Source organism: Zeugodacus cucurbitae, chromosome 4 (genome assembly GCF_028554725.1).
Source record: "Zeugodacus cucurbitae isolate PBARC_wt_2022May chromosome 4, idZeuCucr1.2, whole genome shotgun sequence".
In the NCBI taxonomy this organism is placed as follows: Eukaryota; Metazoa; Arthropoda; class Insecta; order Diptera; family Tephritidae; genus Zeugodacus; species Zeugodacus cucurbitae.
Genome location: NC_071669.1, coordinates 32836623 through 32908711, shown reverse-complemented (window position 1 = coordinate 32908711; position 72089 = coordinate 32836623). Strand labels below are relative to the sequence as shown.

At 36.8% G+C, this 72089-nt stretch overlaps 2 protein-coding genes and 2 long non-coding RNA genes across 5 annotated transcripts; 2 read left to right on the top strand and 2 right to left on the bottom strand.

Moving 5' to 3' along the window:
- Positions 1–9793: 9793 nt before the first annotated feature.
- On the bottom strand, positions 9794–10621 carry LOC114805087 (uncharacterized). The gene is made up of 3 exons (XR_003753186.2): positions 10449–10621; positions 10236–10356; positions 9794–10130 (listed from the first exon to the last, which is right to left on the bottom strand). It is a non-coding gene; the product is annotated as an uncharacterized LOC114805087 (long non-coding RNA).
- A 12197-nt stretch (positions 10622–22818) lies between these two features.
- On the top strand, positions 22819–24668 carry LOC128921328 (uncharacterized). The gene is made up of 4 exons (XM_054228554.1): positions 22819–22901; positions 22966–23102; positions 23169–23296; positions 23363–24668. Exons 2-4 carry the CDS (start codon positions 23053–23055, stop codon positions 23641–23643), a joined length of 459 nt encoding a protein of 152 aa, XP_054084529.1. The 5' UTR covers positions 22819–22901; positions 22966–23052; the 3' UTR covers positions 23644–24668.
- On the bottom strand, positions 23144–28892 carry LOC128921329 (uncharacterized). Its single transcript, XR_008470779.1, has 7 exons — positions 28758–28892; positions 26727–27031; positions 26126–26663; positions 25966–26068; positions 25390–25911; positions 23361–23446; positions 23144–23252 (listed from the first exon to the last, which is right to left on the bottom strand). It is a non-coding gene; the product is annotated as an uncharacterized LOC128921329 (long non-coding RNA).
- Positions 27286–59748, top strand: Gatad2b_0 (transcriptional repressor p66 alpha). Of its 2 annotated transcripts, none has more exons than XM_054228553.1 (11): positions 27286–27444; positions 42841–43036; positions 43102–43567; positions 43624–43876; positions 44146–44256; positions 44318–44419; positions 53625–53826; positions 53877–53992; positions 54051–54690; positions 54754–54852; positions 59478–59748. In XM_054228553.1, the coding sequence occupies exons 2-11, from the start codon at positions 42880–42882 to the stop codon at positions 59645–59647; spliced, it is 2316 nt and encodes a 771-aa protein (XP_054084528.1). In that variant the 5' UTR covers positions 27286–27444; positions 42841–42879; the 3' UTR covers positions 59648–59748. The 2 variants fall into 2 exon arrangements, with proteins under 2 accessions (XP_054084528.1, XP_011194773.1); XM_011196471.3 differs by having other exon boundaries at positions 27363–27629.
- Positions 59749–72089: the final 12341 nt, after the last annotated feature.

Below are 72089 nucleotides of genomic sequence, written 5' to 3'. Positions count from 1 at the left end.
CAGGTGATCCCAGAGGAGACAGACGTGTCATGGACAAAAGATTGTGATCTGAAGGAAGCAGACTCTCAATAACATGTGGCTCTAGGTGTGAAATGTCAAAAGAAAGGAAATATGGCTGCAAAACTGATTTTCACTACAAATTGTCAAAAAAAAATGTCTCAGCTTCGGTCACCAGCTGCGAAGAGTGTTTATTTAAAGCTAGTACGTGCTGGCTTTCAGAAGAAGAGTACAAACCGTATTTTATTTTTAAAATTTATCAATATAATATTGAAAAAATTACTTGGGAAGACGTTTTAAACTAAAGCCAATATTACAATAAAAAATTAAGAAATTTTTATAATAACTCATAATTTGTATTTCATAGTTTCACAGCAGATACTAGCTAACAGAACAGAAACACTCTTACGTATATGAGTCAGAAGCAATTGATTTATAAATCTCCAACGGCAGTGAGAACAGGATAGTTTTGTGAAGCGTTTAAATATAATCTAATCACTTCAAATTTGCTGCACATGATATAACATGATATAACCGTTTCCATATAGCCAAATGAGATTATCAATTATCAAATGTGTTGTATTTGTTATTGTATTCATCTTTCTCTCGCTGTCGCCCATTTTTTTACTTTAGCTGTCATCGATTGGCTAAGCGTTAAGCAGTGAATACACTTGCAGACTTGTATGCATACCGGGTCGCAAGTCAGTTCACTGTACACTTATGCGACAAGTTGCTCATACATTATTTCGTTGCAATCTTTGAAGTGAGCGGACGTTATGACATCGGATGATTCAATTGTGGCGCTGCTTGTAATTTCGGGATGCGCTGAAAATGAAAAGCAAAGAAACGAAAGCAACGCTTTTGGAGCGAACATATTTGTAAATATTTTACTGAATTCTCTCCTGTAGGAGTTTCATAAGACTTTAAGGGTTGTTTTATTTAAATTTTTATTGAACATTATAACTCATTATTAAAATCAAAAAACCAAAAATATTTCGACAGTAAATGGATAAATCTAGTTAATGATCAAAGGAAAACAATTATATTAAAATTTAAATTTTTTACAGATTTTTAACAAAAAAAAACTAAAATTTTCGGCATATTTTGGCTCAAAAAATATTTGTAATATATTTGTAGTTTAGTTTAGTTAGTTCATTAACTATATAATGTTATTGCAAAGAAATGTGCAAAATTTGAACAAAATCGCTTCATAAATTTTCGAAATATCGTGTCGCGCCATGATGCGTACACAACCTTCCACTGCAAAAATGAAGCAAGAATGAGATCGGTCTGCGTATCACACAATACACTTTGGTAACCGTCGCAACGACGAGCGGAAAAATTGAAACATTTCAATTTTGTGCATACTTGCATGCAGACCTAAAATTTGGTGTACAGACCAAGCTTTACACGATGCGACGGTATGCCATACATGACATGTAGTACAAACAAGTCTGCAAGTGTATTTACCGCTTTAGAGAACGCACTATCCCGTAATTTAAACAGACAGACTGCACTTACGGTGCAAGCCTGCGCTACAATGTCCTCTTAACCATTTCCATAGATGGAGAAATACTTAAATCTGTGTAAAAATAGTTGATTTTTTTATTTCCTTGTTTTGAGCTGCGGCTTTGCCTTACGTTTTATTTAATCAATTAAAATGTATTCCAAAATAAAAACAACACAAATATATATTTCTATTGTCATAATATAGATAATTTTATAATTTCGGATTATCAAGAGAGGAATTTTGTATGGTAAATCTCGTTTCTTAATTACAGATTATCGAGTTAAGCTTGTGTATGAATATAATCTCGTTATATGTAAACATAGCATTAACATGTTAAAGGTATTAATATTGTAACGGATTTCCAAAATCTGTCATTTACGCTGAAACTCTACCCTGAGTTCGATCACTGGATTGTCAAATAAAAGTCACACTTTAATGGCTATTCACTAATACTATTGTAACGGATTTCCAAAATCTGTCGTTTACTCTAAAACTCTACCTTGAGTTCGATCACTGGATTGTCAAATAAAAGTCACTGTTTAATGGTTATACACTTATCTTTATTTCTAATTTAACAAACTTAACACTTTATTACTCGTTGTACAAGTTTACAACTTCTTACTTCTAATATCTTGCACTTTACTCGGCAACTCTCTAATTAGAACTGTGTGTTGCTGCCAGCCTGGCAGCCCTTATATAGTCGATTGCTAACATGTTATCGTCACTCGAACATTCTGGCAACTACGAATATCGATGTCTAGATAGATCTGGCAAGTTATCGATTTCGATTGTCAATTCTAGTTTGTTCTGGTGTCATTTTCGTTACACTATGTTTACATATAACGAGATTATCTCCATTTACTAGCTTAACTCGATAATCTGTAATTAAGAAACGAGATTTCCCATACAAAATTCCTCTCTGGATAATCCGAGAATATAAAATTATCTCGTTGTATATAGGGATGCAAACGATGTATCGATGTTTTTGAAACATCGATGTTTTCGTCAAAAAGCATCGATGTTAGCCATCGATGTCTCGATTCTAAAAACATCGATGCATCGATGTCACTTTCAACGATGTTTTATGTCGATGTTTTATATAAAAATTTTACTTCGCACCTTCACACTTTTTCGGGTATTAACCCGAAACCCTCTATTTGGATACGCTTTATTACATTGGAATTAGATTTTTGTAAAATGCGGAGAATTCGTTAAGGGAATGTGCGCTTGGACCTGCGGTTACTTTTATGATTTATTTATATAATTTACATAATTCTGGCGTAGGCTACTGCGTTCGATCAGAGATTCAATTTACTTAATTTTAAAGATGCTAGGGCTAAAGGAAATACATTTTTTTTGTTTCATAGAAAACTAATCGCGCTGATACAACGGAATCTTCGGATGAGTGGGAAACAGAATACTCGTTTGATGTTTGGAACCAGAATAAACATTTGGTCCACCAAAAGGTGAAATGTAAGCTTTCAAATTTATCTACACTTACAGGGACGGAAGGTTGAAGAGAAAATGTGTCTCGGCTGTTACCCCTACCAATCAGAAGTCAATAGAGTTTGGGTTGACATGAATACTGTGTTTCCGGAGTTGTATAAATAGGCTTATTAATATTAACACATTGTAGCCTCTTCAGTGCCGAGTAAATGACTGTTTTCTAAACCCAGTTGCCCTGGGACACGCAGAAATAAAATCGAAAAGAAATGACAGTGAAAAAATTTTCCATGTCGTTGTTTTGAAATTCTGTTATTTATTGAGAAAAAACTTTAACAGACATATAATGCTAAGTGAAATAAAATGTATCAACTTAAGGCGTACTACATTTCATTTATTTATGCTTCTGCTTCTGTATCCCTTAGCTTTTCACACTAAATTTAAAGTAAGTTCAAAAAGTTCAAAAATACATCGATGTTTCGATGTATCGATGTTTTAATGGCCGATGTTTTTGATTTCGATGGGTTTTGAAGAAACATCGATACAAAAAATGCAACACATTTGACAATTGATAACCTCATTTGGCTATATGTAAACAGTCACATTATTGAACGAACTTAGAACGAGATTATTTCATATGTAAACATACTATAGACAAGCCAATCGAACAAACTTTCAAAAATTTTATAAGAACTGACAGCACTGAAATCGAATTGTCTATTTTTAATCGCTCTGACCTCTTCTACCACCATCCATGTCTTACGTTTTCTGCAACAAATTTAATTTTTATTAAAGGTTTTTATTCAATAAATTCAATACAAAAATACTTACGATTTATCTTCGTCTACCATTTCATTTTTGTATAACATTTTTTGTTGTTTTGACAGTAATTTGTCCTTTGAACCGTCCACAATAGTAAAATGGTTCTAAAATGTGTAAAACAAAACTTGGTATCACTCAGCAAGCGGCGAGAGAATTTTTAATGAAGTATTCGCATACTCTCCTGCTCGAATTACACTATATAACTTTTTTGTAGCTTTCACATGTAAAATTTTTGACAGGCGAGCAGAGCAGTGACCAATCGATTGCAGCTTGTGTCTTGCTGCCAGTTAGGCAGCCCTTATATAGTCGATTGTAAGCGATACATTGCCACTTGAACATTCTGGCAACTACGAAAATCGATGATTGGATAAATCTGGCAAGTTATCGATTTCGATTGTCAATTCTAGTTTGTTCTGGTATAATTTTCGTTACACTGCCCTCCACTTAAGTCTGATCGTTCCGATTAGACATACTTCCAGAATCAAACGCTTAGTATTTCTTCTTCTCTTCTCGTTGGCCTCCTTAGCATTTTTAAAATTTCAGTCCAAATCTCCAGTCGTCTTCGACGTTGTTTCCTGGACAACAGGCCGATAAGCCATAATCGGACCATTTCCACCATGCTATCGGACTATAGATATAATGCAGCTGCAATTTTTTTCGGTGACATAAGCTATTTCTTCATTCTTTGGGCGTTTGTTCAATATATGTACCTCCTGCTCCTTCAATTGTGTAGACACCTGTGCTGAAACCTGCGATGGTATACACTCTCCATGCACTTTCAGCTGTGTTAACATGTCTGCTTTATTTGGGGTTACATCTATTGACTCCTCCTCCTCCTGCTATTCGAACTGAGAAGACACCACATTCGCTTCCGACTGTGTTGACAAAACCTGGCCATGCGCTTCCAAAGGCTTTGACATACGCGCCTCATTCGCTTCGGTCTGTGTTATTGACACATCCGCTTTATTTGAAGCCTAATCCATTAACTTAAGTTCCTCCTCATTCGCTTCGGACTGTGTTGACAAATTCTGGTCTTGCGTTTCCATATACATATGCGTATATATTGCGTTTGATATATGAGATCACCTCCTTTGACGGACTTTTCTTCTGCTCTTTTAATAGTAAAAAATCATGATCTGACATTGGCGATGACAGCTCTGTCATGAGTTTTAGTGCGACGACAGCTGAGACATTGCAGACAAAAACATGTTCATGTCCATTACTCCTGACGAACATGGAGTATCTTCCTTTTCTTCTATCTTCGTTGTTGATTCCTCCAACACCGATTCGAAAACATATTCGTCAACGTTGATTTTTTCTTCTTCTATGGCCTTTCGCGACCGGGCTTGTAACTCAGCATTCAACCCATTCGTTGCTAAGCTTCGTTGTACCAACTCTTTTTTTAATTTATAAAAGTGAATCTCCATTTATTGCTCTAATACAAATCATCAGAAAAACAAAACAAAACAAGTAAGGAAGGGCTAAGTTCGGGTGTAACCGATCGAGAATCGTGATCCATCAATATTGCATTCTAAACGTTCAATAAATATCGCAATACAGGAAATATCACGATAAATACTGAACGTGTAGCAGGCGCCATTCAATGAAATAGATAAATTTTTCTAAAGTTGATGTCCTAATAATAAAGTCTTTATGTACATTTTTTTTAATAATTCGTGATTTTGTACTAATTGTGTGACTAACAAGTGCAATATTTGGCTTCTATTCTATTTTATTCTACGAAATAAAATTATTATTGCAAATCAGCTGCGGTTTGCTGCCGTCGATCGCCAACAAATTTGGAACTGATTAAGTGCGGTGTTAATCGGGATTAACGCTGCCGTCTGTCAAGGATAGTAATATATAAATGCAAATACAGTCACAAATAATCTGTACAAGCGCAAAAATTTATATTTATTTTAATATTCAATTCAGTTAGAGGCTATAAATATTTTTTATATTTAAATACTATGTGTACACCTTGTTAACTTTTATTAATAATAACTACCATAAGTGTATTCACGGCACAATTGTAAGTTCTGATAATAATATCCGTCCTACAAGACGAGTAGATTTACTTATCTTATGGAATATTGGTTACCAGTAAAGAAAGCTTGTATTATTTTTTTGGTTTCTTTTGTTATAGCAGCAGGAAAAAAGTTAGGGCATGTCGGTGAGATTATTTTGCTCGTTCTCTCTCATTGATTTTGGTGCCATTGCTGCATATGTCTTTCTGCTCTATTTTTTCTTTGTTTTGGAAAGGCATATGTCACTCTGTGGTTAGCAGAGCCCCCTGTAGTAGTTTTTTTTTAATCAGCCATCTATCAGTGGAGACTGTTCGATATATCATTTTCAGGGTAACCCTTTAAACACAGGTATTGGTCATTTGTTGGGTCACTGTTTCGTTACTTAAATTTGGTTCATTGGTCTTCATTGTATAGGTCACCTACTTTTCCGTTTAAAAATGAAAAATTTAAACTGTTTTATTTTTATTTATTTAATTGTATGAGGAATTTCCATTTATAAATTAGTATGGTATTTTAAACTTTTAATAATTATTATAGATTAATTTTTAAATATTAACATTTCAGTAGAAAGTAAACTTTCAATACATACGTTTTTGCGGCTATTATTTATATATATATATATTTGGCGTAGGAACCGCTTTAAGCGATTATAGCCGAATCCACCAGAGCGCGCCACTCATTCCTCCTTTTTGCTTTTTGGCGCCAACTGGAAACACCAAGTGAAGCCAGGTCACTTTGCACTTGGTCTTTCCACCGGAGTGGAGGTCGTCCTCTTTCGCGGCTTCCTCCAGCGGGTACTGCATCGAATACTTTCAGAGCTGGAGTGTTTTCTTCCATCCGTACAACATGACCTAGCCAGCGTAGCCGCTGTCTTTTTATTCGCTGAACTATGTCAATGTCGTCGTATAAATCGTACAGCTCATCGTTCCATCGTCTGCGGTATTCGCCGTTGCCAATGTTTAGAGGACCATAAATCTTGCGCAAAACCTTTCTCTCGAAAACCCCAAGAGTCGTCTCATCGGATGTTGTCATCGTCCACGCTTCAGCGCCATACATCAGGACGGGAATAATGAGCGACTTATAGAGTTTGATTTTGGTTCGTCGAGAGAGGACTTTACTTTTCAATTGCCTACTCAGTCCAAAGTAGCACCTGTTGGCAAGAGTGATTCTGCGTTGGATTTCAAGGCTGACATTGTTGGTGTTGTTAATGCTGGTTCCCAGATAAACGAAATTATCTACAACTTCAAAGTTATGACTGTCAACAGTGACGTGGGAGCCAAGACGCGAGTGCGCTGACTGTTTGTTTGATGACAGGAGATATTTCGTCTTGTCCTCATTCACCACCAGACCCATACGCTTCGCTTCTTTATCTAGTCTGGAAAACGCAGAACAAACGGCGCGGTTGTTGCTTCCGATGATATCAATATCATCGGCATACGCCAGGAGCTGTACACTCTTGTAGAAGATTGTACCCTCTCTATTTAGTTCTGCAGCTCGTATTATTTTTTCCAGCAATAGATTGAAGAAGTCGCACGATAGTGAGTCACCCTGTCTGAAGCCTCGTTTGGTATCGAACGGCTCGGAGAGGTCCTTCCCGATCCTGACGGAGCTTTTGGTGTTGCTCAACGTCAGCTTACATAGCCGTATTAGTTTTGCAGGGATACCAAATTCAGACATCGCGGCATAAAGGCAGCTCCTTTTCGTGCTATCGAAGGCAGCTTTAAAATCGATAAAAAGATGGTGGGTATCGATTCTTCTCTCTCGGGTCTTTTCCAAGATTTGGCGCATGGTGAATATCTGGTCCATTGTAGATTTTCCAGGTCTAAAGCCACACTGATAAGGTCCAATCAGTTCGTTGACGGTGGGCTTTAGTCTTTCACACAATACGCTCGACAAAACCTTATATGCGATATTGAGGAGACTTATACCACGGTAGTTGGCGCAGATTGTGGGGTCTCCCTTCTTATGGATTGGGCAGAGCACACTAAGATTCCAATCGTCAGGCATGCTTTCTTCCGACCATATTCTACAAAGAAGCTGATGCATGCACCTTATCAGTTCTTCGCCGCCGTATTTGAATAGCTCGGCCGGTAATCCATCGGCCCCCGCCGCTTTGTTGTTCTTCAAGCGGGTAATTGCTATTCGAATTTCTTCATGGTCGGGTAATGGAACATCTATTCCATCGTCATCGATTGGGGAATCGGGTTCGCCATCTCCTGGTGTTGTACTTTCACTGCCATTGAGCAGGTCGGAGAAGTGTTCCCTCCATAATCCCAGTGTGCTCTGGACATCCGTTACCAGATTACCTTCTCGGTCCCTACATGATAATGCTCCGGTCTTGAAACCTTCTGTTAATCGCCTCATCTTTTCATAAAATTTTCGAGCATTACCCATGTCGGCCAGCTTTTCAAGCTTTTCATACTCACGCATTTCGGCCTCTTTCTTTTTACGTCTGCAAATGCGTCTCGCTTCCCTCTTCAGTTCTCGATATCTATCCCACCCCGAACGTGTTGTGGTCGATCGCAACGTTGCGAGGTAGGCAGTCTGTTTTCTCTCCACTGCGGAACGACAATTCTCATCGTACCAACTGGTTTTTTGGCGTTGCCGGAGACCAATTGTTTCGGCTGCAGCGGTATGCAATGAGTTTGAGATGCCGTTCCACAGCTCCCTTATATCGAGATGCTGATGAGTGCTCTCAGAGAGCAGGAGTGCAAGTCGAGTAGAGTATTTCGTGGCTGTCTGTTGCGATTGCAGCTTTTCGACGTCGAACCTTCCTTGTGTTTGTTGACGGGCATTCTTTGCTGCACAGAGGCGGGTGCGTATCTTCGCTGCGACCAGATAATGGTCCGAGTCTATATTTGGTCCTCGGAGCGTACGCACGTCTAAAACACAGGAGACATGTCTTCCGTCTATCACAACGTGATCGATTTGATTGCGCGTGTTTCGATCAGGGGACAGCCACGTTGCTTGATGAATTTTTTTATGCTGGAATCTGGTACTACAGACAACCATATTTCGGGCCCCAGCGAAGTCGATCAGCCTCAGGCCGTTTGGCGATGTTTCGTCATGGAGGCTGAATTTTCCGACTGTTGTGCCAAAGACACCTTCTTTACCCACCCTGGCGTTAAAATCGCCAAGCACGATTTTGACATCGTGGCGGGGGCAGCGCTCATAGGTACGTTCTAGGCGCTCATAGAAGGTATCTTTGATCACTTCGTCCTTCTCTTCCGTCGGGGCGTGGGCGCAAATCAGCGATATGTTGAAGAACCTCGCTTTGATGCGGATTGTGGCAAGACGTTCATCCACCGGGGTGAATGCCAGGACTCGGCGACGTAGTCTCTCTCCCACCACAAATCCAACACCGAATTTGCGCTCCTTTATATGGCCGCTGTAGTAGATGTCACAAGGACCCACCTTCTTCCGTCCTTGTCCCGTCCATCGCACTTCTTGGACGGCGGTGATGTCAGCCTTTAGTTGTATGAGGACATCAACCAGCTGGGCAGAGGCACCTTCCCAATTAAGAGTCCGGACATTCCAGGTGCATGCCCTCAAATCATAGTCCTTTATACGTTTGCCGTGGTCGTCATCAAAAGGGGGGTTTCTCATCCGAGGCCTGTGTTTCTTATTCACTGGTTATTCGTTTTTATGTGGTGGGTCCCAAGCCCTACGCACAACCGCACAAGCGGGCTTCGCCTTCTCACTTTAGCTCGCCTCCAAACGGATGTCTGTTAGCTACCCAGGGGATACTTGGTCTAAAACCGGAAGTCGTGAGCTGCTTGAGTCATATGCAAAAGAATCGTTCCTGGCCACTCCCAAGTGAATGGCAATCAGAAACTTTCCTCACTTGCGTGAACTTCTACATATGACCCCATCCCCCATATTATTTATACATAGAAAAAATTTACATATTTTACATATAAAGTTAGTATTAATTATTAAATTTTTATTACTTAAAATTTCTCAAATTTTTAAGAATTGTTTTTTTTTGTGTTGTTATACAATACAAATTAAATTTCACTACTATTACGATTGTTACAAATATGTGTACATTCATTTGTATATAGATGCTAATTTAACAATATTTCACATTTATATTAATAAATTGAGTGCTATTGCGTACGTTCAAAATTTATAAGTTAACAATCACAATATTGAAAATGATAAATTGTAAGATCAGACTAGTAATGCCTTAATAATCAAATCAGAAGCAAGATGAACAACTTCGGCGCCTCAATGTTGTTTTTAGAGCTCTGTTAATTATCCATTGTGTAGATCCAAGGGCATCATAGGAGACACTGTGTTTAGCACGTCGAAAATAAGTGTTGAAAGTGCTACTCCAAAGTCCGATGTAATTTGTAGTACATCATCCGATGCATGAAAAATATTTAAAGTTCTATATTCGTATTAAAATATCTAACTATATTCGTAGAACAAACCTTGTTATTTGCTTGTTGCGTTGTGCGATTTTACTTTAATTGTGAATTTGAATATGTATTTCTTGTTGTTGCTGCTACATTCAGCTGAAGCTTTAGTTTTTCCTCCGAAGTTTGCAAATATCTGAAAAGGATAATAAAAGGATAAAAGTATATTCTAACAAAAGATTTTATGTTTAGTATATAAATATAAAAGGTTTGATATTATCAACTCACCCATCTGCCTAAAGTGGCATAATCCTTGTTCCGCTTCCCTTTCTAGTTTTGCATGTACGCACCAGATGTACGTTGCAGCTCGCTTTGCCTTCCGAGACCATTTTCTGTTGCTATTTACTCAAAATAAGCTGCAGCATCCAGAGAAAATTAAATAAATGCAAAATAATATCAGTAATAAATTATTAATGCGCACTTACATCAACTCACTTAAAATTTTCTTTGTAGTACGTGTATCTCTCTCTTATACATACAAAAATTAGAGTTAATGAATGTTGCCACTCACCGAGATTGCCATTTAACTACAAAAAGTTACTATTGCGTATGTGTTGGTAAAAGCTGAAAAACTTTGCATGTGTAGTGGTGTATGAGTTAGCTCCGTCTTGTAGGGCGAGTTGACATGTAAAACGGCATAATGTATATAAATCTATTACTCAAATAAAAAATTCAATGGTGCTTTAATATGTAAACTTGTCTTATAGTTTTATTAGCGAAAAAAGTTACAGAACAGAATATAAAAGTTTGTTGAATTTGATTTTGATGTTTCGCACATAACAAATTTCAAAATAGTACAGCCAATAAAGTGTGTTTTCGTGATTGGCATGTTGGCGACAATGACTAGTTGTCATTATTATATATGTATATATTGTAACGGATTTCCAAAATCTGTCGTTAACGCTGAAACTGGCACAATTCTATGGCGCCGCGTTCTGAGGGCACCGTTGGAAAAAGGACGTCCTCCCGATTAAAAAATATATAGGGTTATAGGTACCGCAGACGCCTAGTTTTCGAGATATTCCGCTTTAAAGATCAAAAAATCAAAATTTTCAACAAACAATTTCACACACTATAAACCAATTTACGCTCTTTTTTCACTTCAAATATTTGAAATTGCATTGCTAACACTCAATAAAATTCAAATTTTACATTTATTTAAAGTTTTTTAAACAAAAATTAGCTATTTTAAAAATCACTTTTCACTCTAAGATTTATGTGTTTACAGTTATGCGGAAAATGAGCGCTGCCACATTGTAGATACCATATATAAATTCATCCATAAATTCCTCTTTTTGCGAAAATTCCTCTTTTTTGCCAAAATTCCTCTTCGTTTATTTAACAAAATAAACAAGGACAGTCTTTTGTTTTGCTAACACTTGTATTGGCTTGGCCCGACCAGGGTAATTTTTTTGAAGCGCGGCCGAAGGCCGCCTGTGCAGAAAGGCGTTCTACGCGAAAAACTTCGAACACCCCCGGTTTTGGCTCGACCAGGGTAATTTTTTTGAAGCGCGGCCGAAGGTCGCCAGTGCAGAAAGTTCTACGCGAAAAAAAACTTTGGACACTCCGGTTTTGGCTCGATGAGGGTTATTTTTTTTAAAGCGCGGCCGAAGCCCGCCAGTGCCGAAAGGAGTTCTACGCGAAAAAAACTTTGGACACCACGGTTTTGGCTCGACTAGGGTTATTTATTTAAAGCGCGGCCAAAGGCCGCCAGTGCAGAAAGGAATTCTACACGAAAAAAACTTCAGACATCCCTGGGAAGATTTTTTATATACATCCTTGATGCAGAAGGTCGACGGAATTCCTCTTGGCTATACCCTCCGCGCGGGTGCCGACTGGGCAATGGGTGGCGTTGCTTGCACGGTGGTGGTCTCTAGCTGTCTATGGACAGGCTAAGCCACTGCATTGCAGGCAGGCGTCACCTAGCTAAGGCTGTTGTAATCCCTCATTCACCTCGTCAAGGTGGTCAGCTCCACATGCAACCTCATGAGGGGGTGGATGAGGGTTTACATTGGCCATTGCTAAGAGGTACCTGGCGTCAGGTATAAAACGCTAGGGGTAGAGTCCCCCGAATTTCTAAAACTCGACATGGAGGACAAGCAAAAAGAGGAAGAGCGGGCTAGGATATTAGCCCAAACGTCGGTGGGAGGCGTGGCTGCTTCCACCGGCGGGCACAGCGAAATTTCGAGCTGTGTCGTCAGCGGCCGCACCTCCACTGCAGCGGGAGCAGGTTGCAGTGGTTGTACTGTTACTGCCAAGCCAACTCTACGTCGCACCGGTGCCGCAGTCCACGAAGTCTCGGACCAGGAAAGCGCCGTAAGTATAAAAGAAAAGGAGGATGAACTTCTTCGCTCTCCGGAGCTATTGACCGTGGGTTCCAACTCTGGCAACAAGAGAGGGCCCCGGAAGAAGCCAAGCAAGGAGGGGTTGAAGGCAAAGGCGCGATATAAAGCGGCGGTCGGGATTTGCAACCGACTCGAAGGCAAGCCTAACTTGAAGGAGGAGGAAGAGAAAAGGTTGGCTTGGGCCAGAGAAGAGGTAAAGAACGGCCGAGCTCACTTCGCCCTCGTAATTGGTGCAATGCTTCAGACCCAGCGTTTGCGAATCGAATTGAGGAGCATATTGCGGAGAAGAGGCAGCGCTCTACGGAGGGTGAAACGAAGGCACCAACAAAAAGGAGGAGATGCAAAGACGTAGCTGAGAAGCTAGACGTCAGGCATACGGACGAGAAGCCGACAACGTCCAAAGCAGCGGCGGCGGTCAATGAGACTGCGAGGCGACACTTGATCGTTGCGCTCATCGATCGCAGCAACCCGCTGGGACAGATCTCACAAGAGCGGTGGAAAACAGTGGAGATGAAGCTGTTGGAAGCCCTCTTCGCACGGATGGACTCCGATCCAAGCGCACCCATGCCAACTTTCGATGGAGCGAGGTGGCTTGGGGGGTCAAGATCCTGAAATGTAAAGACGACCCGTCGTTGACCTGGGTGAAGGAGGCTGTAAAAACGCTTCCGAACCTATGGGAAAACGCCAAATTGGAGGTGGTAGACCGTAGCAGCATTCCTTCGGTACCCAAAGCGAAGGTTATTATACCTAGGGTGGTAGACCCGAATCATGCTCTGCGGTTACTACAAAGACAAAACCCGGACGTGCCGACTAGCGACTGGAGGGTACTAAGCGTGGCGAAATCTTCAAACGAAGACGGAGGCCAAAGCTACATCCTCCAGATTAATAAAGCGGCGGACGACACACTCTATGCGAGGTTCGGGAAGATGGCATGGGGCGTTGGTAGCGTGTACCTTCGCCTCAAAAAGCGCCACCCTGCGGACGGCAATGAGAACACGCTAGAAAAAGGTGAAGTGGAGAAGGATCTCGGCATCGAAGAGATCATGGCGACTTCACTGGTCTTACAGGAGGTGGAGAGGGCACCTACCCAGCAATCTGATGGCGCAAAATCAGGAGCTGAGGGTACTTCAGGTGAACCTCCACAAGAGTAGGATCGCCTCAGCCGAGCTCCTTCTCAATTTAGAGAAGGACGGCTACGACGTGGCTCTAGTCCAGGAACCATGGATAGCTTCGGGAAACGTGGTCTCTGGGCTAAAGTCCAAAAACTTTGTAACATACATCCCGAGCGTAACCAACAGGGTAAGGACGGCAATACTGGTGAGCAAAAAACTGTATTCTCATGTTGATCTCAATCTTTCCATAGATGACTTAACGGTGATGGGTGTAAAGGGTGTCAAGGATGAGCTCATACTCCTTGCATCCTGCTACATGCCACACGATAGCGAGGCGCCAACGGCGGAGCTCCATAGACTGGCGGTTACATCCAGTGACAGGAGGCAGGCGCTGGTGGTGGGCGCCGATGCCAACGCCCATCATACGATCTGGGGAAGCCCAGACATAAACCAGAGAGGTGAGTCACTATTCAACTTTATCATTCAAAGTAGTTTGGCGATAGCCAATCGAGGTGAGGAACCTACTTATATAGGACCCACATCGAAAAACGTTTTAGACATTACTCTATATACAAGTAGAGGTGTAGTGATGGAGAACTGGAAGGTGTTGGGTACACCATCATTCTCTGATCATAGGTACATCTACTTTTCCATTCGATCGAAAGCGAAAATAAGAAGTGTAGGTAGAAGGGATCCCAGAAGGGCAAATTGGGACCTCTACAGACGGATATTATTGTGTAAGAGACTCAGACCTTGCACTTTTAACTCTCACAAAGAACTAGAGGAGGGCGTAAACCTATTTACAAATGCTCTCAACAAGGCATTCCAATCCGCGTGTCCTCAATTACAGCTGAGGCAAAACATAAAGCCCCCCTGGTGGAACAAGGAACTCGGGGCCTGCAGACGCAAGGTACGAGAGATGTTCAACTGGGCTAAAATAGCAGAGAATAATGAATGCTGGGGTGAATATATACATCTGCTGCGAGACTACAAAAAGCTATTGCGTAGGACCAAGCGTCAGTCCTGGAAAAGCTTTTGTGGCAAGTTTGAAAAGACCAATGAGGTGGCAAGGCTCAGGAAGTTGTTATCCAAGAGTCCCGCTCCACCTGGTCTGTTTCGCAAAATTGACGGGGAATGGACGCACAACTGTGAGGACTCATTAGAGGACCTTGTCAGCGTGCACTTCCCAGGCTGTAAGAATACAGGAACTTTCCTGAACAAATTATCACGGATGACAAGATTGAATGGGCAATTCGCTCGTTCAGCCCATTCAAATCCCCAGGTAAGGATGGAGTCATCCCAGCCATGCTACAAAACATACCACGGTTGGTTGTGCCGTGGTTAAAAACCAATTTTTGGAGGATGCCTAAGGTTCGGGTATGTGCCGCACTCGTGGAGAGAGGCAAGGGTAGTGTTCATTCCAAAGGCAGGTAAGAACAACCCAACCTACTCAAAGGAGTTTAGGCCCATAAGCCTAACCTCTTTCCTTCTGAAAACATTAGAGAAAATTATAGACGTGTATATAAGGAACGCGGCGCCCCCTGGCAGCCTGTCCAAGGCACAGCATGCGTATACTAAAGGCAGATCTGTAGATACTGCACTCCATTCACTAGTATTTAACATCGAAAAGGCCCTGGAATATAAAGAGTATGCTCTCGGAGCTTTTCTGGACATTTCCGGGGCATTCAACAACGTTTCAACGGAAGCCATTTTGAATGGCATCGAGTCTATAGGAGTTGAACCAGCCATACGGCACTGGGTAAAAAACCTCCTGACATCTAGAAGGATAACGGCAGAATGGAATGATGCCAGAACGACTAAGGAAGTTGGTAGGGGAACTCCGCAGGGCGGAGTACTTTCTCCGCTCCTTTGGACACTGGTCGTGAATAATCTGTTGAAGAACTTAGAAGGTAAAGCTCCCAAGATAATAGCATATGCGGACGACATAGCCATAGTAATAACAGGAAAGTGTCTGCATACTATTAGCAACATAATGACCAGCACACTCAATACTGACCTAAATTGGGCAACACAAGCAGGCCTAGGGTTAAATGCGGAAAAAACCGATCTGCTTGTTTTTACAAGGAAATACAAAATCCCTCAATGGAGGTTCCCATCGCTAAACGGAACAGAACTATCACCAAGGATCGCACTAAGTACCTAGGAGTCGTCTTGGACAGTAAGTTACTGTGGAAGCACAACGTGGAAGAAAGGGTAAGAAAGGCTAGTAATGCTCTATATGCATGCAGGCAGTTGCTAGGCACTACCTGGGGGCTTTCTCCCTCTCTCATGCACTGGTGCTACACAGCGATAGTGAGACCAATCATGCTCTATGGTGCTATTGTGTGGTGGACAGGCTTGAAGAAGTCAACTTATCGAAAGCCATTGGAAAGGGTTCAGCGACTCGCAGCTCTCTGTATAACGGGAGCTCTGAGAACCACCCCTACGGCAGCTCTTGAACGGATACTTAACCTGCCGCCGATAGATCTCTTTGCCGAAACTTATGCGGCAAAATCTGCGGGGCGACTACTGGCGGGAGGAGAATTTACGCATAGAACTTTTGGGCACAGCTCGGTGGGTAGGGGCGGTTTGGCAAGTACCGACTACTTGACCCCACTAATGAACTGGGAAAAAAGATTCCGGGTGAACCTGGAAAAAGACGGCTGGCGTAAGGGAATGATAACCTCACGCAGCACATTGAATATCTACACGGATGGCTCGAAAATGGAGGACAGGGTAGGTGCTGGAATATACTGTCAATAGTTAGGCGTAAAGCAGCCTTTTAAACTTCCGAACCACTGCAGTATTTGTCAAGCGGAGGTATTTGCTATTGGGAAAGCCGCGGAGCTAGTCCTCAATACAGCAGCCGGCTACTCCAAAGTCAATATCTACGTAGACAGTCAAGCAGCAATTAAGGCAACAACCTCGGTTTGCATTTCGGCCAAAAGTGTCTTGGATACCAGGATGGCAGCGGAGAGAGTTGCCAGGAACACGTGTCTTCGCTTCTACTGGGTGCCAGGACATAAAGGCATTGAAGGCAACGAGATTGTGGACGAAATTGCCAAGAATGGTGTAAAACTGTCTTCCGGAAACGCGAATAACATTGGCAAGCCCATGCACTGTCTGTTCGATGATCTGGACAGGGACATGAAAAGAAAAATCCTAGCACGTTGGACAAATATACCGGGGTGTAAAACCGCTAAAGCCATGTGTAAAACCGTAGACCAGAAGTACACCAAACTCATTCTGTCACTCGATAGAAGGGACTGCAGGAGTTTGGTGGGAATACTCACGGGTCACTGTCTGGTGCCGGCACATGCCTACAAAATGGGACTTACAGATCGAGATAGCTGCAGGAAATGTCAAGAGCAAGGAGCAATAGAAACAATGAAGCATCTTCTGTGTACCTGCCATGCATTGTCAAGGCAGAGACTTCGCTACTTGGGGGCCTCACAATGTGAGAATCTGGAAGAGGTATCGAAAGTGAAGCCACAAATGCTTTTAAAATTCGCGTCAAGTGCAGGCATCCTAAGAGATGACTACTCCTCGTGGACAACGTGACGGCACTCCATCTGGTATCGCAAAGGACCTAAATAGGTCTATGTGTGGCGTATTGGCCTACCAGTTTAACCTAACCTAACCTAACCTTGATGCAGAAGAGAGTTCTACTACAAAAAACTATGATATGCTAATAAATAAAACACAGTCATTAGAAAATCTATCATCTATGGTTTCTAACATGTGGCAACGCTCGTTTTCCACATAATTGTAAACACAGAAACCTTTTCAGCTATTAGTGTGCTAAGTGATTTTTACAATAAGTAATTTTTGCTTAAAAAACCTTAAATACATCTATATTTTGAATTAAATTAAATGTCAATAGTGTAATTTTCAATATGTGAAGTGAAAAATGTGAAAAAATAGTGTTACAGAGTGTGAAATTCCATGTGTTACTTATAGAAAAAATTGGACTTTTAAACATGAATATTTTAAAAACTCTACCCTGAGTTCGATCACTGAATTGTCAAATAAAAGTCACACTTTAACGGCTATACACTAATCTTTATTTCTAATTCCTTATAACTTAACACATTATTACTCAGTACTCTACTTTACAACTCTAACTTATAACTTGTTTACACTTTACTCGACAACTCTCTCCTTACTCGACAACTCCCTTATTAGAACTGTGTCTTGCTGCCAGTCCGAGAGTCCTTATATAGTCGATTGTAAGCGATACACCTCCACTCGAACATTATGGCAACTACGAATATCGATGTCTAGACCCATCTCGCAAGTTATCGATTTCGATTGTCAATTCTAGTTTGTTCTGGTACCATTTTCGTCACACTGCCCTCCACTTAAATCTGATCGTCCCGATTAGACATACTTCCAGAACCAAACGTTTAGCTTTTCTTCCTTTAAACTCGTCTTCTAGGTTATTGTTGTTCTCCTTAGCATTCTTTTCTCCATCGGCATAAATCCTAAACTTTAAGTCAATCAGTAACCAAAAATTATCCTCGCAGACGTCTACACCGTTGATTCTTATATAGCAGGCCGAGGACTTTTAATGGATAACTTTGTTGTTGCTTTCACATGTAAAATTTTTTACAAGCGAGCAGAGAATCTTCAGAATCGATTCAGCTATTATTATAATATCTGTCATCGAATGGCTAAGAGCTATTGAGAACCCAAAAGAACGCACTATCCTGTAATTCGAACAGATAGGCAGCACTTATGGTACAAGCCTGCGCAAAAATGTCCGCTTAATCATGCGCAATCGTGCTGAGGGCTTAGGTGGAGAAATACTTAAATCTGTAAACAATATTTTTTTTAACTCTTTGTTTCGTGCTGCGTCTATGCATTACCTTTTATTTAATAAATTAAAATGTATTTCAAAGTAAAAACGACAAAATAATATATTTGTATTGTCATTTTTGTTAAAAATTTGTCTTTTGAGTCGTTTTTATACTCTCGCAACAAATGTTGCTAAATAGAGTATTATAGTTTTGTTTACATAACGGTTGTTTGTAACACCCAAAACTAAACGAGTTAGATATAGGGTTATATATACCAAAGTGATCAGGGTGAAGAGTGGAGTTCAAATCCGAATGTCTGTCTGTCCGTCCGTCCGTCTGTGCAAGCTGTAACTTGAGTAAAAATTAAGATATCTTGATGAAACTTGGCACACTTATTTCTTGGCACCATAGGAAGGTTGCTTTCGAAAATGAGCAAAATCGGACCGCAGCCACGCCCACAAAATGGCGAAAACCGAAAACACATAAAGTGCCATAACTAAGCCATAAATTAAGCTATGGAAATAAAATTTGGTACGAAGGATCGTACTATTAAGGGGCATATTTGGATGTAATTTTTTTGGGGAAGTGGGCGTGGCTCCGCCCCCTACTTAGTTTTTTGTACATATCTCGCAAACCAATAGAGCTATATAAACCAAACTTTCTGCAGTCGTTTTTTTAGCTACTTCCTAATACATTCCAAAAATGGAAGAAATCGGATCATAACCACGCCCACCTCCTATACAAAAGTTAGGTTGAAAATTACTAAAAGTGGGTTAACTCACTAACGAAAAACGTCCGAAATTATGTAAATTTCACATAAGAAATAGCAGATGGAAGCTGCACTCAGATTTTTTTACAAAATGAAAAATGGGCGTGGCGTCGCTCACTTTTGGGTCAAAAACCATATCTCAGGAACTACTCGACCGATTTCCATGAAACTTGGTTTGTAATAGTTTCCTTACATCCCAATGATATGTTGTGAAAATAGGCCAAATGGCTTCACAACCACGCCTACTTCCTATATACCAGAACTTTGAAGACGATCTGAATCGTTTACATTACAATATATAAAGTAAGCACTAGTGAAGATATCGGTGCAGAACTTTGCACAAATACTGTGTTAATAGTGTGGCAGCCCCATTCTAAAAATCGCCGAAATCGGACCATAGGTTTTTAAGGCCCCATATATCGAACACGAGGACCTCGGTGCTTCTAACCTAATATTATGGTTTCCAACTTTCAATGGACTTTATACAATATATATGACGAATATGTGGGTCAAATTGTGTATTATATAATATAAATAAAGTTAAAAAAATAAATTGCGAGAGTATAAAATGTTCGGTTACACCCGAACTTAGCCCTTCCTTACTTGTTAACATTGTGAATAGTCTACGTATGTAAAACGAAATTTGGCAGCACTCAGCATACGAATTCAATTTGATTACTGTTAGCTCAGGTGGTGGAGTGCGGTGTGCTTCGTTTCGTGGTTGTGGTTGGCCGTGGGGAAAATAGAGGGCGCAAATGATTCGACACAGAGTAATCCAAAATAAAAAACAAACATTCCTTATAATAATTATAATTTTATTAAATAAATTGGAATTTCACTTACCACGTCTGGATCGGCTGAGATGTCGCAAAGGAAGGGAGGAAGAAGAAGAAGCAAAGCAAGAGCGCAAATATGCGTTCGAATTAAGACTTCAAAAAAGCTTCGAAATAGTAATCTCTCTTCCGACACAGACGTGGCAGTGAAATTAGGCGGGGGCGGCGTCAACATTCAGCCCGCCTTGCAGTATTACTACAAATGCAGTTTACAATTAATTAATTATTACTTAAAACTAACATGCGACTGGCTCCTGTACTTCCTCTGGCAAGCGATTCATTTCTTGCAGATGTGGGTGACGAGTCGAATCGAGTCTGGTTCGGTCCGGGAATTGCTGCTGAGACAAATGGAGTCTTAGACGGTCATTGCCATGCCACCAAACAGCATAGAAATTACCACATTCCGACTGTTCGTATAAGTACACAAACAAAGATTGATGTGTGCTTAGTCACTATTTATTAAATCAAATTACAAATAAATTTCACAAATACTTATTTGATCTATTCAACTAATTCACTTGCACTTTGGTTTATGGGGTTATCTCCGCACTAATGCAATAACCCCACTGTTCCCTTGTTGCTGTCCTTTGGCTCTGCCTGCCTTTGCTGCCGGCCTTCTGTGATGACTGCTGCGCTGCTTTGCCTTTGATGGCGTCGTCACGCGTTTATGCTGTTTAGGCTTTGTGCTTTTGGTTTTTTTGTTTTACTTTTCACTTAGCACTCGCGTAACTGCAGCTGCGGAATTGCTGCTGCAATACAGCCTGCATTGTGCGTTGATTTTGTTGGTAGAGTGCCAAAAATAAGTTTCGATCTCTACTTCACACCGCACAATTGGGTTTGTACATACATAAATTATGTACAAATTAACTAAATTATTGCCTTATAGCTTGCAGAGCACAAGTCCAAAATATGTTTGGCTGTAACCTTGCGTGTTGCTAACTCAGGCGAATCAATGCACTTTCACTTTAAAATTCAACTTGTTACCTGTTATCCGGCTCGAATGACCAATGTTAGCTCAGGTGGTGGAGTACGGTGTGCTTCGTTTCGTGGTTGTGGTTGGCCGTGGGGAAAATAGAGGGCGCAAATGATTCCACACAGAGTAATCCAAAATAAAGAACAAATATTCCTTATAATAATTATAATTTTATTAAATAAATTGGAATTTCACTTACCACGTCTGGATCGGCTGAGATGTCGCAAAGGAAGGGAGGAAGAAGAAGAAGCAAAGCAAGAGCGCAAATATGCGTTCGAATTAAGACTTCAAAAAAGCTTCGAAATAGTAATCTCTCTTCCGACACAGACGTGGCAGGGAAATTAGGCGGGGGCGGCGTCAACATTCAGCCCGCCTTGCAGTATTACTACAAATGCAGTTTACAATTAATTAATTATTACTTAAAACTAACATGCGACTGGCTCCTGTACTTCCTCTGGCAAGCGATTCATTTCTTGCAGATGTGGGTGACGAGTCGAATCGAGTCTGGTTCGGTCCGGGAATTACTGCTGAGACAAATGGAGTCTTAGACGGTCATTGCCATGCCACCAAACAGCATAGAAATTACCACATTCCGACTGTTCGTATAAGTACACAAACAAAGATTGATGTGTGCTTAGTCACTATTTATTAAATCAAATTACAAATAAATTTCACAAATACTTATTTGATCTATTCAACTAATTCACTTGCACTTTGGTTTATGGGGTTATCTCCGCACTAATGCAATAACCCCACTGTTCCCTTGTTGCTGTCCTTTGGCTCTGCCTGCCTTTGCTGCCGGCCTTCTGTGATGACTGCTGCGCTGCTTTGCCTTTGATGGCGTCGTCACGCGTTTATGCTGTTTAGGCTTTGTGCTTTTGGTTTTTTTGTTTTACTTTTCACTTAGCACTCGCGTAACTGCAGCTGCGGAATTGCTGCTGCAATACAGCCTGCATTGTGCGTTGATTTTGTTGGTAGAGTGCCAAAAATAAGTTTCGATCTCTACTTCACACCGCACAATTGGGTTTGTACATACATAAATTATGTACAAATTAACTAAATTATTGCCTTATAGCTTGCAGAGCACAAGTCCAAAATATGTTTGGCTGTAACCTTGCGTGTTGCTAACTCAGGCGAATCAATGCACTTTCACTTTAAAATTCAACTTGTTACCTGTTATCCGGCTCGAATGACCAATGTTAGCTCAGGTGGTGGAGTACGGTGTGCTTCGTTTCGTGGTTGTGGTCCACACAGAGTAATCCAAAATAAAGAACAAATATTCCTTATAATAATTATAATTTTAATTTCACTTACCACGTCTGGATCGGCTGAGATGTGGCAAAGGAAGGGAGGAAGAAGAAGAAGCAAAGCAAGAGCGCAAATATGCGTTCGAGTGAAGACTTCGAAGAAGCTTCGAAGTAGTGATCTCTCTTCCGACACAGATGTGGCAGTGAAATTAGGCGGGGCGGCGTCAACAATTACTTTGTTGTTGCTTTCACATGTAAAATTTTTTAAAGGCGAGCATCGCCCAATGATAGCGAGCAGAGTAGTGACCAATCGATTACAGCAATATTGGACTATATATTAAATGTGTTTTTGATTTCCATTAATACTATGTTTACATATAACGAGATTATCTCCATTTACGAGCTTAACTCGATAATTTGTAATTAAGAAACGAGATTTCGCATACAAAATTTCTCTCTTGATAATCCGAGATTTTAAAATTATCTCGTTTTATACAACTAGATTTTCGGTGTTATTCCTATTTTTATCGATAATTTTTGCGAAGAAGAGGAGAAATGTCAAATGAACATGTAAACCAAAATGGCCGACAGCGTGGAAAAGAGGTTTGTAAATATACTTATAATAAAACATTAATTTACAATATATTTAAATCTATACATTTTGCAGAAAGAAGAGATCCAAGTGGAACAAAGAAGAAGTTGAACTTCTCCTGAGCTTGTGGACGGAAAAATTGCCACAGTTACGAGGTGTTAAATGAAATTCGCATGTCTATTAAGACATGTCTATGGAAATGGCCGCCAAAGGTTTTATATATTATAGAATGAAATTCGTATTCATATAAATGTTTTCAAAAATGTACCTATTTACAGAGATGAGAAGAAAATTGTTGGTCCCTCTGGTGGCAGCCCTTCGACTTGGGAATATTATACGAAAATTAATAGCATTCTCGGCAGCTATAAAAGTTTCAATTTAGAAACATTGGTGGAAGAGAGCACAGGTTAGTAAAATAAAATAGGAATTTTAATAGTTTATATTTATTTTTATAAAATTTTATTTATTACAGTTTACGAAGTTGTGGAGTGTGCGCTCTCCCCAAATAACTCTTCTATAGATTCGCAAGAAGAATTTCCGCCTTCAGTCGAGGAACCTATAAAGAAAAAGAAAAAGACAAATGCATCAGTTAACATTCAATATGAGTTTTTGGATGTATTCCAGACTTCGAATACCAAAATACAGGCTGAAATTGAAGCAATTAAGGAGGATGGCAGGGAGGCCATACAAATTGAAAGAGAGAGAAATTCCATCCTGGAGAAATTTCTGGAAGTTTTTAAACAACGCATCTAAAGCTCCAGTTACCGATGCTTGACTTGACCTAGAGAGACTTGAGAACTGTCACGCATGACTTGACTTGAAAGTCTGTTGAATTAGAACTCTAAGTTACGTTGACACTTGTACTGCTCTCCCTCTCTCACTGCTTCTCCTTTCATTCTCATTATGACACTATTCCAGTGTTGCCCGAATGTTTTCGTTTAAAATTAAATATGTTAAAATTCTAATCTTTAATATTTATAAATCTTCAAATAAAGAAAAAATTAGATAATTCAGAGGAAAATACCTTTTTCACAACAATTATTTTTTAATGTGTTTAATAAAAAAATCTTTTATTTTATTTATAACGCAAATACTTGTTTAACTTTAAGTGCAATAAACAAATCAAATAGGTTCGATATGAGGATAATTTTGGCAACAGAAACATAACTATTGCGAATCTCTCCAAGAATTTGTGGTGATCTGCTCAGAAAAAAATAGTTTGCGAATTTATGTAATGAAAAATTGATTGTAAATGTTCAATTACAATTTGAATAAATTATTTATTCACCTATCATTTATACGCTCGGCTGGCTCCAATTTATTACATCTTCTAACAATTCTAAATATCGAAAAACTGAACTACGCGTGCACGTTTCTTTTGTGCTATTCTGCTCAAAGCTATATTCATATATGTTTTTATTAGAGTTTTCTTTCAAACAGAAAATCTTAACGTGTTCACAGATTTCCTAATAGTGAAGTTTTTTTGTATACTAGTTTTAAAATCTTCAATCTTGGTGATATTTTAATTTAAAAAACTTAGTTTTAAAGCTAAATCTGACCATCTGGCAACTCTACCCAGAAACTATAATAATAACAGCTGAAGTTGAAGTTGTGTGAAGTATAACTGCATCTAAGTTTTCCAAGCCAAATTTTTCGAAGCTGAGTCAAGTCAAGCATCGGTAACTGGAGCTCTACTTCGTAGCTATGTCAATTTTTTTCTTTCTAGTCCAGGAGAAGTTCAACATCTTTCTGTTTAATGTAATGTTTTAAATGCTTAATTGTTCTGCTAATGTATTATTTAGTTTGTGAATTGAATTACTATTGTTTTGTTAATGTTAATTTGTTAATTAACTTTTTGTCTTTTGTTTCGTTATAGTGTATCAATATGTGATATAAAAATGAACTGATTGAATATGTAATATTCTACTAATGTATTATTTAGTTTGTGAATTGCATTACTATTGTTTTGTTAATTAACTTTTTGTCTTTTCTTTCGTTATAGTGTATCAATATGTGATATAAAAATAAACTGATAAACTGACTGAATATGTAATATTGAATAATATATTGTAACGAAAATGGCACCAGAACAAACTAGAATAGTAACTTGCCAGATGTATCTAGACATCAATATTCGTAGTTGCCAGAATGTTCGAGTGACGATAACATGCTAGCAATCGACTATATAAGGGCTGTCGGACTGGCAGCAAGACACAGTTCTGATAAGAGAGTTGTCGAGTGAGGACAATTCTAAGGAGAGAGTTGTAGAGCAAAGTGTAAACAAGTTATAAGTTAGAGTTGTAAAGTAGAGTATTGAGTACTAAAGTGTTAAGCTATAAGGAATTAGAAATAAAGATTAGTGTACAGCCATTAAAGTGTGACTTTTATTTGACAATCCAGTGATCGAATTCAGGGTAGAGCTTTAGAGTAAACGACAGATTTTGGAAATCCGTTACAATATTTAATATAGAATATGAACTGAAAATAAATACAACTTACGTAGAAATAGAGCTATTGATTTTCTGATGTTCTCAGCATTAGGGTCGTCGGTTCCAGAAATGAATAATGGATCTGGTTGCTCTCGTGGACGAGCGATTTCGAAATTATTTTGCACTTCCAACCATTTCGTGTTTATGTTGTCATTCATTTCATTTACAAAATTGTGCAAGACGCAAGAACATTTTATTATTGATATTGCGTTTTTAATATCGTTGTCAATTCCTTCCCCTATCCTTCTAAATCTTGCTTTTAGGTGACCAAATGCATTTTTCACAACCCTTCAAGATTTAGATAAGTGGTAATTAAAAATATTCTCGTAATCCTCAGCTGCTTGGTTATAGGGTTAGACGGAGAAAAGCGAAATGCTGAGTCCCCAAGAACTACAATTGGGACATTAGTTTCACTATTTTTTTCGCATTCTCTTTAAGCAGAGGGTTTTGCAAAATTCTTTTCAAGTTGGATTTTTCAAATATTTGAGAATCATTACAACGACCAGGTGCTCCAACATTAATGTACATAAATCTATATTTGAAAAGAGTTTAAGTATTATCTAAAATATGTATGTTGTTAACTTACCTGTAGTCTACGAGGGCTAGTAAAACCATTGAGTACCAACCTTTGTAGTTGAAATAGTCAACAGCATCAGATGCGGAGGGCCTAATCTCAATATGGCATCCATCTGAAATAAATTGGATTTGCATGTTATGGGTAAAATATTTGAAATTCACAAGCTTACCTACTGCACCCAGACATTGTGGAAATCCAATCTTTGTAAACCCTTCAACGCACTCCGTAATTTTTTCTTGCGTGAGAAATGAGCAGGTTAAATATTTAGACGAGAGTTTGTCCCACACTCCTCGGCAAAAATCTTTAAGAATACAACATACAGACGCTTTGAAAACCCCGAATAGTCTCCCAATTGTTCTATATTCAGCAGAAGAACCAAGGGTGTACAAAGCGATAGCTATTCTTTTTTCTAATGGAATACATTCCCTGTATGTAGTATTACGTTTGCCAATGTGTGATAGCTCATTACATAAAATTGAGAATGATTCCCGACTCATCCTGAAGCTCTCCCTTAAGAATTTGTCACTTGTTTCTCCTTTGTTTCTCTTCCATATCTTTAATATTTCTTATTTTATCCTTTTTTGAGGGTTTCAACGTAATTATAAATATTTATTCGTTCCGGAGTAAAAATTTTGGTTCATAACAATTTATTTTCATCAAGAAAAAAACAAATACAACAAATTTGACATTTGATAATCTCCTTTGGCCTATGTAAACGGTTAGATTATTAAACGAGCTTATAACGAGATAATTTTCATATGTAAACATACTATAAGTTTCTTTAATCTATTGAAGTTGCGGGTATTAATTTGCTTGTATAGTCCACTTTCACACAGGCAACTTCTGTTGCTAATTCTCGGGCGATTCTCTTTTGCTGTCGCCAATTGCGTTCACACGAGCAATTCTTGTTCGACAACTCTGTTCGTGTTTTTCCGTCATTCTCTTTCATATAATTTTCTCAACTTCTTGTACGCATCGTTTCCAAGCAAAAAGATTTATTTCATTAACTAATTTTTATCGTTATTCTTAATTTTCTAGCACATTTTAATTATATTATGCATATTTCTATATGTATCTGTAAATTACATACAAAATTAAATGATTAAATTCAAATTTTCAAATATATTGTAAACATTTATTTTAAAAAATGTGCAAATGCAACACTGTTACGTAGCAGCGAACTGTTAAGAATAAGAACACAAAGCGTGTTGCTCGAACACAGTAGACTCGGAGCGATTTTCCTCTCCTCGTCGCCCCCTCTCCTTTAAACTAAGAATTGCCGCGACAAAAATTGCCCGTGTGAAAGGGGTCATAGTGAACTTTGCTATAAGGTGTTGTGAATTCGGTTTTGGGAAAACGACTTCTCCTTAGTAATCATGAAAATGTTGTGGAATGTATTTAATGAATTACATTCCATTTTTGCACTGATGTTCAATAAATAGTGTTTTAATGGGGCTGCAGCCGTAATAATAAAATTTTCTAGTTGATGTATGTGAAATTGTGATTAAATTGTAAATCTATGAAATATAGATGATATTGGTATAAGTGTATAATAGAATTAAGGAGTTTGTTTTAGATATTTACGAAGTTGGATTAAATAAAGAATATACTAAACCTCCGACAAAAATACATAATTAATTTTTCGGACACTTTATAATATGGTGAACATTAAGGTATGAATTAGTTTGTTATTCTGTTAAATTGTACATACATAAATGAAAATTGTGGGTAAATAATATTTTTGGTGGTTTGTAACTTAGTTGGACATTGTGGACGAGTGTGTTTAATTTATATTACGTTTTGTAATATGTATTGATAGTTGGTATGACAATATACATAATTATAAATTTATTAGATGAAGTTAAATGCGCACATATATTGTTAAAAAATATAGTAAAAATCACTCTATTCAGAACAAACACTTTTTTTTAAATAATTTGAATAAATGCCGGTATCTTTTGTTTTTTTAGTTTGATCAACATTTAGATATCACAAATTGTGATATAAATTATCAATCGTCTTAACTTTAGTCTTCCGTTTAACAATGTAATGAATGATAATGAACGATTGAAAAGTGGTATTTAAAATATATTGTAATCTTGTAGTTATTCGCATATATTACAAAAAATGAAGTTTTTGAGGTATAAAAATTAGATCGAATTTGAATAATTTTTTTTATACCATAGCTCTTTCTCGAATATTGTGATTATTTAAATCGGATACTCATTACATTAAAGACCCCTTTCACACAGCAATTCCTGTTGCGGCAATTCTTAGTTTTATAGCAAGAATGATAGAAGACAAGATTACGACAGGCGTTTACAGTTAGCTTTTTTGGGTTTTGAGCTTCTGTTGAGTGTCAACTTTCACGACCCCGAACACGCGAGCAAAACAAAATTGTACGGTGGTACAAAACAATAAAACCAAAACAAAGAGCTGAAGTCAAGGCTAGTGCTTAATTACACTGTAATAGTCAAAAAAAAAAGACAAGACCAAATTCGACGGTTTCCCCCTATTTCGGGTCCTACGAATCGAACTGCATCATTACTTTTTTGGGGAAAACTTTAGTATACCGTCCCACGATTTCGGGGTTAAAATAGATATGGGCGGATAGAGGGGGATCTCCAGATCACGAATATATATAATTATTGCCGCCGCAAACTTATAGTTTCTGAGTTATTTGCAATTTAAGATTTAAAATTAACAATTTTCAACACGTTATTTCTCACTGTATATTGAATTGTTCACATATATTTTGCACTTTAAATATATTTACACTTCATTAATTTGTTTCTACATACTTATTTTTAACAAATTATATCAAAATTTGCTGTAAATAAACATTTAATTTTATGCAGAATTCTGTTTATTTGTAAAATAACAAAACGGTTGCAAGATGACAGAACATAAGTGTTGCCACATGCATCGATTAAAAATAATCAAAATGAATAAAATTCCAAAAAGAAAAAAAAAACAAATACCCAATAAATAGTTATTAAGTAAACATTCTAACTACAAAAAAATACCAAGGTTTTAAGTAAACATTCTAACTACAAAAAAATACCAAGGTTTCAAAATTTATAAGTGCTTCAAAAAAATAACCCTGGTCGAACCAACACCGGGGATTATCAAAGAGGTGGAATAACAAGTTCTTCCGCGTAGAACTACTTTCTGCAGAGGCGGCCTTCGGCCGCGCTTCAAAAAAATAACCCTGGTCGAGCCAACACCGGGAGTTATCAAAGAGGTGGAATAACAAGTCCTTCCGCGTAGAACTACTTTCTGCAGAGGCGGCCTTCGGCCGCGCTTCAAAAAAATAACCCTGGTCGAGCCAACACCGGGAGTTATCAAAGAGGTGGAATAACAAGTTCTTCCGCGTAGAACTACTTTCTGCAGAAGCGGCCTTCGGCCGCACTTCAAAAAAATAACCCTGGTTGAGCCAATACCGGGAGTTATCAAAGAGGTGGAATAACAAGTTCTTCCGCGTAGAACTACTTTCTGCAGAGGCGGCCTTCGGCCGCGCTTCAAAAAAATAACCCTGGTCAAGCCAACACCGGGAGTTATCAAAGAGGTGGAATAACAAGTTCTTCCGCGTAGAACTACTATCTGCAGAGGGGGCCTTCGGCCGCGCTTCAAAAAAATAACCCTGGTCGAGCCAACACCGGGGATTATCAAAATATAGGAAATAATAAAATCGTTTATATTACCCATTACACGATTATTCTTATTGTATTTGGGATATAATCTTTCTTTTTCATTATTGTGATTCTTATAATTCGTTTACAAAATATGTGATATGGTATTACTTATTTTGTGTCAGAATGCAACCCTTTTTTATTGTACAAATAAAGATAATTGTGCAAAAACTTTAATGTTTATTTACAGCAAATTTTAATATAATTTGTTAAAAATAAATATGTGGAAACAAATTTGTAAAGTGTAAATATATTTAAAGTGCAAAATATATGTGGAAAATTCAATATACAGGGAGAAATAACGAGTTAAAAATTATTAATTTTAAATCTTAAATTGCAAATAACTCAGAAACTATAAGTTTGCGGCGGCAATAAATATATATTCGTGATCTGGAGATCCTCCTCTATCCGCCCATATCCATTTTAACCCCGAAATCGTGGGACGGTATACTAAAGCCGACCCCTTTTTTGAGTTACAATCATGGCTTCGTATGAAGTTGAAGTTTTTCATCAAAGTTGCCTATTGTAAGAGAAAGGCACATTTTTCTTCGGTCTCTAACTTTTTTAATGTTGACTTTTTTGGTAAACTTTCTTTGGCAAAGCTTCTCAGAATAAGTCCGTCTTTAAGTTCTTAGATGACTGTAAACCCCAGTCTCAATGTTTTTTGTGTCCTTATAGCCAATATGTCGAAAAAACTGAATTTTAATCCATTTTTTTTAATGTTTTTTCCCTCTTTTCCCTCTCTATTCTCTGCAATCTATGCTTAAATTTTGACTTTTAGGCAAGCATTTAACGTTTCTTTCAAACGTTACTTCTTGTTATTTCTTATCAGTGCAGTGGTTAAAAGCTTGACTCGTTGCTTGCTGATTTGTGTTGGACACTGATAGATGAGTCTTATTACATTTAATTTAAATATTGTGTACAAATTTATGATACTTATTGATAACACTTATAAGATACAAAAAAATAAAATAGCACACAAACATAGTTAGTGTAACTTTTTTAAAAAATACAAATTTTGTTAAGTTTTTTTTCTAATGGTTAGTTTGCTCAGAACGTTGTCTTTGCTTAAGTTTCTTACTATTACAAGATGTCACTTAATGTATAAGTATCAAAGGGTAAATTGAAATATTGACGAAACGTGAGGGGAAAACATTAAAAAAAAATGGATTAAATTTCAGTTTCGAAGAAAAATGTGCTTTCTCTTACAATGGGCAACTTTGATGAAAAACTTCAACAAAAAATTTTGTATGAAACCATGATTGTAACTCAAAAAAGTAATGATGCAGTTCGATTCGTAAGATCCGAAATAGGGGGAAACCGTCGAATTTGGTCTTGTCTTTTTTTTTTTTTTGAAAAAAACTATCACACTGTTATTATTTAAAATGGGTCGGCTTTAGTATACCGTCCCACGATTTCGGGCCGCCGCAAACTTATAGTTTCTGAGATATTTGCAATTAAATATTTAAAATTAACAATTTTTAACACGTTATTTCTCACTATATATAGAATTTCTCACATATATTTTGCACATTAAATATATTTACTCTATAAAAAATTGCGGTAAATAAACAGGGTCGGCTTTAGTATACCGTCCCACGATAATCGGGGTTAAAATGAATATGGGCGGATAGAGGAGAATCTTCAGATTACGATAATAAATAATTATTGCCGCCGCAAACCTATAGTTTCTGAGATATTTGCAATTAAAGATTTAAAATTAGCAATTTTCAACACGTTATTTCTCACTATATATGGAATTTTTCACATATATTTTGTACTTTAAATTTATTTACGCTTCACTAATTTGTTTTTACATATTTATTTTTAACAAATTATATCAAAAATCGCTGTAAATAAACATTTAAGTTCTTGCAAAATTATCTTTATTTGTACAATAAAAAAGGGTTACATTCTGACAACAAATAAGTGTTACCATATCATATATTTTGTAAACGAATTATAAGAATCACAATAATGAAACAGAAATATTATATCCCAAATACAATAAGCAAAGTAGTTCTACGCGGAAGATATTGTTATTCCACTACTTTGATAATCCCCGGTGTTGGCTCGACCAGGGTTATTTTTTTGAAGCGCGGCCGAAGGCCCCCTCTGCAGATAGTAGTTCTACGCGGAAGAACTTGTTATTCCACCTCTTTGATAATTCCCGGTGTCGGCTCGACCAGGGTTATTTTTTTTGAAGCGCGGCCGAAGGCCGCCTCCGCAGAAAGTAGTTCTACGCGGAAGAACTTGTCATTTCCACCTCTTAGATAATCCCCGGTGTTGGGGGTGTTTATTATTATTATGATTATAGGGTATTTGTTTTCTTCATTTTGGGGATTTTATTCATTTTGATTATTTTTATTCGATTCCATGTGGCAAAACTTATGTTCTGTCATCTTGCAACCCTTTTGTTATTGTACAAATAAAGATAATTGTGCAAAAACTTGAATGTTTATTTACAGCAAATTTTGATATAATTTGTTAAAAATAAATATGTAAAAACAAATTAGTGAAGCGTAAATAAATGTAAAGTGCAAAATATATGTGAAAAATTCAATATACAGTGAGAAATAACGTGTTGAAAATTGTCAATTTTAAATCTTTAATTGCAAATATCTCAGAAACTATAAGTTTTCGGCGGCAATAATTATATATATTCGTAATCTGGAGATCCTCCTCTATCCGCCCATATTCATTTTAACCTCGAAATCGTGGGACGGTATACTAAAGTTTTCCCAATAAACATTTAAGTTTTTGCACAATTCTCTTTATTTGTACAATATTCTGACACAAAATAAGTGTTACCATATCACATATTATGTAAACGAATTGTAAGAATCACAATAATGAAAAAGAAAGATTATATCCCAAATACAATAAGCATAATCGTGTAATTGGTAATATAAATGGGTAATATAAACGATTTTATTACTTCCCATATTTTGATAATATCCGGTGTTGGCTCGACCAGGGTAATTTTTTAGAAGCGCGACCGAAGGCCGCCTCCGCAGAAAGTAGTTCTACGCGGAAGAACTTGTTATTCCACTTCTTTGATAATCCCCGGTGTTGGCTCGACCAGGGTTATTTTTTTGAAGCGCGGACGAAGTCCGCCTCTGCAAAAAGTAGTTCTACGCGGAAGAATTTGTTATTCCACCTCTTTGATAATCCCCGGTGTTGGCTCGACCAGGGTTATTTTTTTGAAGCGCGGCCAAATGCCGCCTTTGCAGAAAGTAGTTCTACGCGGAAGAACTTGTTATTCCACTTCTTTGATAATCCCCGGAGTTGGCTCGACCAGGGTTATTTTTTTGAAGCGCGGCCGAAGGCAGTGAGAAATAACGTGTTGAAAATTGTTAATTTTATATCTTTAGTTGCGGCGGCAATAATTATATATATTCGTATTTTGGAGATCCTCCTCTATCCGCCTATATTCATTTTAACCCCGAAATCGTGGGACGGTATACTAAAGTCTTCCCTTTAAAATTTTAAGTGCAAAATGTATTAACTTGAAAAAGAAGTCCGCAATGGCGGAATTAAACAACAATAGTACAAAAAAGTCGTCTATAAAGAATTTTTTCACTTTTCCAACCAACAAAAAAGTTGGCAAAATGGCGAACTTTTTGTAACAAAATATATAAGTTTAATTATAAATATGCATGATTATATTGGATCATTTTATAAATGAAGATTTTAAGAATTACGTTCATTGTGATATTTTATCTGCACATTATTCAATTTGGTTCATGTTTTACATTTCCGTTTTCCATTGACAATTCTTCTGTTGCTTATTCCCATTCGTGGGTCGTGAACGCTTCAGTCTGTCGTAATCTTGTCTTTTATCATTCTTGGTTTTATAGGAGAGGAGAGGAGAATCGCGCCGAGTCTGCTGTGTTCGAGCAACACGCTTTGTGTTCTTATTCTTTCAGTTCGCAACTACGTAACATTGTTGCATTTGCACATTTTTTAAAATTAATGTATACAATATATTTGAAAATTTGAATTTAATCATTTAATTTTGTATGTAATTTGCAAATACATATAGAAATATGCATCCTATAATTAAAATGTGTTAGATAATTGAGAATAACGATAAAAATTAGTTTATGAAATATATTTTTTGCTTGGAAACGATGCGTACAAGAAGTTGAGAAAATTATATGAAAGAGAATGAGAGAAAGACAGGAACAGAGTTGTCGAACAAGAATTGCTCGTGTGAACGCAATGGGCGACAGCAAAAGAGAATCGCCCGAGAATTAGCAACAGGAGTTGCCTGTATGAAAGTAGACAAACACATTGTAAATAAGGAAGTTACTGTGAACGTGTTATAGTTTCCACTTTATATTACTCATGCACGAACATGTACTGCAGCGTCAAAACATTTATTTTCCTCATACATTTCACTCTTTATTTCGGTATACAATTTTTTTCTTTTCCTTGTTTTTAAATTCACACTTATTTTATTTTTACCTTGAGCATTTTGTTAACTTTCGCATATTTATAAGCTTAATTCGAATTTTTTGCAGAATGCTAAAACAAATTCGAGTCATATAGAATTAATTTTCCAATCGAGTTACAGAATATGGCCCCAGGCTTTTATTCGTTTCTTAAGCTCAGAAACCGTTTTAATTTTATTCGCGTCTATCCTATACATTTCTAATGGGATTTTTATCTGCACTACTTGCGCTTCCTTGAGCATATGTCTGACAATATTATCTTGGTGAAAATGTTCCATGTTTCTACATTTACATAATCAAAGTTGCGTCTCATTCCGCCGATATCCTGTCAAGAAAAGCTCAAACCATGACGACAATCAATATTAAATTGCTTCTGGTTTGAAAATGTAACGTGTTCTCACTTCTTTCAGGCAATATAGCTTCGAGCAAACGTCGGTCTATTCTCTTTGTCCATCTTCACCAAATTTCCATACCCGACCGTTTCTTATAAAACACGCGCAATAATGTTCGCTTTTTAAAAACAAATTTCAACAAATTCTACAAATGTTGTTCATTAAAAAGTGACTTTTTTCAATTTCCAGAGGCATTTCATTAAACATCTTATTATTTTTATACTCAAAACGCCTTGCGCATAATACTTTTTTTTTTTATTTACAATCATATATTTCATTTCAATAATTCATCATATCAAAGAAACATATTTATACAATATTACCCCACATGAGTAGACTGTGTCATTCGTAGAAGAATTATGGGCACCCGCAATAGCTCGTCAGATTTTACTATCGCCCGATAAATGGCATAATCTGCCGTCTTATACTAACCATCGAAAAAACGCGATTGCATTTCTGTGGAAATAAAATTGGGAAAACTTTAGTATACCGTCACAAAATTTCAGGGTTAAAATTAATATGGGCGGATAGAGGAGGATCTCCAGATTGCGAATATATATAATTATTGCCGCCGCAAACTTATAGTTTCTGAGATATTTGCAATTAAAGATTTAAAATTAACAATTTTCAACACGTTATTTCTCACTGTATATTGAATTTTTCACATATATTTTGCACTTTAAATATATTTACGCTTCACTAATTTGTTTTTACATATTTATTTTTAACAAATTATATCAAAATTTGCTGTAAATAAACATTTAAGTGCAAAAAGTTAAAATTCTGTTTATTTGTACAATAACAAAAGGTTTGCAACATGACAGAACATAAGTGTTGCCACATGCAATCGAATAAAATTCCCAAAATGAAGAAAACAAATACCCTATAAATAGTTATTAAGTAAACACACCCCCAACACCGGGGATTATCAAAGAGGTGGAAATGACTAGTTCTTCCGCGTAGAAGTACTTTCTGCGGAGGCGGCATTTGGCCGCGTTTCAAAAAAATAACCCTAGTCGAGCCAACAAAGGGGATTATCAAAGAGGTGGAATAACAAGTTCTTCCGCGTAGAACTACTTTCTGCAGAGGAGGCCTTCGGCCGCGCTTCAAAAAAATAACCCTGGTCGAGCCAACACCGGGGATTATCAAAATATAGGAAATAATAAAATCGTTTATATTACCCATTACACGATTATTCTTATTGTATTTGGGATATAATCTTTCTTTTTCATTATTGTGATTCTTATAATTCGTTTACAAAATATGTGATATGGTATTACTTATTTTGTGTCAGAATGCAACCCTTTTTTATTGTACAAATAAAGATAATTGTGCAAAAACTTTAATGTTTATTTACAGCAAATTTTAATATAATTTGTTAAAAATAAATATGTGGAAACAAATTTGTAAAGTGTAAATATATTTAAAGTGCAACATATATGTAAAAAATTCAATATACAGTGAGAAATAACGTGTTGAAAATTGTTAATTTTAAATCTTTAATTGCAAATATCTCAGAAACTATAATTATATATATTCGTAATCCTCCTCTATACGTACATATCCATTTTAACCCCGAAATCGTGGGACGGTATACTAAAGCCGACCCATAAAAGTTTCTGAAAACACAATGCTACATTTCTCTGCCCAACAATTATAATCTTCCATCTTGATTTTTCTATGTCGCTCTCAATGATAACAATGACAACGGACGACTGTTTCTATGTCGTTTCTATACTCTTTTCAAATTTGGGAATCTCAATTTATTTTCGATAAATGTCGATATCGCCAACAGGAATGCCAAATAGGCGTTCTTATGTCGTTTTAAAACGATAACGACAACGGGAATATCCACTTATTTGAGTCATTACTGTTTGCTAGGTTTTCAATATATTTATAATTTCAATTAATTCATACTTGTTTTTATTTGTAATCATCGGTGGTGCGTCAGTAAAGTTGATTAGTATATAGCTTGAGAAAGCGATTGAGTATAAAATACGTGGAATTCCCTATGGTTATCACATCTCAAATAGGTTTTAACTTCCCTCAGTTATCCAATCCGCAGGTTGCAGTTGTTGCAGTCTATATCTATTGTTCTGCAGCTGCTGATGATGATGCAGACTTCAGGACCATTCAATGAACTGCCACAAACTAAATTCAACATAAAGCAAATTCAACATAAAGCAAAGCATGGAATATTGTGATTTTTCGAAAGTATTTGTAAATAGCTTTAACAATATTAGCGCTATTATCAATAACCACTGCGAGAACATTATTTTTGTCTATGGAAAATTCCAAAGGCGAACTTTGTAATACTTCCGGCAATTTCTTTTTTTTATAAGGGGCGCCCATCTGCAATTTTAAATCTGTTATGATGTCAAAGAACACTTGTACCAAATTTCATTAAGATATCTAACTTTTTATCAAGTTATTGTTTGAACAAACAGACAGACATGCGGATTTCATATCGTTTCGTCATCCTGATCATTTTAATGTACAGTTGCGGTCAAAACCTTAGTAGTGCTTTTCGTTCATATTTTTATGTGGCCACAGTTTTTTATTACATCGTTTTTTAGGACTGGTCTGTAAAAATTGTTAGTGTCAAAAGTTAGACGAGACATGCAAGGACTTTTTAAACTTAATATTTAGTTTACTACAATTGTGTGCAATTTGATTCGCAGGTCTTTTAATAGTGCGTTCAGAATAGTCCGAAATACAGCACACTCGAAAACACGAACGCTCTAAAACGTCAACATTCTTTTTTATGCATTGATTAATTGGAAAATGATAAAACTTCAGAGCTGTCCAAAATTGAAAAATCTATTTATCGTTTGTTTATCCGTGTGGGAAATAAGAACTGGCTTTATTGTTGAAAGAAAAAGCCAAATCCCTGCTTTTAAATGTGTAATTACCTTATATTTTTGGTGTTTTCGAAAACATGAACAATTCGTAAATGTGAACCGCCTTGGTTTTAACTAAATATCATCAGAAGTACAATTAAGCATGAAGGCTCAACATATGTCTAACTATTATAGTTATGTCACAATAAGTGTTTTTATCATTTAAAAAAATATATAAATGTCACCGCTTTATAAGCTTTATTATTTATATTTTGTAAGAAATGCTTATCACAACAAATGACTTCACATTAAGTGTGCTTCAATACAATTCAATTTAGACATTTCATTCGAAAGATAACACAAGTTTAAAATATTAATATTATATGTAAGATATTTGAAAAATATCACATGGTCGCCGCTGCTAAGTTAGGCGTCACCATAACGGGGCACCTTGACAACAACAACAGGCAAATGTCTATTGCATATTAACTGTCAAATCGATAGGTTAATATTATTTATTTGAGGTACTGCATTTTTAATACAAAATTATTTTATCAGTTTATATGATTACAGATTTCAATAATTTTTCTAGAATATTCATTGATATATTTGAGGTTACTTATTTTAGTAAAAAATATCTATGCACATGTACATATCGCTCATTTACTTGAATAGTGTCACAACTCAAAAAAGTCGCTTTTTCTGGAGAGCGATTTAAAGCTTTCTATTGTCTCTTCTTTAGCAAGTATATAAAAATGCCATCAGTTTATTGACAAATCTAGTGACCTGTAATATATTAAATACAACTTTGAGCATAAATGGACCAAATAGAGTGTCCTAATGCTTTTTCTTGGGCATAAATGTGACCCACTTTGAATTATGTCGTTATTTGTGAAAAATGAAAATCAATTTCGCCGTCATAAATCAAATGTGTCGTTTTTGCTGAAAAAAGCAATATGAAACGTTTAATTAATTTTTCACCAATATCGTTGTAATACAAAATGCGTCGTTCTTTTTGAAAAGAAAATCAAATTCACCTTTTCACAATATGTGTTGGAACACAAAATATGTCGTTATTTCGTAAAAAAATTATAACTAATTCTGGCACAAATGAGAAGTGTCATTATTCTGGTTAAAAACTAATGCAACATAACAAGTTTAAGAACGGCACATTCTTATTTCACTGTTTATTTTCCTACGCATCGGAATGAAATTAATTTTTTCAGCAAATAATGTATTGTACCGTTTAACTATTCAAACAGTTTAGTGATTCGAGTAGTTCTCATAATTTTTAAAATACATTTCAAGATTTCAGAACCTCCAAATACGCGCTCGAGAATCGATTAAGAAACGTGGGCAGCGGCTTGAAGAGCAAAATATTTGCTCGCCTTAGGGACTCGAATTCTGAGCGTTCCCAACGGCTTCATGATCAGAGAAAAAGACGACGGACATCAAAGACTAGAAGTCGTAATCAAGTTATAGCTCATTACTAAAAAATATAATTTCGTGTTCGAATTTTCTTCATTATACTCTTTTTTAATGGCCCCACGCAAAATGGAGAAAGTACATACATATGTATGGAATAATGTGTGTGTGTGTGTAAAAATTGAAATGTTTCTTTAAACCCGAACGAAGCCGGAGCGGGCTGCTAGTGTTATATAAATGTTACATTGCCCGAAGAGCAAAAACAAAGATTAAAAACCAAACTTGGTAAAAATACACTAAATATAAACGCACTGCATTAAAAGACAAACAGATTCAATTATTGCGATATTAAAACCTTTCTCAATAAGTAAATTTTACCACTTTTTACACTGAATTTTAAAATGCAAAATTTTGGATCGAAAAAAAATCAGCTTTTCACTCTAACCCATGGGCATTATTTGAGGCATAAATTCTGTTAGATATGTAAGGAATTAGTATAACGTAATATCGATATTGACTCAATGAAACGATTTGTAACATAATTATCACACGGTCAGGTGATACTCAACTAGGTCACATAGTCAACCATAGACAACATTATTTTTTTTGTCAGTTGAATTTTGTTTTTTTTTTTTTAATTTTTATCAAATTTTAATTTATGAAATTAAAATGTTTTGAATGTTAAACTACTATCAGTTTTTTTTTTTTAATATTTATGAAATTAACGCCTACTCTGATGTTTTGGATAATACATTTATTCCACATTGAATGGAATAAAAAGTATCCTATATCCTGTCCGGGTTCTAAGCTACCAAAATTTAAGACAAATCGGTTCAGCCGTTCTTCAGTTATAAATAGTGTAACAAATACGACTTTATTTTATACATACAGTGTTCCAATAAAGTCTTCGTACAGCACCTAACAAAATATTTGTTGATAAATATCAACCACACATTGCAAAATTTTTTAAAAAATTTTAATGCATGTATTTTTATGGCACATTTAATTTGAATTTTAAAATGAAAAATAAATATAATTCATTAAATGGCTTCAAAACTATACATAAAAATTGGAATTTTAACTCCGTACATTCGTTATTAAGTAAAATAATTTTATAAATAGAATTATTTGTTTTTTATTTTCGTATTTTGTGGGATAGCCATTGTTTTTAATGACGGCTTTAAGGCGGTCTGACATCGATTCCACAAGCTTTTGGGTATATCGTACACTATTTTCAGACATTCATATTGAAAGACTTCTATTAGACGAACTTTTAAACTTATATGATGAGCCCTGGTCCGTTTCTCGAGCAAGTTTCAAACATGCTCAATCGGATTAAGATCAGGATTCTGTGGTGGTGTTTCCAGCGAATGTGGAACATTATACGCCAAGTACATCCTTGTATTATGAGCCATCTGTTTAGGGTCGTTGTATTGCTGGAAATAAAATCCTTCTAACACGCCCAGTTTTTCTATGCTTGGCCTCAGATTTCGCTTAAAAATATCTATGTATGCACGATGGTCCATAACTTCTTCTATTATTTCGAGGTTGCCAACGCCACAAGCAGCCATACCATCACTCCACCACCTCTGTGTTTCACTGTCTTAATTGTATTTGTAGGGTTGTATGCTTCTCCCGGTTTCCTCCACACTTTAGTTCGTTATAAATGGATCTGCAGTAACCTTTAGCTTGATTTTTAGCCGATCTCCATCCGCGAGAACTGACGGTCGTCCAGATTTGCTTTTGTTTTCGACACGGCCTTCATATTTGAAGCGACCAATAACAGATTGTATTGTAGAACGGCTGCGGGACAATATCTTGGCAATTTCCGTATGATTTCTTTTGTTTCACGTGCAAATTTATTATAAGCTCACGTTCTTTAATTGTCAAATATTTTCCAGGAATTTTTTTTTAATCACGAAAGTTCTATTGCAATTCAAAACTGTTACTATTCGAATGAGTCACTGAAATCTCCCGCTAGCTTACTTTGTTCATTTTACAAAGTACCGTTATAAGGAAGGTTGCCTATTATTATTTAGAAAAGGCAAAAGCGAAATGTGTGTGTGATTGGCGTTGAACCGTTTAGCCGGTTATAGCCGAATCGATGAGAGCGCGCCACTCGTCTCTTTCCTTCGCAGTTCGGCGCCAGTTGGAGATCCCAAGTGTAACCAGGTCGCTCTCCACCTGGTCCCTCCAACGGAGTGGAGGCCTTCCCCTTCCTCGGCTTCCTCCGGCGGGTGCAGTACCCGAAAACTTTCAGAGCTGGAGTGTTTTCGTCCATTCGGACAACATGACCTAGCCAGCGTATCCGCTGTCTTTTTATTCGCTGAACTATGTCAATGTCGTCGTATAGCTCGTACAGCTCATCGTTCCATCATCTGCTGTATTCGCCATTGTAAAGTTCTGAGGACCATAAATCTTGCGCAAAATTTTCCTCTCGAAAACTCCTAGTGTCGTCTCATCTGATGTTGACATCGTCCAAGCTTCTGCACCATACCTCTTTCTTTTTTGTCTGCAGATGCGTCTCGCTTGCCTCTTCAGCTCTCGGTATCTATCCCATTCCGCACGTGTTGTGGTCGTTTGCAACGTTGCGAGGTAGGCAGTCTGTTTTCTCTCCGCTGCGAGACGGCAATCCTCATCGTACCAGCTTGTTTTTTGTCGTTGCCGAAAACCAATTGGGTGCAGCGGTACGCAGTGAGTTTGAGATGCCGTTCCACAGTTCCCTTATACCGAGATGCTGATGAGTGCTCTCAGAGAGCAGGAGTGCAAGTCGAGTAGAGTATTTCGTGGCTGTCTGTTGCGATTGCAGCTTTTCGACGTCGAACCTTCCTTGTGTTTGTTGACGGGCGTTCTTTGCTGCACAGACGCGGGTGCGTATCTTCGCTGCGACCAGATAATGGTCCGAGTCTATATTTGGTCCTCGGAGCGTACGCACGTCTAAAACACAGGAGACATGCCTTCCGTCTATCACAACGTGATCGATTTGGTTCCGCGTGTTTCGATCAGGAGACAGCCAAGTAGCTTCATGTGTTTTCTTATGCTGGAATCTGGTACTACAGACGACCATATTTCGGGCCCCAGCGAAGTCGATCAGCCTCAGGCCGTTTGGCGATGTTTCGTCATGGAGGCTGAATTTTCCGACTGTTGTGCCAAAGACACCTTCTTTACCCACCTGGCGTTAAAATAGCCAAGCACGACTTTTACGTCGTGGTGGGGGCAGCGCTCATAGGTGCGTTCTAGGCGCTCATAGAAAGCATCTTTGGTCACATCGTCATTCTCTTCCGTTGGGGCGTGGGCGCAAATCAGCGATATGTTGAAGAACCTCGCTTTGATGCGGATTGTGGCTAGACGAAAGCGAAAGCAAAATGTACGAAGACTTTATTGAAGTAAACAAAGTGCAATCTTTCAAACCATTTAATGAATTATATTTATTTTTCATTTAATATCAAATTATATGTGCAATAAACAAACATGCATTGTGATTTTTCAAAAAAAATTGCAAGGTGTGGTTGATTTTTATCAATAAACATTTTGTTAGGTGGTGGACGAAGACTTTATTGGAACACTGTATATATAACTGAACTCGTTTGGTATTAGTTGTTACAAATGTTATTTCAATCTATAAGAAAAATCGCTAATCTTATTTACCCTAACTATATATTTGTATCAGGTTACATCAATATATGGTGTAAACAAAAGTAATTAAACTGTTAATGTAAATAATGTATTATTAGGTATCAACTGTAATGTTAGGTGATGCCATCATGATCATCTTATCTTAATAGTATACACCAATCTAAATAAGGTCAAATCAAATTGAAAATCAGGAAAAAAGAATTGGCTATCAGGCTATAGCAAATATTTTCTTTAATATCGCAATCCCTAACCCAAATTTATATAGAGGCCTACATACATATAATAGATAAGTAATCTATATTTTAGAAATATTTTTATTAATAGAGTGTACGTAATAGCAAAAGTTTAGAAACATAGTTAGATATGTATTATACAGCAAAATGTAAAGTTTTTTTATTTGATGGATATCACTGAACAACTAATATTGAAATACTATGTATAGCTTACGTGAACTGTGGCTACTACGAACTTGAATTTTAACATGGCCAAAATGGAAATTGATGATGTGGTGGACTTAAGCCTTGGTTCCAATCGGGATCCAGCTCTTACAATAACCTCATCTGCGATTCGTGACGTTCGTTCTTTAACACAAAATTCTGCGTCATCACTTCCCAGCACTAATTTAACTAATAACAATGGTAATAACAAATGTTAATTAAAAAATATATTACCGACCTTTATTTACATACTCTATTTTTGATAGAATTAACATTGTCAGATGAAAATAAAGTTCAACGCCGTGTTCTTAGACCACGAACTGAACCTAAGTCTTATGCAGAGGCGCCAGATATCGTGTTATTACCTGCACGTTTAAATGGTCGACAACATAATGGAAATATAGATTCCGAAACAGATGATGAAGAATCTGCGTTATACGTTCCAATCAAAGAGTTGTCTCCGTCTGAAATCGAAGAACGAGAAAAAGGCTTACGAAAACTACGAGAGGATCTACGAAATGAAGAAACAAAATTAGTGTTGCTTAAAAAACTAAAACAATCACAGCATGTAATGAAAGAAAATTTGGCATTTACACCTGTGGTATCTTCCAGTAATCCTCTAGCTATCATACCAACTGCACTAACTTCCAAAGGCTCTTTGAGTGTAACTCCTACACCTGTAGTGTCTGTGTCGACACACTCTAAATGTCGATCTAGTACTGTAAATATTAAGTAAGTATATATTTCTTTATGTAGTAAAACGTGTAACTGTATCAATTATATTAAAGCTCTACAAGCAGCCGCAATACTCCGTCGTCACCATCTACAATGTCAACATCATCGCCTTCTTTTAACCGCGTGAATGCTTCTATTCTTCCACACTCTCGTTCTTCTCTTCCAGGAGGAACAACGTTAACAACAGGAAATTCACCTTCATCGCATAGAGTTAATTCCCGTTCAAATCTTCCAAATCTTACCATTACTCCTTCAGTTACAATCACCCCAACTACGGCCCCACCTTCTGGAATTAAACCACGCAATGTGAGTAATTGTAATGTAATCGTTACAGTAAGGGAGGGGCTAAAAGCATATCACGAAATTTGAAATGTTTAAACGACGATTATTCAAAAGTTGATAAAAACAAAAGTGATGAGCAAAACTTTAGAAACGTGGCGTTGTAAATAAATACTCTACTTCTTAACAAAAATAAAAACAATAATCTAAATGTTGCGGAAAAGTTAATTTTTGTTACACATAAATTTATTAATTTAAAATCTTATATCAAAAATTTTTTTGCTAAATTTACACAGATTAATATATCTGAAAGTTCGAAGTTATCTGGAATGATTAATAACGCAGTTTCCATAACACCCTCGTCAACTCTTTTACAACAAAATCAGCAGCAACAACAAGATCTAAAGGTATATCAAAAACTTTTATGTGTTATGCGCAAATACTCAATATTTCGAAAAACCATTTTAGAGTGACCGCAGTACATCACGTGAGGAATCATTGACCCCAGTACAGAGACAGGCAGCTGCAAAATTAGCATTACGAAAACAACTAGAAAAAACGCTTTTACAAGTAAGTCTTATAAATACTAAATGTAAATGAATTGCTCATTGACTTTAAAATTAAAATTAATTAGTAAATTATGTCCATGTTCCTTCAACTGAGTCCCGAATGTAGAATAAGTAGCTCATAAATTATATTTTTCGTTATATATTAGGTCTACAACTTTGCTTCCTCCGTTTTTTTTGTAAATTTAAGTTGTTTTTTGTATAAAAGCGATTACAAATGTCGACGATCCTCAACCGCACTTTTCTTGAAATTAAAAAAAGAATAGCAAGATTTCCCGCAAATGTCGAGAATTCGGCTCAAAAAGTGACATTTTCAGTTGAGAATAAGTTTGGGATGCAAACAGATCTCTACAAATATTTTGTTGGGTTAATGTTGACACAAATTTCCAAGATCGATATAAAACGATTTAATAGACAAGTGCTTGAACCTAGAGATATTCCCGCAAACGTCAAGAATTCGGCTCAAAAAGTGACATTTTCAGTTGAGAATAAGTTTGGGATGCATACAGATGTCTACAAATATTTTGTTGGGTTTATGTTGACACAAATGTCCAAGATCGATATAAAACGTTTTAATCGATTTAATCGACCAGTGCTTGACCCTAGAGACATTCCCGCCAACGTCAAGAATTCGGCTGAAAAAGTGATATTTTCAGTTGAGAATAAGTTTGTGATGCAAACATATCTCTACAAATATTTTGTTGGGTTAATGTTGACACAAATGTCAAGATCGATATAAAAAAATCGATTTAATCAACCAGTGCTTGACCCTAGAGACATCTATTGGAAAACGGCGGAAGCAAAGTTATATACCTGATATTTGCAATTGCCTAATATTTTTACAGCTGAGAAATAAAATAAATTATATATTGGATACATGAACGAGAAGTCAATATTCATAAATATCGAACATGAAAAAACGATCGTTGAAAAAACTCACACATTTATGTTTTTCGTATATCGGGAAAATCTAACATTCGCGTAGTTTCATATGTGTCACCGAGTAAACCGCATCCGATCCTTTACAAAATCGTACATCCTCATAGAAGGTGTGTTATAGTTTCTTCTTGGCAGCTTCTGCAGTAATCATTGAAAGGTATCCTCAGTCTTCTGGCGTACCTCCCAATCAGACAGTCATTGATTGTTCCCATTGAGATTTAGCTGTATCTACAGCCGATACAACATATATGCACGTTGCCAGTGGTATGTAAATTGCCTCTTCATTAACATCTAACTGTAAGGTGGTGTCGAGTCTGGCCAGTTAATCTGCTTCGCTCTTTCCTGAACATAACTATGTCGTGGGACCCATTGGAGGTGTATCGTGAATGATGTTAGTGTCACTAATAACTCCAATCATTGGGCCTAATTATTGAATCCGTTTCGATCCAAACATTTTACATCGGAATCATTGAAACCGTATCGAAAATAAAATTTACGATCAAATTGAACTCACTTACCGACTCGAAAGAATACATTCCGCGGCTAATAGATGTCGCTAGTTACGAAACGATTGAACCCGCAAATTTTGGTCGAAATCTATCTGTTGTTGAATGAGTTTGGGGGAAATGTAAAAGAAATAAACCATTTGGAACTTTTTATGTAAATCATTACTGATAACGGACTAAATTATGTTTAAAATCGGTATTTTATAGACAAGTGACAAAAACAGACTAACAAAAATAAATTAAAGATGTTTAAAAGCAATAAAAAGTTGCCCCCTCGAAATAGTGAAAGAATTTTCTCAAAGAAACTCAGGCGAATTAAATATAGCAGTTTATAGACGGAATCAATGATAGCATGAACATTTTCGATCGAAAATCTGTATCGTATCGAAATCGAATTCGCTGCGGATTCAATGATTAGGCCCATTATTTCATTATCTTCCATGATATTCTATGATATTTTAGTTTTAAGCCGCTTGGCTATCCGAAAAATATGTTTCTGGTCGTTAACACTGATTTTGATAGAACGAGAATGTTTTCTTTAATTGCAAATAACCTCCGCTTGGAAGACACTGCAATAATCCGGTAGCTGGAAAACGATTCTCGTATCTAATTTTTCGGAAAAGACTCCATATCCAACTCGTTTGTCTAGTTTTGATCCGTCTGTATAGATATTTACATATGTATATCTGAATCTCTATCCATCCTACCCTTATCACACTCCTCTCTAGATTCATTTCTAAAGGATTACGAAAGTCCGTAAAATTTGTTATTTGCAATTATAATAGAATGCCCCTTATTGCAGCTTTGCAGTAGAGAAGATTCTGTATACTATCGCAACATGTTTCACTGATCATAAAAGTTTTGTTCACCTAACGGTTGGTGGTAAGTGCAAAAGTAAATGAGTTAGACATGAGTTATAAATAGCACAGTGATCAAGGTAACGAATAGGGTTGAAATCCAGATGTATGTCTATCCTTGTAGAGTTTGGTTTTTGTTCGTCGAGAGAGGACTTTACTTTTCAATTGCCTACTTAGTCCATAGTAGCACCTGTTGGCAAGACTACAACTTCAAAGTTATGACTGTCAACAGTGACGTGGGAGCCAAGACGCGAATGCGCTGACTGTTTGTTTGATGACAGGAGATATTTCGTCTTGTCCTCGTTCACCCATACCCATACGCTTCGCTTCCTTATCCAGTCTGGAAAAAGCAGAACTAACGGCGCGGGTGTTGTTTCCAATAATATCGATATCATCGGCGTACGCCAGTAGCTGTACACTCTTGTAGAAGCTTGTACCTTCTCTATTTAGCTCTGCAGCCATAAGAAGGTTGGTATTATATAATAAAGTAATGAAAGTACTTAAGTTTTGTGCAGAGGATCACACAATGAGGTAGCGCATATTTTGAAGATTTTTTTTTTGGAAAATGGGGATGCCATTCCCTACAGGTACTTTATTATGTAACATGAAAATAATGAAATCGGATTGAAACCACGCCTACCTTCCATAAAAGGGTTATATTGAAAAATACTAAAATGGTTGTGGCTAGTGTTTTATTAAAAATATCTATAAATCTCTCAGGTATTATAAAGGAATTCAAAGAGATGTGTTTATTATATTACTGTATTATTATTATAATACTGTTCAATAATATATAATACTCTGTTCAAAATCAGGTCAATACTTCCTCTAGCCCCCATATACCTGGTTATCGGATTTTCAAACTTCCGGTGGACTTTATATCGTATATATAAGGAAATATGTAAGATATGTATATAATTATCTCAATATATAATATTAGATACTAGTAATCACGCGTTACTGTGGATAAAGCATACGTTAAATTATATGTTAGTTAACTATTTGATATAGTGAAATTATGACGGCAGTCCGTAATTGCTTAAAAATATAGACAAAAAGTTACAGCCGGTTTAAATTTTTACTTGATGCCATGAAAATTGTTCGTAAAAAGTTGATATTGTATTCAAATTTGTAAGAATATGTAAAAATGCCCAATATTCTTGGTTAACCTATGTCTCTTATCTCTGTACATATACAAAGGAAGTCAAAATTATTTACACATCGGACGTTTTCACAAAAAAAGTATTACACACAACTTGAACTCTAATATCCTGTTATTTTTTTAAGGATAATTTTTTTTAATTTTAATGTTTAGTCTAAGTTACTATTCTAAGTCGATAAATTCATAATTGGTACATCGCCAATAACATAACAGCCGGCTTTATGGTCCGAATTGATTCAACACAATTGGGCGCTAAATTAAGTGTTAATTTAGTCCAAATGTCGGTAATTTCGGCGCTTTCCGTTATTATATCAATTGTCCTTTGATATTTAACGAAACCCTAAATATTTTCAATAAAATTTATGTCGAGTTACTGCGGAGGTCAACTTGATTTGCTGGAAACTTGGAACACATGTTCCTTGGGACCGTGAGGGGTTGCTTTGGGCAAAATCGGACCACTGCCACGCCCACAAAATGGCGAAAACCGAAAACACATAGTGTCATAACTAAGCTATAAAAAAAGTTATAAAAGTAAAATTTGGAGTAAAATAATAGGGGCATATTTGGATGTATTTTTTTGGAGAAGTGAGCGTGGCCCCGCCCCCAAATCGGTTATTTGTATATATCTCGCAAAACAATAAAGCTATATAAACCAAACTTTCTGCAGTCGGTTCTCTTACGTACCCCACCACGCACCATGAAAGCAGTTGAAATCGGATAATAACCACGCCCACCTCCCATACAAAGGTTAGGTTGAAAATTACTAAGTGGGTTATCTCACTAACGAAAAACGTCAGAAATACTAAATTTTACAGAAGAAATTGAAGAAGGATGCTGCATTTTTTTTACCAAATGGAAAATGGGAGTGGCATCGTCCACTTATAGGTCAAAAACTATATCTCATATATAGCTCTAATATACCTAATTATAGGATTTTCAAATTGCTTTCCTTTACCTTGTTTCCTTTCCTTACTTGTTTATTTTCGGATTAATTGACCAATTTTCGCAAAACGTCAGGTATTTATGTTAACTTGTTTTAATGTTCTGAGCTGTGTAGTATCACTGACTGTTCATATTGCACGAACCATTTCCTGATTCCTGTGATGGAATTGGTTTCAGTGATGATTCAGAAGTAGAATAAAATGTTGGAACAGCTACTTCCTATGGATGTGGCATGGGTTTTCTAGCCGATTCTAAGTTGGGGTTTTAACGTTAATGCCGCGCAAATTAATAGAGCAGAAGATTGTTTGTTCTCTTCATTGCATAGGCACTCCAAATCTCATATGGCTTCTTTGACCGATGACCCACTGTCTCCACATTTTACAAAACATTTGAGGTATCCACGGCTTGTACTCATCCACAATTTTCGAGTTAAAATAAGAAAAATAGGCACTTTTTACAAAATCCGTTTTAGGTTTTCTAAATTTTTTAACTGTGTATTCACCACAGATGTAACAAAACACATTTGGCTCATTAAGACAACTTCTCCGCGATGAAGACATGATGTTAGAATGGTTTTTTTTTTTTGGTTTGCCAAGTGATTTACACGAAGTAAACTTGCCAACTTGCCGCGATGTTTTAAATTTTTTTTTTTGAGTGATCGGTCTCAAAATAGAAATAAAATGTTTTCGTACGCATATTTTACTCCACAAGTGGCGGAAGAGAAAAGCAAAAGCTCCGTCATGATTGGGAAGGACCTCTCCGAGCCGTTCGATACCAAACGAGGTTTCAGACAAGGTGACTCACTATCGTGCGGCTTCTTTAACCTGATGCTGGAGAAAATTATAAGAGCTGCAGAACTAAATCGAGAAGGTACAATCTTCTACAAGAGTGTACAGCTCCTGGCGTACGCCGATGATATTGATATCATCGGAAGCAACAACCGCGCCGTTTGTTCTGCTTTTTCCCGCATGGATAAGGAGGCGAAGCGAATGGGTCTGGAGGTGAATGAGGACAAGACGAAATATCTCCTGTCATCAAACAAACAGTCGGCGCATTCGCGTCTTGGCTCCCACGTCACTGTTGACAGTCATAACTTCGAGGTCGTAGATAATTTCGTATACCTGGGAACCAGCATCAACAACACGAACAATGTCAGCCTCGAAATCCAGCGCAGAATAACTCTTGCCAACAGGTGCTACTTTGGACTGAGTAGGCAATTGAACAGTAAAGTCCTCTCTCGACGAACCAAAATCAAGCTCTACAAGTCGCTTATCATTCCCGTCCTGCTTTACGGTGCAGAAGCTTGGACGATGTCAACATCAAATGAGACGACACTAGGAGTTTTCGAGAGGAAAATTTTGCGCAAGATTTATGGTCCTCAGAACATTGGCAACGGCGAATACCGCAGACGATGGAACGATGAGCTGTACGAGTTATACGACGACGTTGACATAGTTCAGCGAATAAAAAGACAGCGGCTACGCTGGCTAGGTCATGTTGTCCGAATGGACGAAAACACTCCAGCCACACTCCAGCCCTGAAAGTGTTCGATGCAGTACCCGCCGGAGGAAGCCGAGGAAGGGGAAGGCCTCCACTCCGTTGGAGGGACCAGGTGGAGAGCGACCTGGTTACACTTGGGATCTCCAACTGGCGCCGAACTGCGAAGGAGAGAGAGAGGTTGGGCACTATCGTCGTTTCGGCTATAACCGGCTAAACGGTTGCAACGCCAATCACAAGTGGCGGATGAATTGATTGAAATTTGCTCGAATACATAAAATTTGACAATCCTCCACTTCCGGATCCACAAATTCCTCCACATATTCAAGGAACCGAGCGCTTTGTGCAACTGCTGACTAGCGTTTCAAGTTGAACTATAGAAAAAAATCGTGATGGTGTTATGGCAGTCACGGTTGCAAGTCGAAACGCAACATCTAGGATCTAAGTACATACATATGAATGTATGGGAGAGTGTGGATAATTGTGTAACAACTTTTAACTTTTGAAATGTTTGTTTAAACCCGTGCGAAGCCCGAGCGGTCGTGTTGTTGTAACGGCAAAAAATATTTCAGTTAATTCTTAAAAATACAGCGGGGTTGAGTATAAAACGATATTCGGTTTTATTGGTCATACTTTTTAGAGGATATCTTTTCGGCCGCTATTCCAAAAACAACAACATAGATGGCCTTCCATAATAAGTATGCCTTGCAATAATAAGTATGCCAAGTTTTATTAAGATATCTCAAATTTTAAGTTATCGCTTGGCCGAATGGTCGATAGATATTATGAATAATATTTCAAATATAAACTATACCATCTCTCAAGTTTGATCAAACTGCACATTTGTACAAAATTTCATTAAAATCAGTTCAGTAGTTTAGGCGTGAATTCCGGACAAACAACGTGACATGAAATTTTTATATATGGGTAAATACATCGGCCAGGGGAGAGACGTAAAGTTTATAGTAGATAATTATTTTACCAAAAGCAACACGTAAGGAAGGGCTAAGTTCGGGTGTAACCGAACATTTTATACTCTCGCAATTTATTGATGTAATTTTATAAAGATAACACAAGTCGACCCATATATTTGGTATAAAGTTAATAACGAAAATCATCATAAATAATATATGGGGACTGAGATAATTATTAAACCGATTTCACTCGTTTTCACCACCAAGATACAATGTATCGAAGACTATACGCTCACTTAATTTAATATTACTTATAATTAGGTATATGGGATCTGGGGGAAGTTATGACCCGATTTTTACCATTTCAGGTACAGAGAGAAACTGTTATAAGAAAAAAATTCAGAGGGAATGAATTACATTAAAATATCTGAGGGATTTACCTATATTTTCGGTGAAAAATTAACCTTAGGCACTGAGTTCTTCATGTTCGATATCAGGGGCTTTGAAAATTCGTGGTCCGATTTTGACAATTTTTCCACAAGTGATGTCACAGCTCAAATACAGTATTTGTGTAAAGTTTTATTCCGCTAGCTTCATTGGTTCCTTATGAATACATTATAAAGTGAACGAATCAGATGGAATTCAAAATTGAGTTATATGGGAAGTAGACGTAGTTGTGAACCGATTTCGCCCATATTCCACCCGTGTCATCAGGGTGTCAAGAAAGTGTTATATACCGAATTTCATTGAAATCGGTCGAATAGTTCTTGAGATATGGTTTTTGATCCATAAGTGGGCGACGCCACGCCCATTTTCCATTTTGTAAAAAAATCTCAGTGCAGCTTCCTTCTGCCATTTCTTATGTAAAATTTGGTGTTTCTGACGTGTTTCGTTAGGGAGTTAACCAACTTTTAGTAATTTTCAACCTAACCTTTGTATGGGAGGTGGGCGTGGTTATTATCCGATTTCTTTCATTTTTGGACTGTATAAGGAAATGGCTAAAAGAAACGACTGCAGAAAGTTTGGCTTATATAGCTTTATTGGTTTGCGAGTTATATAAAACTTGGTTTGTAATAGTTTCCTTACATCCCAATGATATGTTGTGAAAATAGGCCAAATCGCTTCACAACCACGCCTACTTCCTATATACCAGAACTTTGAAGACAATCTGAATCGTTTACTTAACAATATATAAAGTAAGTACTAGTGAAGATATTGGTTCAGAACTTTGCACAAATACTATGTTAATAGTGTGGCAGCCCCATTCTAAAAATCGCCGAAATCGGACCATAGGTTTTTAAGGCCCCATATATCGAACATGAGGTCCTCGGTGCTTCTAACCTAATATTATGGTTTCCAACTTTCAATGGACTTTATACAATATATATGACGCATATGTGGGTCAAATTGTGTATTATATAATATAAATAAAGTTAAATAAATAAATTGCGAGAGTATAAAATGTTCGGTTACACCCGAACTTAGCCCTTCCTTACTTGTTGTCTATATTTTTAAATAATTAGTTACTCCCTAAATAATTGCACTTTATCAAATAGTTAACCAGAATAGAATTTAACATACATATACCTTATCCACAATTCATGGCCCGGCCACTAGTATATATGAGTGATTCTACGATAAGAGGTAACTTGTGAGGCAATCAGCTTAAAGTATTGTTTTTGTCCTTTATGTTGCTATTTTTTAAATGAATCACATCATATTAATGTAGTGTATTAAATAACATGACAATTTATTGCATAATTAAAACACTTTTTTTCTGAAATTCCTTACAAAGTCTTTAAAAGTTTCTCCCCTGGGTTGTTTCCTTGTTACTTTTTATTTAACTTTCGGATAATACATATATTTGTTGTCTGAGATGCTAAACCTAAACTTAGTTCAATCGAAAGTAAAATAATTAAAATTAAGTATTGTTAAATTAAAAACCAAAAATTAATTCAATCAATTAAAAAAATTAAATTTTTCATGAAAACGTCGCTCCCCAGTCGTATTTCCCCTGGCAAAATAACTGCCAGGGGAGAGAGTTAGAGACCAGGGGAGATACTATTCATCATGATACCCGGAACGGAAGTCTTGAACTGCTTGAGTCTTGCCACTTTCTTATGTGGATGAACATGACTCCTTCCCTACCTCCAGCCATCACCAAGCGGTTGCCCATTGGTTTAAAGAGTTTCTTAAAGAAATTTGTATCAAAGGATCAATTTATATAAATTTTAAAAATTCATTCATAAGCTATTACAAAGGAACATTTTTATAAATAATATTTGGATTGACATTTAATCTTTGGTGTCTTATTGGTAGAACTTTAAACAGATGTTATAAAAATAAATATTTCACAATTATTCTAAAGACTAAAGTTAACAAATGTTTTCAGATACCACCCCCAAAGCCGCCGCCTCCAGAAATGCACTTTATTCCCAATCCGAGTAATACTGAGTTTGTGTATTTATTAGGCTTGGAAACTGTTGTGGATTATTTAACAACCAACAATAAAAAACAAAATCCAATGATACCGCCTTTTCTGTGCGCACAGTGCAAAATCGATTTCACTCCAGTTTGGAAATGGGAGAAACAAAGTATGTTGTGATTAAAATTATTACCATTTTTAATTTTTTTTTTATTGTAGCAAACAAAGAAACAAAAGTAATTTGTGAACAGTGTGTTACCACAAATGTTAAAAAGGCTTTAAAGGCAGAGCATACAAATAGACTAAAGCAAGCATTCGTTAAAGCTCTTCAACAGGTAAAAAATCACTTCTTCTTTGAAAAAAAAAATCTATTTAGCTAATTTTTAAATGTAGGAACAGGAAATTGAGCAACGAATAACTAGTCAAGGGAGTAAATCACCTATAGATTCACATAGTTCTACGCTATCAGCAGCTCAACCTTCTCTTCAGCAACAACTTCCACTAATACAGCTACATCAGCAACAACAAGCTACCCCTAGCGCTCTTGCTAATTTGCCACCTTCTGTAACGATCATTCCATCAAAATGTCACACACCTACACCTAGTGTAGCATCTCGACCAACACCGCCACCATGTATCCAACAAACACCAACCCCTCCTCCATCCAATACGTCTCGTTCTTCTCGTAATCAACAGATGACATCACAATCAACATCAAATTCTTCAAACCAAATGCAACAACGTGAGCGAGAACAGGTTCAACAACAGCAACAACAATATGATAAGTATACCAATGCAGCGCTGGCCGCTGCTGCTCAATTGACTGCACTTGGTAGCTTACCTGGTTTAAATAACCTTGCTAATATCAGCAGCTTAGGTAATATAGGCCAATTGAACAACTTCACATCATTAGGAGGATTAGCGAACATCTCTACATCATCAACAGCTAATCCTTCTGCTAGTGGACTGAGTAATGCGTCACCGGCAGCTCAAGCTGCTGCATTCCAAGCGTTCCAGCAACAACTTCTTAGAGGTAAGTTGAAACCATTTCGAAAACTACCAAATTAAAGCACTAATATTTTTTATATTAATTTAGCTCTCGGTCAAGGATTAGCGGCCAATCCGCAGCATATGATGCAGTTTACACCACTTCTATACTCGTATCAAATGGCAATGGCCCAGGCTCAAGTAGCAGGTACATTATTGCATATTGAGTTTAACGACTGTCGCAAGTATATTAGCAGTTATCCAATAGTATACCAATTACATCACAATAGTCAATTGAAAATATCAAGTGAAACCATGATCTTACCAACAGTGCAGTACTGCATCGAACACTTTCAAAGCTGGAGTGCTTTCATCCATTCGGACAACTAACCAGCGTAGCCACTGTATTTTTATTCGCTGGTATATGTCAATACCGCCATATAACTCGTGTAGCTTATCATACCATCGTCTGTGGTATTCGCCGTTGTCAATGTTAATGCCGTCTCATCGGATGTTGACATCGTCCATGCTTCTGTACCATGGTTTTAGTCGTCGAGAGAGAGGACTTTACTTTTCATTTGCCTTCACTTTCAAAGTAGCAACTGTTGCCAAGAGTTATTTTGCTTTTGATTTTAATGGCCTTTGGAGACGCTCAAATTCTTAAGTGTATTGGTGTCGTCGGCTTTTGCCGGCTACACGTACGCTTCACAGATTTGTTGTCGGCTCCGCTCGATGAAAATCAAAAATTTTTGATATTTTAATTTGACGGCTGCAAATTTGATCGTCTCCACTCATGTATGTATGTGATTGGCGTTGCAACCGTTTAGCCGGTTATAGCCGAATCGACGATAGTGCCCAACCTCTCTCTCTCCTTCGCAGTTCGGCGCCAGTTGGAGATCCCAAGTGTAACCAGGTCGCTCTCCACCTGGTCCCTCCAACGGAGTGGAGGCCTTCCCCTTCCTCGGCTTCCTCCGGCGGGTACTGCATCGAACACTTTCAGGGCTGGAGTGTGGCTGGAGTGTTTTCGTCCATTCGGACAACATGACCTAGCCAGCGTAGCCGCTGTCTTTTTATTCGCTGAACTATGTCAATGTCGTCGTATAACTCGTACAGCTCATCGTTCCATCGTCTGCGGTATTCGCCGTTGCCAATGTTCTGAGGACCATAAATCTTGCGCAAAATTTTCCTCTCGAAAACTCCTAGTGTCGTCTCATTAGATGTTGACATCGTCCAAGCTTCTGCACCGTAAAGAAGGACGGGAATGATAAGCGACTTGTAGAGTTTCCAATCCAAAGTAGCACCTGTTGGCAAGAGTTATTCTGCGCTGGATCTCGAGGCTGACATTGTTCGTGTTGTTGATGCTGGTTCCCAGGTATATGAAATTATCTACGACCTCGAAGTTATGACTGTCAACAGTAACGTAGGAGCCAAGACGCGAATGCGCTGACTGTTCGCTTGATGACAGGAGATATTTCGTCTTGTCCTCATTCACCTCCAGACCCATTCGCTCCGCCTCCTTATTCATGCGGGAAAAAGCAGAACAAACGGCGCGGTTGTTGCTTCCGATGATATCAATGACATCGGCGTACGCCAGGAGCTGTACACTCTTGTAGAAGATTGTACCTTCTCTATTTAGCTCTGCAGCTCTTACAATTCTTTCCAGCATCAGGTTAAAGAAGTCGCGCGATAGTGAGTCACCTTGTCTGAAACCTCGTTTGGTATCGAACGGTTCGGAGAGGTCCTTCCCAATCATGACGGAGCTTTTGGTGTTGGTCAACGTCAACTTACAGCCGTATTAGTTTTGCGGGGATACCAAGTTCAGACATCGTGGCATAAAGGCAGCTTCTTTGCGTGCTGTCGAAAGCAGCTTTAAAATCGACAAAAATGTGGTGTGTGTCGATCCTCTTTTCACGGGTCTTCTCCAAGATTTGGCGCATGGTGAATATCTGGTCAGTTGTCGATTTTCCAGCCACACTGAAAAGGTCCAATTAGTTTGTTGACGGTGGGCTTTAGTCTTTCACACAGTACGCTCGATAGAACCTTGTATGCGATATTTAGGAGGCTGATCCCACGGTAATTGGCGCAGATTGTGGGATCTCCCTTTTTATGGATTGGGCAGAGCACACTGAGATTCCAATCGTCAGGCATGCTTTCTTCCGACCATATTCTGCAAAGAAGCTGATGCATGCACCTTATCAGTTCTTCGCCGCCGTATTTAAATAGCTCTGCCGGTAATTTATCGGCCCCCGCTGCTTTGTTGTTCTTCAAGCGGGTAATTGCTATTCGGATTTCTTCATGGTCGGGTAATGGAACATCTGTTCCATCGTCATCGATTGTGGGATCGGGTTCGCCATCTCCTGGTGTTGTACGCTCACTGCCATTCAGCAGATCGGAGAAGTGTTCCCTCCATAATCCCAGTATGCCCTGGACATCGGTTACCAGATTACCACCTTGGTCTCTACATGAGGATGCTCCGGTCTTGAAACCTTCGTTAAGTCGCTTCATTTTTTCATAAAATTTTCGATCATTACCTCTGTCTGCCAGCTTCTCAAGCTCTTCGTACTCACGCAATTCGACCTCTTTCTTTTTTTGCCTGCAGATGCGTCTCGCTTCCCTCTTCAGTTCTCGGTATCTATCCCATCCCGCACGTGTTGTGGTCGTTTGCAACGTTGCGAGGTAGGCAGTCTGTTTTATCTCCGCTGCGAGACGGCAATCCTCATCGTACCAGCTTGTTTTTTGTCGTTGCCGAAAACCAATTGGCTGCAGCGGTACGCAGTGAGTTTGAGATGCCGTTCCACAGTTCCCTTATACCGAGATGCTGATGAGTGCTCTCAGAGAGCAGGAGTGCAAGTCGAATAGAGTATTTCGTGGCTGTCTGTTGCGATTGCAGCTCTTCGACGTCGAAACTTCCTTGTGTTTGTTGACGGGGGTTCTTTGCTGCACAGACGCGGGTGCGTATCTTCGCTGCGACCAGATAATGGTCCGAGTCTATATTTGGTCCTCGGAGCGTACGCACGTCTAAAACACAGGAGACATGCCTTCCGTCTATCACAACGTGATCGATTTGGTTCCGCGTATTTTCTTATGCTGGAATCTGGTACTACAGACGACCACGTTTGCAGGGGTCGTCATCAAAAGGGGGTGTCTCATCCGAGGCTTTCGTAGATTTTTCATTGGTACTTCGTTTTTATGTGGTGGGTCCCAAACCCTACGCACAACCGCATAAGCGGGCTTCGCCTTCTCACTTTAGCTCGCCTTCAAACGGATGTCTGTTGGCTACCCAGAGGATACTTGGTCTAAAACCGGAAGTCGTGAGCTGCTTGAACCATGTGGAGAAGAATTGTTTCTGGCCACTCCCAAGTGAATGACAATCAAAAACTTTCCTCACTTGCGTGAACTTCTACACATGATCCCATCCTCCACTCATTCTTGACGGAAAAAAGTCATTTGCTTCCTGACGCTCAAAATGTACGGGTGCACGCCCGAAATAAATTGAATATTGCGTTATGAGACAATAAAAACTAAGCATATAGTAATCAGGTTGAGAAGAGGAAGCAATATGAATTTATATAAGATATTTGGTTTTATAAAAATATATTAAAAAAAATCCAGCAGATGCCAATAAAAGCATATCACCATCCGATGTTTACATAGCAACCAAACGAACTCAGAGCAAATATAAAATGTGCTTGACGTTTTTATTTGAACGTTTACGGGCAAAACACGAGTGAACATTAATCACAGATATGCAATGCTTGACGTGATTATTTGATCGTCTCTAAGGGCCTTACGGCTGACATTATTGGTGTTGTTGATACAGGTTTCAAGATTGATTAAATAATCTACAACTTCAATGTTATGACTGTCAATAGTGACGTGGGAGCCAAGACGCGAATGCGCTGACGGTTGTTTTGATGAAATAGCTCCCAATCACCACCAGACCTATTCGCTACGCTTCCTTATCTAGTCTGGAAAAAGCAGAACTATCTGTACGTCGATCCTCTTTTCACGGGCCTTTTCCAAGATTTGGCGCATGTGAATATCTATATCTGTTGTAGATTTGCAGGTCTAAAGCCACACTGATAAGCTCGAATCAGTTCATACAGTACGCTTGACAGGACCTTATAAGCGCTATTGAGGCTCATTCCACGTCAATTGGTGCAGATTGTGCACTTTCGCTGCCATTCAACAGGTCGGAGAACATTTCGATCATTACCCACGTTGGTCAGCTTTTCAAGCTTGCATTTTGATCTCTGTCTTTTTACGTCTGCAAATGCGTCTCACTTCCCTCTTCAGCTCTCGATATCTATCTAATCTGTTTTATCTATACTGCGAAACGACAATTCTCATCGTACTAGCTCGTTGTTGGTGTTGCCGAAGACCAATATTTTCGGCTTCTGCGGTACGCAGTGAGTTTGAGATGATGTTCCACAGCTCCATTATATCGAGATGCTGGTGGAGTACAAGTCGATTAGAAAATCATTCGGCTGTCTGCTGCGATTGCAACTTTTCGTCGTGGAAACTTTCCTGTGTTTTTGACGGGCTTTCTTAAGCGAGTGTGTAACTTCACTGCTACCACAGAGTAATCCGAGTCAATATTTGAACATCGGAGCGTACGCACGTCTAAAACACAATCTATCACAACATGCTCGATTTGAGTGCAGCCACGTAGCTTGATGAATTTTCTTGTGCTGGAATCTAGTACTACACTCCTGCTGTTAACTGTTAAGACGACCTACTTTTGCCAAAAGTCTGTGGTTCATCTTAATATTGATAACATATTGTAATAATTCATTGTGTCAGTCATTCATTAAAAAGTATTTTTATTTTTAGCTTACACAAATAAAAAAAACTCTTCTTCCTCGTCATCAAAGAATCAATCATCAAATTTGGCTGATATACAACGTGCTGCTGAACTTCAGAGGCAATATTTAATGGAAATGATACCACAACCACAGGCTCCAGCATCAAATAATAATCGTCAAAATAATTGGAAAACTTAAGTAATTATTTGATGAAATAGTTGTGTTGTCTATAATTATGACAGTTTTTAAATGTTATTATGCAAATATAACTTTAACGAGTTGGCTGTAATCACCATCAATTCGTCGAGTATATGTTCAGGAACTACTGACAGATGTGTATTTATAAATGAGCGCATAAGAGTTTACTTAAATTATTTAGTTTTTTTTTTGTAATGTATGTGTCCACATATTTGAGTTGAAAGTAAGTAGTTTCGTCTAGGACTATATAATGATCTGATTTGACAATTCATGTTAAATAGTTATTGATTTAATTATATTTATTAAAAGAATTGGAAGTTAATTAGCTAATACAAAATTTGAAGATAACAATGAAATTTGAATAAAAGTTCGAAAGAAGCTCAATACATAACAATTAAAATAAATGTTGTCTTTAAGATTCCAGCTTTTAAATAAAAACCTTTACTTAAAAAAAATAATTTTATTTAATTTTAAATTCTTATTGGTAAGTAAAGTGCAGTATAATAAAAAATATATATTTACCGCTCAGCGTTAACGTCGATACGCCATCGCTAAATAAAAGCGCCATGAGAATTTTTGACAGTCATTTGCCGCTGCCTATGTTATTTAGGGAAGGCAATTAAAAATACAAATCGTGTTCCAAAATAATTTATTTTAATTAAATTATAAACAAACTCCAAAACTGTTGAGTAGTTATGAATTATTTGTCATGAGTTGGGAGGAAAGCTTGAATGTCGCATTAATTCAACGGCAAAATTTAGAGATCGTTTCAATCCTTTGCATCGCCCGCTTGGCAAACAAGTTAAGAATTAAAATGTTGTTATTTGTTATGTTTAGTATCAGGGGTGTTGTGAAATCCAAGACAGATTTGTTGAATGTCAGAATGGCAAACCAATTCCGATTTTCAATGGTGTCGCAGAATCTATTTCATTGGATTTTCATCTTTTCGAACATAATCAAAACCAATATTCGAATCAGCTGTGTCACAATTTATTCATGAGATAAAATTGACAAAATTCTAAATTTTGGAGTTTTTGTGAATTTTAAGCGTGTAATTGGTTGTAAATATCTAATAAAAAGAAAAAAGTGTTTAAAATGAGTGGAGCTATAGTTGCTTTCATTTTATTGGAGCAAGAAATCAACGAAAAAGTAAAAAGGGGGATTTTACGCGATCGTAGGAATCCCTTTGACGTTCCGGAGGAATCGTAAGTAAAATTTATTTTTCATAGTAAAATGTAAGTTATCTCAAGTAGCTCATCCACAGATGGAGAACTCACGCGATTCTTCAGTGAGCAAAATCCTTATCCCACGCCAGCCACTGCGTTGGTCGCTCGATACTATTAATAGTGCAATAGAAGATATTGAGAGGATTCGTTATCTCACGTCAGCCACTGCATTGGTCGTCTGATACTATTAACAGTGCAACAATGCAAAGTCACGTAGCTAATAGTAAACATAGGCTCTAGATATACTTTCTTTAGATTTAAGTTTTAGTTATAAATTGTAGCTCATAAGGTGCAGCAGTAGCTCACCAAATTATAATAAAATAAACAATACAAAATAACCTGTGTTGTTTAATATTATTTAACTGGCGCCAAACAAGAAGGATTCGAACCCAACAAAAGGATTGGATTCCAACATTAGCATTGGAACCCAACAAAAACGGATTGGAACATAATTACTATATATAAATAAAGAAGCATGTAAGTAGAGTGCTTATTCGACAAAAAAAAATCGAAATAAATAAAAAACTGTTATGCTTTTAAGAGAGTTATTAATAGAATCTGTGCGAAAGATTAATTAATTTTCATAAAATATTAAAAAAATATTCGAGTGACAGTGAATTGAGTGTCCAAATTGACTTATAAAATGTCGCTCAGAGAATCTGAAATAAGAGCTCTTGTCGAGCTTGCGGTTAACACTGCGGTTGCAAATCAAGCTCACATTTTCGAAAACAAGATAAAAGCAATAGAAAATAAATTTTTATTATTAACGGTGCCCGAGGTAGAAGTATTTAAAGATGCTGAAATAGTACAAGGAATACGTTGCGATGAAACATTAGAGTTCTAAACACTACCAGGCATTAGGCATTAATAGAAATAAAATAAGGGGATCCGCTGATATGATGCTGTCCTCATACGATACACCACTTAATTTTAAAGCAATAATTAATAGACTCCACTATAGATACGCTGAAAAGAGTCCAATTTATCTTATAGAACAAGAGTTATCGACTCTGTGTCAAGGAAACTTGCCAATAATGCAGTTCTATGAGGATACGAAAAAACACTTAAGTGACATTTTTTTGCCGTACGCCCAAATGACCTGGCATCAGCGTTAGCCTTAGCTCAAGAAGTTGAGTCTAATCATGAACGTTTTAAATTCGCAAATAATATTGCAAAAAACTTGGCAGAAAAAGCCCATCGAAACGAATATCGACAACAAAAGAGTTTAGATTCAGACTCTTAAAATGTGCAACTGCTTAAAAATAAATTTTTTGACAGACAAAAATCTCAAAATAGAAGCAAATTGCCAAAACAAGATACACTTCAACCGATGGACATTTGGGTTCATTCCGATTCAGACAGTCTGAACAAAAACCAAATAGAAGTTTTTCTCCTTATGTACTGTAAGGGATTGCAAGGTTTACGCAACCAAAGCAACAGATAATAAATCATCTTTTACGAAATAAAAGCAAACCTGCAAACCAGAGGAATTAAAATATCAAAGTACAGCCGAATTAAAGGCGTATTAGTTTTGCGGGGATACCAAATTCAGACATCGGGGCATAAAGGCAGCTCCTTTCCGTGCTGTCGAAAGCAGCTTTAAAATCGACAAAAATGTGGTGTGTGTCGATCCTCTTTTCACGGGTCTTCTCCAAGATTTGGCGCATGGTGAATATCTGGTCAGTTGTCGATTTTCCAGGTCTAAAGCCACTCTGATAAGGTCCAATCAGTTTGTTGACGGTGGACTTTAGTCTTTCACACAGTACGCTCGATAGAACCTTGTATGCGATATTTAGGAGGCTGATCCCACGGTAATTGGCGCAGATTGTGGGATCTCCCTTTTTATGGATTGGGCAGAGCACACTGAGATTCCAATCGTCAGACATGCTTTCTTCCGACCATATTCTGCAAAGAAGCTGATGCATGCACCTTATCAGTTCTTCGCCGCCGTATTTGAATAGCTCTGCCCGTAATATATCGGCCCCCGCTGCTTTGTTGTTCTTCAAGCCGGTAATTGCTATTCGGATTTCTTCATGGTCGGGTAATGGAACATCTGTTCCATCGTCATCGATTGTGTGATCGGGTTCGCCATCTCCTGGTGTTGTACTCTCACTGCCATTCAGCAGGTCGGAGAAGTGTTCCCTCCATAATCCCAGTATGCGCTGGACATCGGTTACCAGATTACCCCCTTTGGGGATGTTCCGGTCTTGAAACCTTCGTTAAGTCGCTTCATTTTTTCATAACATTTTCGAGCATTACCCCTGTCTGCCAGCTTCTCAAGCTCTTCGTACTCACGCATTTTGACCTCTTTCTTTTTTTGTCTGCAGACGCGTCTCGCTTCCCTCTTCAGCTCTCGGTATCTATCCCATCCCGCACGTGTTGTGGTCGTTTGCAACGTTGCGAGGTAGGCAGTCTGTTTTATCTCCGCTGCGAGACGGCAATCCTCATCGTACCAGCTTGTTTTTTACCGTTGCCGAAAACCAATTGTTTCGGCTGCAGCGGGACGCAGTGAGTTTGAGATGCCGTTCCACAGTTCCTTTATACCGAAAAGATGATGAGTGCTCTCAGAGAGCAGGAGTGCAAGTCGAGTAGAGTATTTCGTGGCTGTCTGTTGCGATTGCAGCTTTTCGACGTCGAACCTTCCATGTGTTTGTTGACGGGCGTTCTTTACTGCACAGAGGTGGGTGCGTATCTTCGCTGCGACCAGATAATGGTCCGAGTCTATATTTGGTCCTCGGAGCGTACGCACGTCTAAAACACAGGAGACATGTCTCTTCCGTCTATCACAACGTGATCGATTTGGTTCCGCGTGTTTCGATCAGGAGACAGCCAAGTAGCTTCATGTGTTTTCTTATGCTGGAATCTGGTACTACAGACGACCATATTTCGGGCCCCAGCGAAGTCGATCAGCCTCAGGCCGTTTGGCGATGTTTCGTCATGGAGGCTGAATTTTCCGACTGTTGTGCCAAAGACACCTTCTTTACCCACCTGGCGTTAAAATAGCCAAGCACGACTTTTACGTCGTGGTGGGGGCAGCGCTCATAGGTGCGTTCTAGGCGCTCATAGAAAGCATCTTTGGTCACATCGTCATTCTCTTCCGTTGGGGCGTGGGCGCAAATCAGCGATATGTTGAAGAACCTCGCTTTGATGCGGATTGTGGCAAGACGTTCATCCTCATCATTCATACTTGGTCTGAAACCGGAAGCCGTGAGCTGCCTGAACCATGTGGAGAAGTATCGTTTCTGGCCACTCTCAAGTGAATGACAATCAAAAACTTTCCTCACTTGCGTGAACTTCTACACATGATCCCATCCTCCACTCATTCTTGACGGAAAAAAGTCATTTGCTTCCTGACGCTCAAAATGTACGGGTGCACGCCCGAAATAAATTGAATATTGCGTTATGAGACAATAAAAACTAAGTATATAGTAATCAGGTTGAGAAGAGGAAGCAATATGAATTTATATAAGATATTTGGTTTTATAACAATATATAAAAAAAAATCCAGCAGATGCCAATAAAAGTATATCACCATCCGATGGTTACATAGCAACCAAACGCACTCAGAGCAAATATAAAATGATGCTTGACGTTTTTATTTGAACATTTGCGGGCCGTATTTAAATAGCTCTGCCGGTAATTTATCGGCCCCCGCTGCTTTGTTGTTCTTCAAGCGGATAATTGCTATTCCGATTTCTTCATGGTCGGGTAATGGAACATCTGTTCCATCGTCATCGATTGTGGGATCGGGTTCGCCATCTCCTGGTGTTGTACTTTCACTGCCATTCAGCTGGCTGGAAAAGTGTTCCCTCCACAAAAAGATTATACTCTGGTCATCAACAACTAGATCACCTCTGGGGGTCCTACAGGAGTGTGCTCCGGTCTTGAAACCTTCAGTTTGTCGCCGGATCTTTTCGTAAAATTTTCGAGCATTACACCTGTCGGCAAGCTTGTCAAGCTCATCATTCTCACGCATTTCGGCCTCTTTCAATCCTCATCATACCAGCTGTTTTTTGACTTTTTCGAAAGCCAATGGTTTCGGTTGCGGCTGTACGTAAGGAGTTTGTATGCCGTCCCACAGCTCCCTTATACCGAGATGCTGATGAGTGCTCTCAGAGAGCAAGAGTGTAAGTCGAGTAGAAAATCGTTCGGCTGTCGGTTGTGATTGCAGCTTCTCGATGTCGAACCTTTCTTCTGCGATTGAACTTTATTCCTTCACTATGGAGAAAAGTGAAGGTATACATACCTAAAGCTTTTAACAACATCTAGCCTAAGGCCATTATCAGCGCGCTTAAAGATCTGCATGTGTCGGAATCACTCACGAAGCTTATAGAACAGATGCTTCTATGCAGGTTCATAACTTCAAAGCTGGGGGTATGTTGTTACATCTAGAGAAAGGGGGAGTACATGTTGTGGCCTACGCTGATGATGTGGCGGTTTCAATTAGTGGAAAATTCCCAAGTATCCTCGCGGACCTAATGCAAACAAGGTTAAATGAGTTAAATCGATGGGCTAAATCCTGTGGACTAAGCCTAAACGCAAGTAAAACTGATACAGTGCTGTTTACTAGGAAACACAAGATTCCAGAGTTCACACAACCTTCAATAAATGACACATCACTAACAATAAGTGAGAAAGCAAGCTATCTGGGACTAATTTCAGACAGGAAGCTATCATGGAAACCAAACTTAGAAGCTAGAAAGAAAGAAAGAAAGGCGGCTTTGGCCTTATACACCTGTAAAAGGATGGTCGGATCAAAATGGGGACTATCGCATTGGCTCTACACAGCAGTGGTAAGACCGATTATGGCATACGGTATATTGGTCCGGTGGCCAATAATCGACAAGAAGTACACAGTAAAGAGCATGGGAAGTATACAAAGAGCGGCATGTATATGTATCAGTGGAGCTCTCAAAACAACGCCGAGCCAAGCTTAAGATGTTATTCTGTACTTACTGCCTATAGACATATTCTGTAAGCAGCAGGCTGCGAAATCGGCACTTAGATTGAGAGAATCTTCACTACTGCAAAACTGCAATAGGGGACATTCTAGTATACTCGGCAAGTTCCCATATCTACCAAATAGGACGGATTTTTGCAATCCTATAGAAATGAATCTAAAATCTGAACTGCATATATCATTCCCCTCTAGAGAGGAGTGGGATATGGGAAAAGTGGACAAAGATTCAGTGATAAGTATCTACACGGACGGTTCAAACTAAACAAACAAGTTTGAGGTGGGGTATTCTCAGAAAAACGAGATACCAGAATCGGCTACCGGATCATTGCAGTGTGTTCCAAGCAGAAATCACTGCACTTAAAGAAAGCCTTCTCGTTCTGTCAAAAAGAGTGTTAGCCACCAGACAAATATTTATATTCTCGGATAGTCAGCGGCTTTTAAATCACTAAAATCTCATAGATTATTCTAAGATAGTGAAAGAATGCTTGGATTTATTATTGACAATGACGTCATATTTCACGATACACCTGCAATGGATCCCAGGACATAGTGACATCCCTGGGAACTGTGTGGCAGATGAACTAGCCAGATTGGGCACCACACTGCAGTTGTTGGCCAATAAAGAGACAATATATATACCTCTGGCAACCTGCAAATAATTAATCGATAAACATAAATAAGATACGGCTGAATCACAATGGAAACAAGTAACGATTTGCTCCGTAAGCAGACATACGTGGCCAGAGTGGAATAAGAGCCGTACTTGTCGCTTACTGAAATTTAAGAGGAATGAAACAAGAACCCTTGTAGGGGTGTTAACGGGACACTGTCTGATTGAGAGACACGCCAGCAGACTGGGGCTACCTTTCAATGAGGAGCTGCCAAGAAGAAGAAGAAACAATTACACACCTTCTCTGTGGATGCAAGGCTCTGTACAGAAAAAAGAATCGCAACTATTGGACGCGGTTTTCTCGAGGATGTGGGCGAAGTTGCTCATGTCAAATTGGGTGAACTTTTTCACTTTATCAGAACCACAGGGAGGTTCAATGAGGACTCGATAGTGTGACCTGATCTCAGTCCCAGTGGTATCACAATGGGCCTCCCAAAGGCCTAGGTGCGTCGTTTGACAGCCAATTAACCTAACCTAACATTTCAGATTTAATATCAAAATTCACTTTTTTGCAAGTTGTTTATCGACAAATAGAAACATAAAGAATATTTATTCACATTCATTTGTTTTGAGTTTTCTCTGATTTATGTTGGAAATTCACTTTTTTGCAAGTTGTATATCGACAAATAGAAACATAAAGAACATTTATTCATAATCATTTATTTTGTATTTTTATCAGATTTATGATCAAAGTTCACTTTTTTGCATCTTGTTTATCGACAAATACAAACATAAAGAACATTTATTCACCTTAATTTGTTTTGAGTTTCCTCTGATTTATGTTCGAAATTCACTTTTTTGAAACATAAAGAACATTTATTCATAATAATTTATTTTGAGTTTTCTCAGATTTATGATCAAAGTTCAATTTCTTGCTGGTTGAATATCGACAAATAAAAACATAAAGAATATTTATTCATAATCCTTTATTTTGAGTTTTCTCAGATTAATGATCAAAGTTCATTTTCTTTCAAGTTGTTTTTCGACAAATAGAAACATAAATAACATTTATTCATAATCATTTATTTTGTATTTTTATCAGAATTAAGATCAAAGTTCACTTACTTGCAAGTTGTTTATCATAATTATTTAATTTGAGTGTTAACAGATTTATGATCAAGGTTCACTTTCTTGCAAGTTGTATATCAACAAAGAAAAACATAAAGAATATTTATTCATAATCATTTATTTTGTATTGTATCAGATTTAAGATCAAAGTTCACTTTCTTGCAAGTTTATCATAATTATTTAATTTGAGTGTTAACAGATTTATGATCAAGGTTCACTTTCTTGCAAGTTGTATATCAACAAAGAAAAACATAAAGAATATTTATTCATAATCATTTATTTTGTATTGTATCAGATTTAAGATCAAAGTTCACTTTCTTGCAAGTTGTTTATCGACAAATAGAAACATAATGAACATTTATTCATAATCATTTATTTTGAGTTTTCTCAGATTTATGATCAAAGTTCAATTTCTTGCTGGTTGAATATCGACAAATAAAAACATAAAGAATATTTATTCATAATCCTTTATTTTGAGTTTTCTCAGATTATTGATCAAAGTTCATTTTCTTGCAAGTTGTTTATCGACAAATAGAAACATAAATAACATTTATTCATAATCATTTATTTTGTATTTTTATCAGAATTAAGATCAAAGTTCACTTACTTGCAAGTTGTTTATCATAATTATTTAATTTGAGTGTTAACAGATTTATGATCAAGGTTCACTTTCTTGCAAGTTGTATATCAACAAAGAAAAACATAAAGAATATTTATTCATAATCATATATTTTGTATTTTATCAGATTTAAGATCGAAGTTCACTTTCTTGCAAGTTGTTTATCGACAAATAGAAACATAATGAACATTTATTCATAATCATTTATTTTGAGTTTTCTCAGATTTATGATCAAAGTTCAATTTCTTGCTGGTTGAATATCGACAAATAAAAACATAAAGAATATTTATTCATAATCCTTTATTTTGAGTTTTCTCAGATTAATGATCAAAGTTCATTTTCTTGCAAGTTGTTTTTCGACAAATAGAAACATAAATAACATTTATTCATAATCGTTTATTTTGTATTTTTATCAGAATTAAGATCAAAGTTCACTTACTTGCAAGTTGTTTATCATAATTATTTAATTTGAGTGTTAACAGATTTATGATCAAGGTTCACTTTCTTGCAAGTTGTATATCAACAAAGAAAAACATAAAGAATATTTATTCATAATCATATATTTTGTATTTTATCAGATTTAAGATCGAAGTTCACTTTCTTGCAAGTTGTTTATCGACAAATAGAAACATAATGAACATTTATTCATAATCATTTATTTTGAGTTTTCTCAGATTTATGATCAAAGTTCAATTTCTTGCTGGTTGAATATCGACAAATAAAAACATAAAGAATATTTATTCATAATCCTTTATTTTGAGTTTTCTCAGATTAATGATCAAAGTTCATTTTCTTGCAAGTTGTTTTTCGACAAATAGAAACATAAATAACATTTATTCATAATCATTTATTTTGTATTTTTATCAGAATTAAGATCAAAGTTCACTTACTTGCAAGTTGTTTATCATAATTATTTAATTTGAGTGTTAACAGATTTATGATCAAGGTTCACTTTCTTGCAAGTTGTATATCAACAAAGAAAAACATAAAGAATATTTATTCATAATCATTTATTTTGTATTGTATCAGATTTAAGATCAAAGTTCACTTTCTTGCAAGTTGTTTATCGACAAATAAAAACATAAATAACATTTATTCATAATCATTTATTTTGAGTTTTCTCAGATTTAAGATCAAAGTTCACTTTCCTGTAAGTTGTTAAGCGGCAAATAAAAACACAAAGAATATTTATTCATAATCAATTATTTTGTATTTTATCAGATTTAATATCAAAGTTCACTTTCTTGCAAGTTGTTTATCGAACAATAAAAACATAAATAACATTTATTTATAATCATTTATTTTGAGTTTTCTCAGATTTATGATCAAAGTTCACTTTCTTGCAAGTTGTTTATCGACAAATAAAAACATAAAGAATGTTAATGCATAATCATTTATATTGTATTTTATCAGATTTAAGATTAAAGCTCAATTTCTTGCAAGTTGTTTATCGACAAATAGAAACAAAAATAACATTTATTCATAATCATTTATTTTGAGTTTTCTCAGATTTATGATCAAAGTTCACTTTCCTGCAAGTTTAATATCGACAAATAAAAACATAAAGAATATTAATTCTTAATCATTTATTTTATATTTTATCAGTTTTAAGATCAAAGTTCACTTTCTTGCAAGTTGTTTATCGACAAATAATAACACAAATAACATTTATTCATAATCATTTATTTTGAGTTTCCTCATATTTATGATCAAAGTTCACTTTCTTGCAAGTTGCTTATCGACAAATAAAAACATAAAGAATATTAATTCATAATCATTTATTTTGAATTTTATCAGATTTAAGATTAAAGTTCACTTTCTTGCAAGTTGTTTATCGACAAATAGTTACATAAAGAACATTTATTCATAATCATTTATTTTGAGTTTTCACAGAATTATGATCAAAGTTCACTTTCTTGCAAGTTGTTTATCGACAAATAAAAAAAAAAGAATATGAATTCATAATCATTTATTTTGTATTTTATCAGATTTAAGATTTAAGTTCACTTTCTTGCAAGATGTTTATCGACAAATAGAAACATAAAGAACATTTGTACATAATCATTTATTTTGAGTTTTCTCAGATTTTTGATCAAAGTTCACTTTCTTGCAAGTTGTTTATTGACAAATAAAAACAAAAAGAATACTAATTCATAATCATTAATTTTATATTTTATCAGATTTAAGATCAAAGTTCACTTTCTTTCAAGTTGAATATCGACAAATAAAAACATAAAGAATATTAATTCTTAATCATTTATTTTGTATTTTATCAGATTTAAGATCAAAGTTCATTTTCTTGCAAGTTTTTTATCGACAAATAAAAACATAAAGAATATTTATTCATAATCCTTTATTTTGAGTTTTCTCAGATTAATGATCAAAGTTCATTTTCTTGCAAGTTGTTTTTCGACAAATAGAAACATAAATAACATTTATTCATAATCATTTATTTTGTATTTTTATCAGAATTAAGATCAAAGTTCACTTACTTGCAAGTTGTTTATCATAATTATTTAATTTGAGTGTTAACAGATTTATGATCAAGGTTCACTTTCTTGCAAGTTGTATATCATCAAAGAAAAACATAAAGAATATTTATTCATAATCATTTATTTTGTATTGTATCAGATTTAAGATCAAAGTTCACTTTCTTGCAAGTTGTTTATCGACAAATAGAAACATAATGAACATTTATTCATAATCATTTATTTTGAGTTTTCTCAGATTTATGATCAAAGTTCAATTTCTTGCTGGTTGAATATCGACAAATAAAAACATAAAGAATATTTATTCATAATCCTTTATTTTGAGTTTTCTCAGATTATTGATCAAAGTTCATTTTCTTGCAAGTTGTTTATCGACAAATAGAAACATAAATAACATTTATTCATAATCATTTATTTTGTATTTTTATCAGAATTAAGATCAAAGTTCACTTACTTGCAAGTTGTTTATCATAATTATTTAATTTGAGTGTTAACAGATTTATGATCAAGGTTCACTTTCTTGCAAGTTGTATATCAACAAAGAAAAACATAAAGAATATTTATTCATAATCATATATTTTGTATTTTATCAGATTTAAGATCGAAGTTCACTTTCTTGCAAGTTGTTTATCGACAAATAGAAACATAATGAACATTTATTCATAATCATTTATTTTGAGTTTTCTCAGATTTATGATCAAAGTTCAATTTCTTGCTGGTTGAATATCGACAAATAAAAACATAAAGAATATTTATTCATAATCCTTTATTTTGAGTTTTCTCAGATTAATGATCAAAGTTCATTTTCTTGCAAGTTGTTTTTCGACAAATAGAAACATAAATAACATTTATTCATAATCATTTATTTTGTACTTTTATCAGAATTAAGATCAAAGTTCACTTACTTGCAAGTTGTTTATCATAATTATTTAATTTGAGTGTTAACAGATTTATGATCAAGGTTCACTTTCTTGCAAGTTGTATATCAACAAAGAAAAACATAAAGAATATTTATTCATAATCATATATTTTGTATTTTATCAGATTTAAGATCGAAGTTCACTTTCTTGCAAGTTGTTTATCGACAAATAGAAACATAATGAACATTTATTCATAATCATTTATTTTGAGTTTTCTCAGATTTATGATCAAAGTTCAATTTCTTGCTGGTTGAATATCGACAAATAAAAACATAAAGAATATTTATTCATAATCCTTTATTTTGAGTTTTCTCAGATTAATGATCAAAGTTCATTTTCTTGCAAGTTGTTTTTCGACAAATAGAAACATAAATAACATTTATTCATAATCATTTATTTTGTATTTTTATCAGAATTAAGATCAAAGTTCACTTACTTGCAAGTTGTTTATCATAATTATTTAATTTGAGTGTTAACAGATTTATGATCA

Excerpts from the sequence above, each read along its gene's own strand:
- LOC128921328 (XM_054228554.1), top strand. The coding sequence starts at position 23,053 with ATGAAATTCGCATGTCTATTAAGACATGTCTATGGAAATGGCCGCCAA. Across the intron at positions 23,103-23,168 it reads TATGGAAATGGCCGCCAAAG|AGATGAGAAGAAAATTGTTG; the intron begins GTTTTATATATT and ends ACCTATTTACAG. Across the intron at positions 23,297-23,362 it reads ATTGGTGGAAGAGAGCACAG|TTTACGAAGTTGTGGAGTGT; the intron begins GTTAGTAAAATA and ends TATTTATTACAG.
- Gatad2b_0 (XM_054228553.1), top strand. The coding sequence starts at position 42,880 with ATGGCCAAAATGGAAATTGATGATGTGGTGGACTTAAGCCTTGGTTCC. Across the intron at positions 43,568-43,623 it reads TCTAGTACTGTAAATATTAA|CTCTACAAGCAGCCGCAATA; the intron begins GTAAGTATATAT and ends ATTATATTAAAG. Across the intron at positions 43,877-44,145 it reads CTGGAATTAAACCACGCAAT|ATTAATATATCTGAAAGTTC; the intron begins GTGAGTAATTGT and ends AAATTTACACAG.